This window comes from Simochromis diagramma, unplaced genomic scaffold (genome assembly GCF_900408965.1).
Source record: "Simochromis diagramma unplaced genomic scaffold, fSimDia1.1 OVJJ01000705.1, whole genome shotgun sequence".
Classification (NCBI taxonomy): domain Eukaryota; kingdom Metazoa; phylum Chordata; class Actinopteri; order Cichliformes; family Cichlidae; genus Simochromis; species Simochromis diagramma.
The window spans coordinates 5,096,548-5,168,636 of NW_024387448.1; positions in this window are offsets into that span (position 1 = coordinate 5,096,548).

A 72,089-nucleotide genomic window follows, 5' to 3' on the forward strand; every position below is an offset into this window, starting at 1 on the left:
TGACAGGAAGGTGAATCTCTCTCTCTCACAGGTAAGTGGAAACATTCACTGGCAAGGAGCCAGGTTGCACTAAATGTTGATTTAACAATCCAGCGAAGACTAAAGCTTAAAAAGTGCCTCTGGAAGTCACCAAATGCAGGTGTGTGATTACCACCAGGTCCCACCAATGCACCAAAACTGGCACATCAATACACACACACACACAGGGATATGGGAGAGGACAGGAAGAACTAGATCAAAGCTGGTAATGCTAAAGTTTGCCATGTAGCAATAGTTTAAAAGGAAACCTAATGTTCTAATAAAGCTAAAAGCTAATGTTTTCCAAACAGAAAAATTTTATAGATATTCGTAACAATTCTGTGTTAATCTTGATTCACTTTTTAAATTTTTTTTTAAGTTTGTTGACCTGTTTAAACTATGCGTTGTTAACATTAAGAGTAGGCTTATAGGAAATGCTATGTTAGCTTAAAAGTAGCTGGATTTTGTAGCCTTTGTCCTTGTGCTTAGGCAAAAAACCTCCTAGTTAATTTTTCTTCCATGTTTAAGTGAAAAAGTCCATCTGTGAACAACTTTTTCTGAATGTTTTCAGTAGACTTTTAATGAACTGAAAAAAATAAAATAAATCTAATTTCAATAGATATTGAGAACTTAAATCAGAAGAACACTTCTGTCTTTGACTTTAAGGTGTTTTTGGATTTGGTTTATGCCCACTGAAGCTAAAGGATACTGTTCCTGGGACACAAAGACTAGCCAAAAAATTGTGACCACCCCTGCCAATTATGCCATTGGTCCTTTATGTGCCCAAACAGAAGATGTCGAAGATGTTGGCAACACATCTTTTAAGTCATATACAAAAGAGATGTTTTCTTATATGTTTTTGAATTACCATGTATCACAAGTATCATGTGAGGTTGACATGTTACTGAGTAGAAAGAAAAGTGAAAGAAAGATCTTCAGTTGACTACAGCTGCAGTGGTAACCTTTGAAACTCTTCAAACTCTAAAGGGTGATTAAATGGGCGAGTTATCTGTGTGCCTGTGTGTGTGTGTGTATATACATTCACCTTGCCTCCACTTTTGTTTGACAAAGAATGCGAATTACACCTATAGGTGTGTGTGTGTGAAAATGTGTATGTTTGGGCGGGTGGGTCGTGATCACCGCCCACACATAGGCTACACACACACCAACAGTGCCACTCAGCCATCTGTGTTACACCCCTGTCCATGACCTAGTCCCTGCACATGATTAATTCTGCTTTATTCCACTTTATGCATTAAAGTCCATTTCAAAAAGGTCAGCAACGGGGTGGCACAGGGAGGAATTGAACGGCCCCCACCCCTCCTCTTAAGATCATTTTGTGGACTCAAGGCCAGTTTCCTCTTAGTAAGCTCACATTAAATTCACATATCTTTCCTTTTACCCTCTCCCTTTCTTAGCTTAAGAAAAATTATGCAGAGTAGTAGTACCCATTCAATTACCGTTAAGCCCTACTTACCCAGCAAAGAAAAAAGGGGATTCTAATTCATTAGGTGGGATTAAGTGATGGTTTAAAAGGCATTTTGGTGTCTGGGAGAGCAGTGACTATACTAAGTAGTGATAGGTAGTGAAGCGATGAGGAGTGTAATTTGAGTCCTCTGCATTTTCTGTCCTCGAATGTCTTCCTTTCACATTTCACGCCTGTTGGGCTGCCTCAGATAGACTTTTTATATGTCTGTTAAAAATGAAGGTGTCTACCTAAGAGGCATCATCATGGCCTGACTCCTTAACGGTCCGATGTCAGGAGCAAGATGTAAATAGATATCCCTGACAACCAAGGAAAACCCGTGTCAGCAACAAAGCAACACTGGAGGTCTTGGATAATGGAGCAAACGATGACTGTAATCCAAACATGATGATGTTTAAGTGTTTTAGTTTCTTTTTGAAATTAACCATTTTGATTTCATCTTACTATTCAGCACTTTTAATCTAAAAAGCTCAAAAACACTTGGTACACTGCACACACAACACTAACCGGCACAAATTGAGAAAAACTAGTAAAAGACCTGGACATTTCACTCTACATCTGGTGAACCACCATATCAAGTTTTTAAAAGATTAGGCTGATTTCCAGTGAGTCATGAAACTACTTACATTAAAGGTCTATGCAAAATAAAGGTCTACACATATAATTTAATCCGCATTTTGTTCACACCATAATGAAAAATACTGACTCTATAAAATGACATCTTACTCATCTAACCCACATTTGTCATTTTGTTGCTCGTTTTTACTTGATATTTGTATTTTAGTTTAGGTACAGTTTTCAGATATTTTCATTATTTTCAGATTATTTTAACTGGATCCAGAAGAGTAAGGCTTATCATTTTTGGCTGTTAGCAGCCTGGCTAGCTAACCTATGTCAGCTACTATACTTCCATGGGGTAATGCTAAAAAAAACCCCAAAACAAACATGCTTGTATACATATAATAATTAAACAAATTATTATTAGCAGTAGTAGTATAATAAAGCTATGGCAGCAGAACCTCCACCACCACCAACTACCCTACGCTTATATTTTGACATAATGGAAAGTGATGGCATTTAACAAATACAAGTCCACATACACAATGGACACTCGCATCACAAGATCAAACATAGTCATTTACAATGGGTCTTCTTCTTCCGTTTACAATCCACTGCTAATTTCCCCACCAACTCAGCAGCTTGCTTTGGCTTTCTTTTTAACACCTATAAGGCAATAAAAAACATTGAATGAATGAACAATGAACAAAATTATCCAATACAAGCTCAAGTACATACTTTAATTAAGCAACAAACAAAGCTGCCCAAGCTACATGCAAATAGATATGACATTAGAGTTAGATATTTAGAGTTTGAGGGTGTCGTTTCATATACGTACTTTATTTTGTCCTGAGATTCTTAGACTCTATTTTCAGTCATGGTAAAGTGCATAAATCATAGATAAAGAATATGGTGCAGCACTCCAATTTAACTTTTTATTGCGGTGTAGATGATACGGGCAAGATGCCATCTTTCAGCATGCATTTCAGGCAATAATAGTGTCAAATCTCAATTAATATTCATAAATCGACAATACAACCATGCACACAGCTGTGTCAAAAATATCATCCCTCATGCCCACATTCACTCCCACTCCCTGGGACAGTGGCTTGAAGAAGAGCTAGAGGCTCTGCACAAACTGCTTTCTGGGTAATAATTTCTTTTTAGAACTGAGAGAAAAAAACCCACCTAGATTTATAATAATTTTATGACCCACTCAAAGGGGGAAGAAGTTGGTCCCCCAGCTACAAAATATTTGGGAAACTCACTAAAAAATTCACTTGATTCTGTCTACAGCATTTTCATGGTGGTGGTAGAGTAAAGGGCAAGGGCAGACTGGATTTAGGGACGGTGGTGAGTTATGATAGGGCAAAGAAGAGAGAAGAAGACATCGACCAGGTTAGAGAAGTAGCACTCCAGGCAAAGCCACAGTTGCAGTATTTTTAAAAATTCAGCATGACAAAAAGATCCTCAGGGTCTTTATTTGGTGTGAATGTGTATCTTTCTTATGCTTAGTCACGTGACATTGACAAAAAGGAAAAAGTTCAAAACAATATGCATTTTAGTACCACATGCAGTTTAGTACCACATCTACATTAACCAGAGCTCCAACTTTCAAGGTGAAGAAAACAGCTGCACCAAGTGAATGCACACTGTTTAATCTGGACATAAATGTAAATGGACTGATTTTTATATAGCTCTTTTCTACTCTGAGCACTCAAGGTGCGTTACACACAAAAGCACTTTTGTCTATGCTCTTTCTATCTAACATTCATACTGCGATGGATGTATTGGAGAGCAACCTGGGTTAGTATCTTGTGCAAGGATATTTGGCATGCAGACTGTAGCAGAAGAACCAACCACCACCTTCTGATTAGGAGGTGACCTCCTCTATCACCTGAGCTACAGCCACTTCTAAATTAAAAACACTGTCAGAACCTGGGGTTCAACCATCAAGAATCAAGAACACTCAGCTGTATAGGCTCCACTTATGAAGCTCACATCTCACCTGAGTAGAATATGCTCAACTAATTTCCTCAGTCACTGGATTTTCCCGTTTAATCCAGTAAAAGTCGATGCTATGCTAACAGTAGAAAGACATTCAACAGAAAGGAATGTCTTGTAAACTCACTCTTGATCCTTTTGACGATATCGATTGATTATTCCATTTGCCATCCATCTCAAGTTTTCTCCTTCAATGAAAATTCATCTCCCCTTCCATGTCTCCCAGTTAAAGCCTGTAACTTCCAGATCTTGGTGGACTGGGAGGAGCATTCATGAATCCCCCACTCGTTCATCCTGGACCCTTCCCTCATTGTGAAGCTCAACAGGCAGCATCTGGACAAACCTGGAAAGCTGTCTTGGAGTGTCTGTTCAAGAGGGGATAATGTCAGGGTTACAGGCTGGCTGATTTGTGTTGCAAATAAATATATTTACTGTAAGATGACAGAAGTGGGAAGCAATGAAGTGCAAATACTTCATTATTGTATTGGTTCATTTTCAGGTATCTGTGCTTTACTTGAGTATTTATTGTTCTGCAAACTTTTTACTTTTACTCCCCGCGTCTTTCCACAAATATGTAAACCTTGTGCTCCTTACCTTTTCCAAAGAGGCTCATTACTGTAGCTTCAATGCATTTGAGGTAAGTTTTTATTTCCCAGCCCTGTGTGTATTTTAACATCAAACCAATTTGAGCCTAAATCAAGGGAACAATGCTATATAAAAGACAATCCAGTTGTTGTATCCATCACTTGGGTTTATAGCACACAAAGAGATGAAAGAGCAAAATGATAATTTTTGCAAAATAGCCCTATACTCAAGGGTTAAAGTGGGATGGATCAATCTGGAATGACATTTTTTATGCAGATTGTCATAAGCTGTGGTCTTGTCTTGGTATAAGCATGACAGAAACGTAGCAAGTAGAAAATAAATAATGTTTTCTGACAGGTAATTTCAATGGCAACACTTTTCTAAGCTCAACAAATATTGGAAATGCAACACACCGTGTGTGTACAGTCTGTTGCACAATGTGTCCACTAGATAAAGGTATAGCCGCTGTATCTCTCAAGGAGAGAAAAGTGAATGAGATAACTTCACTCAGAGATTAAGAAAAGTGTAAAGGACATGAGGATCAAGTGAATGCAGTATAACATTTAATAGTATATATTATGATAATATATGATGAAATATTATTGTAGCGGGTCAGGGCTGTTTGGGTTTTGCTTGACAGCTGTGTTCTGTTGTGTCAGGCGGCAGCGTTTTGTTGCCATGGTTACCATGTGATGCGCTCTCTCTGCAACTGTGTGTTTTCTAGGAGAGAGAGTGCCGTTTTCTTGTTGTTGTTATGCTAGAGCTACGCCGAGCAGTGTTTTTCTGTTGGAAATAAACTGCTGTGCTCCTTGGCAATACGGGGAAGCAAGACCAAATGACACCTCTGTCTCCTCCTTGTCTGAGCTCGCCACATTGGTGTCAGAAGTGGGATAGCTCACCCTCGCCAGAATGGAGAGAGATATTCAGAGGCTAGAGCAAGCCGTCGAGGAGAGCATTCACTGCTTGGGGAGCTGGCGATTGAATCGAGAGGAAGCGACAAGCCATGTAAGTCCCCCGACGAGTCCCAATGGTGTGAGCACACCGCGGCGACGTCAGTCCATGTCAGTCGGAGGGGGGGACAGCAGCCTATCGCGACAGACGCTAGGACAATGCTTCGTGGGGTGCCTCTGTCGACCAACACACCAAGCCCCCGACAGCGAGCAGTGATGCCTACAACGCCAGCTAAAGTACTGAAATACAACGGGCTAACCCTGCTAGAGCCCTACCTCTCACAAGTCCGGCTAGCAGCGAGGCATAGTGGCTGGAGAGACGAAGAGGCTGCTTCACACCTAGCGCTAACATTGGAAGGAGATGCACTGCAGGTACTCCTTGACCTAGCCTCGACAGAGCTCCAGGGCCTCACCATGGCACTCGAGAGGCGATTTGGGCAGCGGCACTCCACTGATCAGAGCAGGGAGCAGCTGACCAACCGGGCACTTTTGCAGCGGATATGTTGCTGTATGCTCGTCGTGGCTCCCAGCAGCAGCCCATGAGGAGCTTAGCCTGCATGCTTTTCTGCGAGGACTTTTTCCAGAGCGATTGCGCCAACACGTCCACCAGGCCATGCCTCGAACTGTCCATGAGGCACTCCTTGAGGCTGAAAGGGCCGAGCTGGTGCTCATGGGGGGGGGTAGTGAGGGGACACGGGGTCTACCATTTCCTAATATAAACGGGTGTGCTCCCTGGAATGTCCAGGCTGCTGGTGATGGGTTGGTCACCCACCGGCACCCATCTGATGACGGTGACGGGGGAGAGAAGTGACATGCGGGGGAAGAAACCGTTGCGGATCCAAGTGAAGGATCTGGAGCTGGTGCATGACTTCTGGCTTGCTGACATTCAAGACCAATGCATCATTGGCCTTGATCTGCTGACCCGCTGGGGGGCCTGCGTTGACACCATTAAGCTGGCCATCACTCTTGGTACAGAGACCCTGGCCCTCCAGTGCAGTCAAAAGCAGACAAGCCAGGCTTCGGGCAGCTGTCGCTCAGCAGACTTTGGGCGCCAGTGGCTCTGGATCATCTCCACTCACCTCAGCCCCAGCCTCTAAGCCCGACAAACCTCCCTTGACCGAGACAACCGAGGCTGTTGTTGACCTGTGGCAGCACAGCAGCGTAGGTCTCAACATTGACCAGCACCAGCAGTTGAGGTGCCCCCTGGACGGGAACGTGGACATCTTTGCTGCCAGTGACAAAGACTGCAGGCAGACGGGGCTGGTCCAGCACACCATTGACACCGGCGATGCTCAACCCATCCATCTGCGCCCAAACCGGCTGCCCCTCTGGAAATGGCAGGTGGCGGAGGAAAATATCCGTGAGATGGCTGCAGCTGGGGTGATGGGCAGCACCCGTGGTCTGGGTGGGAAAGAAGGATGGCAGCCCGAGGGACTGCGTGGATTTTCGCCGTCTCGATGCAGTCACCAAGAAGGACTCGTATTCGCTTCCGCGAATCGACGAGGCCCTGGATTACATTACCAGCTCCAGCTGGTTCAGCTCCCTTGACCTACGCAGTGGTTACTGGCAGGTGGAGCTAGCCCCCGAAGCAGACTGCTTTCACCATCGGACAGGGGCTGTGGCAGTTCAGGGTCATGCCATTCGGGCTCTGCAATGTGCCAGCGACGTTCGAAAGGCTTATGGAGAGGGTGCTCGTGAACATCCCTCGTAGCTGCTGCGCTGTGTACCTGGATGACCTGTTGGTGCACGGTGGCAACTTCGACAGTGCACTGTCCCACCTGAGCGAGGTCTTCAGTGCCATCCGACAAGCTGGGCTGTGGCTCTACCCTGCGAAGTGCCGGCTCCTACTACCGCCGGTTCATCAAGGGGTTCGCGACGATAGCCAGCCCTCTCCGCCGCCTGACTGATAAGGGCTAGCCGTTTGGCCGGGGTGATGCCTGCGCTGCGGCTTTTGCACAGCTGAATGAGGCCCTCACCAGAGCTCCAGTCCTGGCCCACCCCAACAATCGGCAACCTGTCATTGTGGACACTGACGCTAGCAATGTAGGAGTCAGGGTGGTCCTTTCACAGCAGGATGAGGCCGGAGAACGAGTGGTGGCATATTTCAGCCATGCTCTAGGGCGAGCCGAGAGGAACTACTGCGTGACTCGGCGGGAGCTGCTCGCCGTAGTGCTGGTGGTGTGGCACTTCTGGCCATGCCTGCACGGCTACCAGTTCCTCCTGCGCACTGACCATGCATCTCTAACTTGGCTCCTGAACTTCAAACACCCAGAAGGTGGCCCGCTGGCTGGAGGTCCAACAGGACTACGACTTCGAGACCCAGCATCGGGCAGGTCGACAGCATGGCAACGCTGATGCACTCTCCAGACGGCCCTGCATGGCTGTCGAGTGCCTCTGCTGTCGGCGGCAGGAGGAGCGGGCCCAGCAGGCACTGGGCGTGGCTACTGCTCAGGCCACGGCCTATGGAGGGGGATTGCTCCCACTGACCACGCAGCAGCTGAAGCAGGAGCAGGAGGCTGACACGGCATTGGTTTGGATGGGGGCCCAGACTGGACGAGGGTGTCAGGGCAGGGGCCCGAAGTGAAGGCCTACCACTCCCAGTACAACAATATGAAGACCCACGACGGCCTCCTACACCGGAGATGGCGGGCCCCCGGTCAGGGCAGAGATCTCCTGCAACTGTTGGTGCCTCGGTCGCTGCGGTCGCAGGTGATCAGGCTTGTCCACGGCTCGGTGGGGGCCGGCCACTATGGGAATGCCAAAACTCTCCGCCGTCTCAGGGGACGGTTCTACTGGCCTGGTTGTTGACGGGATGTGGAACTTCATGTGCACTGCTGGGACACCTGCATGGCACAGAAGGGCCCAACTCAATGCTCCACTGCCCCCCTGCAGCAGTACCTGGTGGGGGCCCCGATGGCGCGTGTGGGAGTGGACGTCCTAGGGCCTTTCCCCGTCACAGAGTTAGGGAACTGGTATGTGTTGGTGGCCATGGACTATTTCACAAAGTGGCTGGAGGCCTACGCAGTGCCGGACCAGAGTGCAACTACGACGGCAGAGAAACTGGTGGAGGAGATGTTCACCTGTTTTGGGGTCCTGGTTGAGCTCCACAGTGACCAGGGGCGTAACTTCGAATCGAAGGTCTTTGGGGAGATCTGTCGGCTGCTGGGGGTGGAGAAGACAAGAACCAAACCGCTCCACCCGCAAAGCGATGGCTTGGTCGAGTGCTTCAACCGCATGCTGGCCACCCAGCTCGTCATCCTCACCAGCCACCACCAGCGGGATTGGGACCGACATCTGCCCCTGGTCCTTTGGTCGTATCGGACTGTGGTTCAGGAGTCTAGCCAGTGCACGCATGCCGCCTTGATGTTTGGACACCCGTGGATTTGGTGTTTGCCCCCCCCCCAAGCCAGAGATTGATGGTGGGTCAGAGATGGACTACTACAGGAGGCTGCAGGTGGTTCATGACTACACCCGCCAGGCCCAGGCCAGCGCTGGAGTATGACAGAAAAGAGCCTACAACACCAGGTGCCGAGGGGGAGCTTTCATGCCTGGCGACAAGGTTTGGGTTTACTGCCCGGTTTGCAAGAGAGGAGTGTCCCCCAAGCTCCGCAGTCACTGGCAAGGGCCGGTGGAGGTCGTGGAGCGGCTAACAGAAGTGGTGTACCGGATCCGCATGCCGGGGCGCATGGTGGTGTTGTACCAGGACAGACTCTCACCGTACCGACCGCATGGTCCAGCAGCCGCCGGGGCAGGGGATGCTGGTGGCACCTCATGTTCTGATCCGAGTGACTCTTCCCCTGCCAGTCGAGATTGGCCGGTGCGCTGAAAGAAGATACCTAGACATTTGCAGGACTTTGTGTTGGGTAATGGGGTTGTCGGGGATGACTGACCCCTTAGGTGGGGGCTATGTAGGGCTGGTCAGGGCTGTTTGGGTTTTGTTTGACAGCTGTTTTCTGTTGTTTCAGGCGGCAGCAATACGTTGCAATGGTTGCCATGTGACACGCTCTCTCTGCGACTGTGTGTTTTCTGGGAGAGAGAGCGCCTTTTTCTTCTTGTTGTTATGCTAGAGCTACGCCGAGCAGCTGGGTTAGCGGCGGTGTTTTTCTGTTGGAAATAAACACCTGTGCTCCCTGACAATATGGGGAAGCAATACCAAACGACACCTCTGTCTCCTCCTTGTCTGAGCTTGCCACATTATCATCAAATAATATATTATTTCACTGCATCAAAAAACATGTTTCGTTATCACTGATGTATTTGTTTCCAGTTTGATTTATTGCTATTAAAAAGACTTTGGAGCAGCTGCCTTTCCTTTATGTGCCTCACACAAAGCCTTCAGTTCACACTCTGAGTGTATCAATCACAAAGACAGTGAGGGATAAAAAGGCCTCTGACATTCACTCAAACTGTGACTGTATGCACCAATACGCTACATCTCCCATCTCCCTTTGAGACAAAGTGAAACAGATCTCCTCTTGTTGCTCCAAAATTATAACTGCATGGACATTTTGTCAACTCCGTTAACCTAGTGACAAAAGTCTGCAGCATTAAGGGTTGATATAATGAGGAGATGACTCTGTCCTTCTTGCCACTGTCATATGCTACACTGCTCTCTGACATTTTAAATTGGTTTGTTAACATTACAGGGAGTGCAGAATTATTAGGCAAATGAGTATTTTGTCCACATCATCCATCATCAAGAAGGACTTGACAGGCTCAGAAAAGTCAAAAATAGTGAGATATCTTGCGGAGGGATGCAGCAGTCTCAAAATTGCAAAGCTTCTGAAGCGTGATCATCGAACAATCAAGCGTTTCATTCAAAATAGTCAACAGGGTCGCAAGAAGCGTGTGGAAAAACCAAGGCGAAAAATAACTGCCCATGAACTGAGAAAAGTCAAGCGTGCAGCTGCCAAGATGCCACTTGCCACCAGTTTGGCCATATTTCAGAGCTGCAACATCACTGGAGTGCCCAAAAGCACAAGGTGTGCAATACTCAGAGACATGGCCAAGGTAAGAAAGGCTGAAAGACGACCACCACTGAACAAGACACACAAGCTGAAACGTTAAGACTGGGCCAAGAAATATCTCAAGACTGATTTTTCTAAGGTTTTATGGACTGATGAAATGAGAGTGAGTCTTGATGGGCCCGTGGCTGGATTGGTAAAGGGCAGAGCGCTCCAGTCCGACTCAGACGCCAGCAAGGTGGAGGTGGAGTACTGGTTTGGGCTGGTATCATCAAAGATGAGCTTGTGGGGCCTTTTCGGGTTGAGGATGGAGTCAAGCTCAACTCCCAGTCCTACTGCCAGTTTCTGGAAGACACCTTCTTCAAGCAGTGGTACAGGAAGAAGTCTGCATCCTTCAAGAAAAACATGATTTGCATGCAGGACAATGCTCCATCACAAGCGTCCAAGTACTCCACAGCGTGGCTGGCAAGAAAGGGTATAAAAGAAGAAAAACGGGTTGCTGCTGCACGCAATGTTGATGGTGAACAGATCAAAACACTGACAGAATCCATGGATGGCAGGCTTTTGAGTGTCCTTGCAAAGAAAGGTGGCTATATTGGTCGCTGATTTGTTTTTGTTTTGTTTTTGAATGTCAGAAATGTATATTTGTGAATGTGGAGATGTTATATTGGTTTCTCTGGTAAAAATAAATAATTGAAATGGGTATATATTTGTTTTTTGTTAAGTTGCCTAATAATTATGCACAGTAATAGTCACCTGCACACAGATATCCCCCTAAAATAGCTAAAACTAAAAACAAACTAAAAACTACTTCCAAAAACATTCAGCTTTGATATTAATGAGTTTTTTGGGTTCATTGGGAACATGGTTGTTGTTCAATAATAACATTATTCCTCAAAAATGCAACTTGCCTAATAATTCTGCACTCCCTGTATTCCCAGAGCTTCTCAGAAATCTAGCTGGAAAACCCTGTGTTTTACAATTGCCTTAAGAGGTCAAATACAGAGCAACTTAAAAACTACCAGCAAAAAGCACAGAGGGAAGTTGAATAACACACAATGGACATGTGAGTGCGAATGGTTGCCTGTCTCTATGTGTTAGCCCTGCGACAGACTAGGGACCAGTCCAGGGTGTATCCTGCCTCTCACTCTATGGTAGCTGGGATAGGCTCCAGCCCCTCAGTGACCCTGAAAAAAATAAGCGCAACAGAATGGATGGATGGATGGAAGTAAAAAAAAAACACATTAATGCGACTGAACACCTGCGATAGTGACAGAATCCACAAAATAAGAAGGATTGCACTGAGAGTTGTTTAAAACAAGTACATTCATCTGAGTTGTGAGTAAGAAAAAGATTCAAAGTAATGTGTATTTTAATCGCATGATTCATATAATACTGTCGATACATATTTGCTGTTAGTCATTTATTGTTAGCTTGTGATTTTTTTTCAACTGTTGGGTAGATTGCTGATGCTGGTAATAAACTCCTGTGACCAGCTTCATCCTCAGCTATTACTTTGTTCTATCAATTAACCTTTAAAGACACACTCTTAGAAAAGTGAGGAACAGGTGTTTACCAAATAGGGGTGACAGGGTAGCCCTCCATTTCCAGAGCTGAAATAATCAATAGTCTATGAATATTCAGATCAGAACCCTCAGGCCTGAGAAAAACATAAATGTTTACTCTGTAAGTGCTAGAAACAAAAGACACAGAAAAAAGGGCTTTTAAGAAAAACAAGGTGCTACATGATGATGAGGAAAGGTGGTGTTGCCGTCTCTGGTTGTTTTTATTATTTAACTGAACCAAACAGATTCACCAGTGCTGTGTTGATTTTGGTCTCTTACAGAAAATAAAGAAGGAATACATGATGAGATCATCAGTTCAATCGGGAAACAACTGTACATACTGTATCCACTATACTGTATAAAAATGTATAAAACAGGTTATTTTACACAAAGTAAAACAAGTAAGCTGTTTATTCTTCACTCAGCATTAATAGAAATTCACATTATAATGCCATTATAGGCAACAGTCAGTACTTTGACCAAGAGGTTTAATATGTGTTTATTCATGGCCACAATTGGTCCTCACATCTAAAAGTGCCACTGAATTCAGTATCAAATAAATGTAAAAAGTAAAGAAATAAAGGTGTTTAAACTTAAGTACTGTTCTGTTTTTTTCTTGGTGGTGGTGGTTATTACAGTGTTATTTAGCTTGCCATGAACCTTCTAATTTGCTGTATGATTTTTTTTCCCCCTTCCTAAGGGTGAGGACTAGGATCAGGCGGCATGCTTTTTTTTTTTTTTTTTACAGGTTTTCAATCTGTGCACCTACTGTTTTCTTTACATTAGCATCAACAGGGCCCCCTTCATGAATCACTCTCTTTCTCCAATTTCTGCAGTTTTTTTGGAGAAATACAGTGCAGTGCTTCAGCAGCTACAGCAGCAATCAGCTTATTTTATACATAGTTTATTCAGTGGTGGAATGAACACAGTAAACATTTTCACAAGTAGAGTCCATGAAATACAAAAAAGATTATCATCTAAAAGTCCAGAGATCTTACAAGTCTAATGCATTACCTTTACTAGTTGATAAGATAGAGATTTTGTACATCCATGTGTCTGAATGTTTTTACATGTCATGTGTTGCTGTCTGTGTTCTCTTTCAGTAATTTCAGTGGTGGTTAACACTGTCACCTCAGAGCAAGAAGTTCAATTCTCTGTGGAGTTTGCATGTCCTCTCCATGTCTGTGTGGGTTCTCTCTGGATACTCTGGATTTATCCCAAGTTCAAAGTTCTATGATGACGCACGACCCTGAATTTGATAAGTGGAAGAAAATGGATGAGTGGTAACTGGTGGGGCATTTTCAATCAAGTTCTGGCCATAGCCAGCTTAAAAAAAAGTCAAATAAAGGGAATAGACCTGGGTGGTGCAGATCAGTATATAGTGAATAGTGAATACATGTTTAGGCTAGGGGTCGGGAATCAATGGCTCGCGAGCCAGATGTGGCTCTTTTGATGGCTGCACCTGGCTCGCAGACAAATCTTTAATTAAAAAAAAGAAAACGTTAAAAATATAAAACATTCTCATGTATTGTAATCCATTAATTTCCTACCGCTCATGTTCATGGTTGGGGGTGGCTGGACCAATCACAGCTGCCCTCCAGGACAACACCAAAATTTTATTGGATAATACCTAACGTACACGGGTTGTGGTGAGGTCAGAAAGTAACCTTCCCGCCTCTTAATCAAGTAGTCAGTTAGCTAATTGCAGCAACCCTTTTATCGAAGAAGATGGCTAAAAGAAAAAAAGATGAGGAGTATCGTACTTTTCAGCAGGAATAGACAGAGGAATTCGTCTTTGTGGAGAGAGCAGGTTCTGCAGTGTGTCCAATATGTAATTATAAAATTGCATCGATGAAACGGTAAAATCTAAAGCGTCACTTCGACACACGCCATACTACTTTTGCATCGAAATATCCTGCGGGGGACAGCAGGAAGAAAGCATGTCAAGAGCTACTGTGCAGAGAGCAAGCTGGTCAGCAGCAACTCCGTGTTTGGACCCAACAAGGTGATTGGAATTCAGCTAGCTTTGCTGGTGCTTTAGCAATCGTAAGAAACGGAAAGCCATTCACAGATGGGGAGTATGCCAAAACATTAATGCTTGATGAACTTTTTGATGACTTTTCGGATAAAGACAAGATAATCAAACAAAGAAAAGACATGCCTCTGTTGGCAAGAACTGTTCACGATCACCATCATGATGTCAAATCAAATTGAGGCAACACAAGTGAAGGACATAAATGCAGCACCATTCTTTTCTCTCGCTTTGGATGAGTCAACAGACGTAAGCCATTTATCCCAGTTCAGCGTGATTGCAAGGTATGTTGTCAGTGACACACTGCGTGAGGAAAGTCTTGCTGTTTTGCCTATGAAAGGGGAAGATTTATTCAAGTCTTTCACTGAGTTCGCCAAAGAAAAAAATCTACCGATGGATAAACTTATTTCACTGTGTACAGAGGATTCGTAGCGCTTCTTCATGAACATGAAATGAGACCCATCCTAAGTTTTCTCTGCATCCTACATTAGGAAGTGCTTTGTGCTCAGGTGTGTGGCGAGCAGCTTGGTGAGGTGATGTCGCTGATCATTTGGGTGGTCAACTTTATTGTTGCCCGAGCTTTAAATGATCACCAGTTTAAAACACTGCTGGATGAAGTTGGGAATAATTATCCTGGTCTTCTTCTGCACAGCAATGTGTGTTGGTTCTCAAGAGGGAAGGTGCTCAGCTGTTTCGCAGCTTGTCTGAGCGAAATCCGGACTTTTCCTGAAATGAAAAACTTCGAGCATCCTGAGTTAGCTAACAGTGAGTGGCTCCTGAAGTTCTACTATCTCGTGGACATGACTGAACATCTGAACCAGCTCAATGTGAAAATGCAAGGCGTTGGAAATACAGTCTTATCCCTTCAACAAGCACTGTTTGCGTTTGAAAACAAGCTAGAACTCTTTGTTGTTCACATCACATACCACACACTGCAGCGTGTGAGTATTGCTGTACTGACAATGTTTGGCTCTACATATGCATGTGAGCAGTCATTCTCACATCTAAAGAACATTAAGACCAACCTACGATCACGTTTAACGAATGGAAGTCTCAATGCCTGCATGAAGCTTAATCTCACCACATATCAACCAGACTACAAAGCCATCAGCAAACCCATGCAGTGCCAGAAGTCGCATTAATGATAAGAAGTACTTTATTCGTCTTTGGTTAGCAACAGCATAACAACATTATTAAAAAAGAATTCAGAGACTTATTGTACTTTAAAAGTGTTGGTCTTGCATAAAATACACTCATTTACTTGTACTTAGTTTTAAGCATATTGTATGGCTCTCACGGAATTACATTTTAAAATATGTGGCGTTCATGGCTCTCTCAGCCAAAAAGGTTTCCCGACCTCTGGTTTAGGCTATGAAAACATCCTTGCAGGGATTCAGTTTTTCTGCTGTAGATTTTTGTACAAAACATTAGTAAGAATAGGATTAATGCATGATGCCATTTGCATTAAAATGCAAAATGGAGACTGGAAGTGGGCTCATGCACAAATTTCTCTTGGCTACAGGGGTTTTGATTCACATCACCATTGGTTTACAGCCAGAGTCAGCTGTACGAGGAGGTAGGTCCCTTGAGGCAGAAACATCATGATTCGAACTGAGCTTTGCTACGCTGAAGGGCTCCAGCACTATCCACTCTCATGTGTCATCACTCACTTCATCATCAGTGAAAAAGCCACTGCAACAGAATTTACAACACCTTCAATAACGTCCAATTCTGTTTGCAACCAAAGACAGTCTTGTCGCTCAGTTTTCATCTTGTGCTTTATCACGCTGTAACAATTAAATTTAGTTTAGTTCAATTTAGTTCAAAGGTAAATACTCTAGAGCATTCTGAAAATCCAATCCAACAACCACCTACGGAAAAAATAAACGGCAATGGCAAGGGAGGTGCAATCATCTGCTGCATCCTGTTATAAGGGGTAATTGGAGCAAGAAGAGAAAAGAAAAAGAGCATATCTCACATCCATCCATCCATCCATTCGCTTCCGCTTATCCTTTTCAGGGTCTCACATATCTAAGTAAATATCAATAGGTATTAAAGTGTCTGTACTTAATGAGATTTGTCTCTAATGTTTACATTTTATTTGTGAAGAAATTCTGGAAGTCATTAATGGAGCTACTGGAATACAATTCTTCATTCTACCTTCTGTATGGGAGACTGTCAGTTTATACGCTTCTGAAGCTGCACAGTGACCAGTACAACTATGGGATGAAATGGAAAGGAGGTATGAAGGAAGCCTATCCCAACCAAAACTCTCAAAAGGCTGCTGAGAGGAGGAAAAGATACTATGATGTGAAAGTGAAAAGTTCAGAAATAGGACAGGAGGACTTAGAAATAGGACACTAAGAGGACGAACTCTGAAGCTACTAAGGAGGAGATGCATAACAGTGAGACAAATCTGACAATTTTTTGTTTTTTTCTGTTCTTCTGTTTTCCCCGTACTATCATAGGCTTTTTACATTACGATATAAAGCACCTACAGGCAACTGTTGCTGTGATTTGGCACTGTTTAAATAAAACTGAACAGATTTGAATGCTCTTTCCTTAGGGAAATGCAGCATTATTCTCATTCAGTTAGACGTTCTCAGTCAGGAAACACCACTTCGTTACTCATGATAATTTCCCCTTTTTTTCGGGCACATTGTCTGTGTTTTAAATTTAAAACATGAGTTGTCAAATGTTTATACTACTTCTTCTTGATCAAATATTCAGTAATAACTAATAACAGTAATTAGTGTAATTTATTATTGCCTAATAACTGAGTATGATGTTTGAGACTGTTGGCTTGGCAGAGGTCAGTACTGGCCAAAAATTAAAAAAAAAAAAACCCAAAAAAACCCACCCCATAATATAGATCATTACATTTTAAAGACATGTATTCAGGGTGAACGGTATGATAGTTGTTTGGAGCAGGCAATAAGTAGTTAGTTTGTATAAAAAGTCACCAGAAAAAATCAAGTCAATACAATGCCCTGTGAAGTGATGAAATCACAACTATGCTTGTGAGTGTGCGGCAGCCTGAAGGGCACACTATTCTTTGGCTGGTTTCATCTCCTAAGTGATGTCACCCTCCTTTCTCCATTTAATCTGTGCCTCTCTATCCGTCTACATCTCTATCTCTCTTTTTTCTCAAGCTCTCTTTCAAGCCAACACCTTTTACACTCGAGGTATCACCTCTTATCATAGAAAAACTGTCTAAAGAGACTGTGGGATAATATCGGAACATTTCCTGCTCATACACATGACTCTCTATCTATCCTATTCTTTGTGTTATCTTGTTCACACACTCATTTATCTTCCTGGGTATTTTTTTCTTTTTTTTCTTTTTGCTCCTTACAGCTTATTTAATTCCTTATTCCTTTGGCCTCTCTTACTCTTATAGAAAGTGTTATAGTTGAGTTAAATCATTACACCTCGCTGTTTGCGTTTCTGTTCTCCTTGACCCCAGCATGGTTTTCTCCTGATTTCTCACATCAGCATTTTTTCCCCTAGACTGTTCAGTTCCCTTTTGTGACAGGGTTGGGGTTGGAGTGCAAATCCCACAATTCTTCACTCCAGGGGACGGGGGCTGTAAAAGGGGGAGTTCATCATCAGAAGACTGTCCTTCAAGAATCACTTCCTTCTCCTCAGAACCTGAGTCAGCATTGGATCACCTTTAGAGGGAACTGTTAATGGACTGTGTTCATTGCAGAATGCTTCATGCTGATGAGCCAGAATCAGATGACACAGTGACAAACGAAGACTTGCACAAACATATATGTAGTGATATACACATTCCAACACACACACACTAAGTACCACTCCACCAATGTGTAAGGTACAGTACATCCCCTGATCAATCACATCCATTCACAGGCGTCTCAGTTTTCCAAAAGACAAAAAGGACTAGCAACACATGAATCAAACATACCAGTAGGCATAATGAACACAAGAGATTCTAAGAAGCTTTACCATAACCACTGAATGAATTATCAAACAGCTAATTTCCTAATCTGGTACATTCATGAGCATTTACCTGATTTGGTCATGCTTTCCCCTGACAGCAGGCTCCATTATCTTAATTACCTTTGTTGTAAATGTTCACAGAAGAAGAACATCTCAACAAAAAAAAAGAAAGAAAAATACAAAACAAGAAAAATGTAGGCCAAGTTTAATTAAAAAGCTAATTAGGGCCTATGATAGTATAATGATTTAAGTCAAGTTTAAAAGAAAATAAGTAATTAGTGCCACAAAATGCCTTTAGCATTTTCATAAAAAGGTTTCAGTCTGAGATTGTAACAATGAGCACCACAGTATTTAACAATGCATCGTAATGACAGGAATGCTTTGCATTGCTATTAATGCCACCTGTGGCCATTCAGTGAACTGCAGTCAGCTCATGCTCTTATGTGCAAGCTGAACACATGAACTGTGATGCCAGCTTTACAGGACTGTGCTGGATTATTATGTTGCACTTTTGTATGTATTGTGCAAAATCGAGACACAAGCCTATACTTTAGTATAATCAACATAAAGTTGACTTGAATTTGAAAAAAAAAACAAAACAAGCAATCGTAGATTTATATTGCATAGCTAAGTTACAACTGGCTGGCTTCACTTCTGTCTTGGCTAATATGCTTAAATTTGTACATGCTTTAGCCTTTATCTGTTTAGAGTTGGTAGTTCAAATACTTGGCTGCTCCCATCTGCATGCCAAAGTATGAATATTAGATAGAAATGTGTGAATGAAAATACTATATAAAGTGCTTGAGTGCTCAAGGAAAGTAGAAAAGCACTATAATAGTTGGTCAAGTGATGAGAAGCTTAGCCATAGCAAAATGTTGTATTTAATAAGACTTTGAACCAACAATTGAGACCTTGAACTTGTCAGAAAAGTATTTAGTTATGTCACAGATCAGGTGAGCAGTAGGGTCATTTCCCATTTCAGTATAATCAGCCTTTTTACATCAGTGAACCTGCCTCCTGTTGGCAATTACAAAGAATGGAGATTAAGAGTACTAGCACATTCCAGTCTATAGTCCTTGTTTGTATGCTCTGTCAGGATATCTCATACAGGCTAGAACTTAACACATCCTAAAGAAATATAGATCATATGCTGCTGTTACACACAGCGCGTTTCCTTAATATCATTCAGCTATAGTATCTTGATGCAGGTGTGTATGCTCTTGTATCTATTTTAAGTCAAAGCATCAGCCTGCTACACATCATCTTAACATTGTTTGTTATTGACAACCTGTCTGACCTGCAGGGTCCCATATGCCTCCAACAGACAGTTATGTAAATACAGGATGGTGTAGCAGCTCTGATATACTTCCTTTCTTGTGTTTCAAAAGGAGGGTCACTCTATCACCTGTCACCTTGCCTGACTGACAGTTTGTTATTTGTTGTAGTTTCAATGGAGAGTTATATATATTTGTAGGCCTTGATGCCTTGGCTGTTATCCGCTGCTGTTTACCCTGTCTCTGGCTTTCCAAGGATACAAATAGAAGAGCAGAAAATTCCAAGAAAACAGCCATGCCACCAGTTACAAGTTACTGAAATTACAAAGAACATTTAGGATTACATTTACATTAATGGATCTAGACCACAATACAGTCACTGTTAAATTAATGCTGCTCTCAAGGTCAAAATCTTTGGAATCCATGTTACAGATTTTGAATGAAAAATAGAAAAATGAATATGTTTATTGCAATTTAGTCACTCCGGGCTGGCTGTATACACTTTTGAACAGACCTCTTTGCATTGTTGAGTCCTACAATAAAGAAATATTGTTCTTCACTGACAGAGCTATGGACTTACCTTCACCTTTTGCTTCAATGGCTGGAACAGAAAAGTCATTTGGACACTGTACATCTCAAGATACTGTCGCTCAGTGAGCTGCTGGGCTCCATTGATTTTTAATCTCCTAAAGCACCGTGTCATTATTGCGGTAAAAACAACCGTCCCCATCTTTTCTTTGATGATCTCTCTAAACTTTATTGACAATAAGCACAGATTGAGTTTGTGTAGATTTCCGTGTCCCCTCTGTCCATCACAGCGTGTCCAAGCGTTACTCTGTTAGATAGATGGGCGGAGTGCATGTGCATGACTACAAGCAAGAACCCCTTGCTGTACACACAGGCACAAACACACTGCTCTGTCTGCCTCCACTGCCGACCTCTTCTTAGCTCTCCAGCCCCACACCACAGAGAGCCCAGCTCCTGCCAGCACAAGCACTTTAGGGTTAATAAATGGATCCCAAATGGATCTAACCTCCAGAAGAGACACAAAGCGATGAAAAATGGCACTTTGACACAGCACGCATAGAGGGCCTATCACCGTATGGTGACCTTGATATTTTAACCAAGTGCTTTGTGAGCCATAATTGACTTTCCCCTCGAAAAATCCATCCTCTCCTAACAATCAGATCCTTCCTCTTTCTCTACGTCCTTTCATCAGTATATTAGTGGATCACTGCTCATATGCAGTGGGGAGCCCAGACTGATGTTACTGTTCATACACTTGTTTGTAACCCACTTCACCACATATATCAAATCCCAGGAGGAGATACAGTGTGAAGTGTATAGATTCCAACTCACCCTTTAGATTGTCATCCTCAACATAAAGATGAGGAGAGAATTGAGAATCCCATGGGTTAACTGACTGGGAGATATTTTAAATAAATAAAGCTTAAAATTTTAAATGAAAATCAATCTATGCTTATTGTGATTGACTCTAAGATGCAAATTTTGAGGCAAAGGCACATTTAACTTGCTGGCTTTTGCACTTCAGTTTATTAGTGCAGAATTGTTTCTCCGTCTGACATTTTGTCTGACACCTGTTTATTGTGAAAATCTAACTTTATAAAACTGGTAAAATACTAAAAATATTTGTTATTAACTGGCAAAGTTAAGTCAGTCTCTTTATTTAATATGTAAGCAGTATATTGTGAGCTTGTGATTTTTCAGCAGAAAATGCCGTAAACAGCAACTCCCAGAAATCCATGTAGTTTGCAGGTCTGAAAGTCTGTTTTTATTGTATTTTGTTTTATTTTCATACATGTCGAGCATAGCTGCGTAGTTAACCCTCTAAAGTCTAAGCTATCAAATCTAACCATATATTTTGGAGATGGACAAAATGGCCTTTTCTGAAAAAAATAAAATGTAATCAGACTTCAAAAAGGGTCAGAATCGTCATGGATTGTCAAAGTCATGGGAGACCAGTTCAATAAAAACTAAAATGACATATTCTGATAACCTAAGATAAGACTTAAGGATTGGAGACATCATAATGGGAATTTAGATCTCAGATGGTTAAAACATCTGATTGCCAAATTGTCATGAAATATTTCAGTGCAACACAGGTTCATCATAAATGAGACCAGAGTTTTTCTCATCAACCAAGTGAGACTGACAACTACACTTCTATTGGATGATACACTGGTGTTCCACTGTTAAAATCTTATCTTATTCATTAGTTTAGTCAGGCAAAAGCTGAAAACAGCCTTATAAAAGTTAGCTTATGTTGAGTTTAGAAGTATCTATTTAGATAAAGCTTATTCCCTCTCATGCAAACACCCATTGAGCCATAACTGTGGCTGTGAGGCTCCTAATGGGCTTTGTTATGGAAGCAGGATGGATAGTGATGGTTACTGTTTCACACTGGAACACAGCTAGGGCATGGAGGAGGCTATAATTCTCATGATAATTGGGTTAATACCTGTCATGATATCCCCTATTACCACAGCAGTAAATAGAGGAGAGATAGGAATTATTGTTGTTAATTAGAAAAGATGTAGATCAGCAGCATGAAGAGGAACTGTATATCTCAGCCTAATGCAGAGCAGAGATCACCTTTATTGTTATAGCCACATGAATGTGCCTGGCCTGTTTGTGTGTGCATGTGTGTTCTGCAAAGATTGTACAGTATACTTTATGTATTGCTATTTTTGTGTACACCTTTTTATAGATGTTAAAATGTTCCTACATATGTGTACATTTAAACTACCGCAAGCACAAGAGCTCTGTGCATCTGCGCATCAATACACTGGACATTGTGTGCTAGAGTGTATATAAGTGTGTGTCTTACTGAGCAGGTGTGTGTGAGAATGTGACACAGTGTCTGTCCCCTGTCCTCTTCCCTTTTCAGGGCTGGTTACTCGGGGGGGCAGCTATAAAAGGAAAGGGCTCTGTCAGCCTGTGATGTAGCTGGCTGTGTGCTACGCACACACACACACACACACACACACACACACACATACGCACGCACACACACACACAGACTAACACACTGACATACGCACACAAGATAAGGATAAGGCAGAGGATATGGGCCAAAAGGCCAGCTGAGTTTACTAAACTTTCACAGGAGACTGAAATAGACCCCACCAATTTGTAGGGTTTATAGCATCTCTAGCTCTATGCATACGTCTGTGTGTGTGTGTGAGGGTGTGTGTGCGATATGAGTGAGTATCAGAGGGCCCTTTCAGACATCTGCCCATTTTCTGAACATGTTAGTCTCATGTCTGAGTAAATATGTGGTTCTGAATGCTCAAACCCACTGTAGCTTGAGATGATAGTTTTGCATAGTACACTGTTGTCAATTTGTCTTGTACTGGGCTATTGTCAGAGACAAACTGTTTTAACTCATTTTCATTTACGTTGACTTTCGCAAGATTGTCAGCCACTTGCAAACCAAAGATTTGAACAGCAGATGGGTGTAGCTTAGTGAGATGTCATGTTCAGCTGAAAATCAGACACAGCGAGCAGGTTTAAAAGATTTATTCAACTGGTAAAAGATGTCAATGCAGAGCAGGTAAGTAGTTTGAGAGGGTGTTATGTCTACTAAAGTGGGGCTGGAGTTTTGTCAAAGAAGACTGAGGATGTCACCAGGAAGAGCTGATAAGTATTTGATTTATAATTGTAGTTTGAACCCTTACTTGCTGATTCCTCGAACCTCGCCTTGGAGCTATTGGTGGGCAGGCTAAATACCTATATGGAGCGATGAAAGTACAATTGTTTGACTCAGTGTCTGTTAAACCACTCAAAGCTACACAAGTCAGGAACCTGGGAAGGTTCACCCAGGATTCAGGCAGACTACTGGAGAATAAATAAGGCAATACTGCTACTGGTTGAGAAACACGGAAGCTAGTTTTCAACAAGGGAGGCCTAATTACCACCATTATGGTGACAATGATCTGGCAGAGAATAGCTGCACCAGCTGATTCTTAAATACCATGAGCTGATTAAATAGCAGCAGGTGTGGGATAGAAGCCCGGCAAAGCGAAACTCCATTTGCAGATGGGCCCGATAGGAAGGACCAGTTCATAACTCCATCTGAGAGCAAGAGAAAAAGAAGAGTAAAAAAGAGAGAAAGAAAGGAGACAAAAGCCCAACCCCGCCCAACCATAACAGTACCCCCACCTCAATACACACCCCCTGGTGACCTACCAGGCTTTTCCAGGTATGGCCTATAAAAGTCTATGATCAAGGACCATCCAGAATGAAATAGAAAGGCATCCATTACCATTCCTAAGGACCGTATCCTTACGAGTTTACTGGATGATGGAGGCACCAGTCCTCATCCCACTAACAAATATCCAAAATCCTGCCCAATGATAATAATGAGAGCTGTGTGCCCAGGATGACCACATAGGGATATGTGCTCTGACTGACATCACACAGAACCAAAATTAGAAAAAGAATGACAAAAAAATCTACTTTAAAACGACATAAGAACCAATGAAGGCACTGAATAATCAAAACAGCAATTTGATGTCAGTGGGTTCAACTTTGGCACCAGCAATTTTAAGGTGCCATGATGCCAGTTTTGTGGCACAGTCTTTTATTTCAGTTGAAGTACATAAACAGGTTGTAGATTGGACACTGGTCGAATGCTGATAAAACTGTCATGGTGGGGACTGCCGGTGTGTTTATGGAGCAGACCCAAAAGCAGACAAGGGCGAGACGGAACTGAATCTTTAACAAAAAACGAGCTGTTTATTTCGGGCTGATGTCCAAAAACAGAAAAACAAGGCAGGGTGAAACTAAACTAAAACCTAGACTGGGAAAAACCTAAACTAGCTATGACAACAATTACGAGAGACAAGAACATGAAAATGAACAGGAACATGCAAACGTAAATATGAAAAAAAGTCTAAACATGAGCATGAACTTGAGGAGTAGCAGAAATTCGGTGACCTGACATGACAATGAACAGACAACCCGGCAAAGAATAGAAGGAGGCAAAGGACTTAAATACACAGGAGGGTAATGGGGGAAGTGGAAACACAAATGACACAAATGATCATGACACCACAGGGAAAAGTAAAACTAAACGCAATGAACATGGAAACACCAGACTCTTCAAAATAAAACAGGAAACATGGAGACATGTAGACATGACAGCACAAGCTTGACAATTAGAACATGGAACATGGGGAGAGACTAACACACAGGCATGACTGAAAGTAAAACACTGAGGACAAAATGGACTACACAGAGGACAGGAAAAGACTCATAAATCAGGAGACATAGATGAATCAAAAACTAGAATAAAACTCAATCACATCCAGGGTTGACCAGAAAGAGAATGGGTGGTGAGGGTGGAAGGAGAGGTTGAAGGAGTAACTGGTGAGAGGGAATTGTTATCAGCCAGTTAACTGCTTATGAATCAACATCGGTCCCTTTGGCTGCGATAAAGCAGAACTGTTAGCTCCATGTCTATTTTTTTCCTGTCTATCGCCTCAAGACTGTTATTCTGCTCTACCTCTTCATCCACCTCTTCCTTCCCTATACTGCCAGCATTCCACAATAGAAAGTACAGAGGCCAATTACTCATGCATGAAGAAGAGAATTTGACGAAACCAGACCATCCATCACTGCACTTCCCTGTGTGCACATTTACCTCAGAATATTAATGTCTATAAATATTTGTATGTAGCAAAGAGCCATAGAAAATATGAAGTCCCAGCAAACCCGTGCCTAATGCATATGTAACCTTGTACCCAGGTGATTTTTGTTCTACTCAGTGAAACAGATTTTATTATCACTTTTCACACAGTTCAATTTGTGGCCCCCATCCTATCCATTCTAGTCTGTTATTGCATTGAAGATCACATCACTCCATTGTCAATGCATGCTGAGGCACAAAAGATCCACAAATCCATCTACAAAGACTTTTCCTGTTTCTTTCAGACAGAGCTCTACAACAGCTTCATAATGAGAAATCTATATTGTGGTAGTTATGATATTAGGCATGTGGATATCATCCAGCCTTAATGTGGACCCACTTCCAGCTCCATATTTTTCTTTGTGGACTCAATAAAAAGATTTGATGCCAAGATTCGGCAAGTGTCTGTGCTCACAGATCTCTGATCCTAATATAACCATATTAGGAATATCCTCTCTTATCGACATCATACCAAGAGTAGAAAATAAAGTGTTCCATCCATAATGTTTGGGGCAGAGACACAATTTTTTTTAAATTTTGTCACCTTTACACAATCACATTGTAAGTTGAAGTGCAGACTTTCAGGTTTAATTCAAAAGGTTTTACAAAAATGTACCATAGGGAAGGTACATTAACAGAACACAAAGAGTAGAAATCAGAAGATACTAAAGAACTTAGAGAGCTAGAAATACAAAAACAAAAACCAAGAAACTAGCAATGATTAATCATAATGAAATCAAAGATCAATAATAACTAGAAAAATTTGCATTTCCTGCGAAAATGCAGTGTGGATGCTTTAAAGCTGAAGCTGTATGCAAAAACTAGCTGAAAAAGCTGAAAAGTTGCAGAAATTGTAAAAACTTTGCAGAAGCAAAGGAACTTTGCTAAAATGTAATAACGTAGCAGAACTGCAATATCTTAGAGGAAACATAATACTTGGCAGAAATACAATAGCATAGCAGAACTTAGCAGAAATATTGTAACTTACCAGAAACATGATAACTTCTCAAAAATACAAGAATTTAGGAGAAATAGTATAAGATAACAGAAAGATTATATTTATCCAAAAATACTTAAACATTACGGAAACACTATGATTTAGAAAAATAGTACAACATAGCAGAATACTGTGATTTACCAGAGACACTGTGATGAACTATGAATATTGTAATTTTAAATTAATACTGTGGCGGACCACCAGGTGGCTCCACTCACACCCAAGTTGAAGGGAAGTGCTGGGGTGGAGATATTGGCGCTTACTATATGTGAAGTTCTGAGAGTCAGTTAATAAAGTTGGAGTGAGACACTGAGACCTCTCCTGTCGTTATTGCATACCTCCACAATACTATGTTTTAGCACAAATACTATAATTTGGCAGAAATTCACCCACACAGACCTGGACCAGTACGCCTCATCTGTACTGGATTACATCTCCAAAACCACAGACAGTGTCACCACCCAGAAACGGATCACCATGTACCCCAACCAGAAGCCTTGGATGAACCGGGATGTTCGTCTCCTCCTGAAGGCCCGCAACACTGCCTTTAGGTCAGGAGATGCACACGCCTACAGTACAGCCAGGGCTAATCTAAAGAAGGGCATCAAAAAAGCCAAACACCATTACAAAAAGAAGGTAGAAGAACACTTCTCCAACTCCAACCCCCGACGCATGTGGCAAGGACTCCAGACCATCACAGACTACAGGACCACCAAACCCTCCCCCGCATCCTCTGATGTCTCCTTCCTCAACGAGCTCAACAACTTTTATGCTCGTTTTGAGCGAGGGAACCCCACAACCACAACCAAAGCAGACATGACGCCAGACCACCAACCTCTGACTCTCTCCCCCACCGATGTAGGAGCGGTGCTGAGCAGGATCAATGTCCACAAGGCTGCAGGCCCTGATGGCATCCCCGGGCGTGTTCTCAGAGCGTGTTCTGGGGAGCTTGCAGGAGTGCTCACAGACATATTCAATCTGTCCTTGGCCCACGCTGTGGTACCGGCCTGCTTCAAATCCACCTCCATCGTCCCGATACCCAAAAACTCCAACCCATCTTGCCTCAATGATTACCGCCCAGTAGCACTCACCCCCATCATCACTAAGTGCTTAGAGCGACTGGTCCTAGCACACTTCAAATCCTGTCTCCCCCCCACCCTGGACCCCCACCAATTCGCATACCGCCAGAACAGGAGCACAGAGGATGCAGTCTCCATCGCAATGCACTCTGTCCTCTCACACCTGGACAACAACAACACCTACGCCAGAATGCTGTTTATAGACTTCAGTTCAGCATTCAATACAATCCACCCCTCACAACTCATCAGGAAACTGACAGACCTGGGCATCAGTTCCCTCATCTGCAAATGGTTACTGGACTTCCTGACCAACCGCCCCCAACATGTCCGGCTGGATAACCACTGCTCATCTACCATCACAATGAACACCGGTGTACCACAAGGCTGTGTGATGAGCCCTTTCCTCTACTCCCTCTTCACCCACGACTGCAGACCTGCTGATGGTTCCAACACCATCATTAAGTTTGCAGATGACACCACGGTGATTGGCCTCATCAGTGACAACGATGAGGCCGCCTACAGGGAAGAGGTGGATCGTCTGGCTGAGTGGTGCGACACAAACAACCTGCTGCTTAACACCGAGAAGACCAAGGAGCTCATCGTGGACTACAGGAGGAATGCTGACCCACATCCACCCATCCATATTAAGGGGACGGCTGTGGAGCGTGTGAGCAGCTTCAAGTTCCTGGGAGTCCACATCTCCGAGGATCTCACCTGGACGACCAACTGCTCCAAGCTGGTCAAGAAGGCTCACCAGCGCCTCTTCTTCTTGAGGACTCTGAGGAAGAACCACCTGTCCTCAGACATCCTGGTGAACTTCTATCGCTGCACCATCGAGAGCATCCTGACCAACTGTATAACAGTCTGGTACGGGAACTGCTCTGCCTCGGACCGGAAGGCGTTGCAGAGGGTCGTGAAAACTGCCCAGCGCATCGCCGGAGCACCACTTCCTGCCATAAAAGACATCTACAGGAAGCGGTGTCTGAAAAGGGCTGGGAAAATCATCAAAGACCCCAGTCACCCATCGCATGGACTCTTCACCCTCCTGCCCTCTGGGAGGCGCCACAGGAGCCTCCGGACTAAGACCACCAGGTACCGGAACAGCTTCTTCCCCACAGCTGTCAGACTCCTGAACTCTGCCTCCTGACATCTGACCCACGTTAAACTCATGGACTGAACATACACACACCCACAACCACCTACACACACACACACAATGGACAACTGTACCCTCAAACACACAATAATAACATGGACTGAACCACCACTCACAACCACTAGCACTAGCACCTCTGTAGAAACTATCTACACCCTCACTTATCTTAACTGCACTACTGTATAGCTCTGTGTAAATAATCATTCTGTACATTCGATAATCTTTAATCTTACAACTGTTTACAACTTGCATAGTTCCCATTTCTGTATAGCTGTATATCTCAGATTCTGTAAAGTTATTTATTTCATATTCTGTATAGTTTTTCATATTTATATCCTGTTCATATCCTGTACATAGCTTGTACTCACTACAGCCTGTACATACTTATAGTTATAGAATATTCACAACATACGTCATACCGTGTACATTATAACATACCATAATAGACCCATTTCTGTAATATACTCACATATCTATATTATTGCTAATATATATTGTAATATATCTATATCACTAAAGCACTTCTGGATGGATGCAAACTGCATTTCGTTGCCCTGTACCTGTGCATGTGCAATGACAATAAAGTTGAATTCTATTCTATTCTATTCTATTCTAAATACTATGTTTCAGCACAAATACTCTGGTTTAGCACAAATATTATAACATAGCAGAAATACAATTATATAGCAGAAATGCTATATTTAGAAAGAAAAATATAATATAGTAGAAATACTATGATTTAGCAGAAATACTACAATATAGCATAATAACAATGATTTAGAACAAATACTATGAGAATAGTATTAACTTAAGTGAAAATACTGGAAAAATAAAATGACAAGCTGAAAAAAAAAACGGAACATGGTTAAGCTCCCTCAAAACTAATTATTGTTCACCTGTGGAAAAAAAGAAATGCAAATACATTTGAAAAAAAAAAAAAACCAAGAAAAACCAATAGATAAACACAAAATCAAATATGGATACAGAAATGTACAGAGAGACACACACACACAGGGTCTATGCCAGTCAACCATTCTGAATATATTATATTTTTATCCAACAATGAGATGCTGCCCTAAAGAGGGTCTTTCTCTCTCTCTCTCTCTCTCTCTCTCTCTCTCACACACACACACACACACACACACACACACACACACACAGACAGCAGCAGCAAGTGAACTGGGGCTGTTAACAGCATGTTTCTTAGTCAGTCAAACAGCTGTGAGCTGCTGAAATTGAATCCACCAATCAGAGAGGTTATATACTTTTTCCCCGCCAAAACTGGTGCACCAAGTGCAGCGTTTTACACACACATGCAGCACAGAGAAACAGGATTTTTGCAGTCTTTTTCTCATATTGAGGATTCACCTCCAACAAATGACCATTATTACCTAACCTTAAGGGCTAGAACGGTCATTCTTACACCGTTTTGTTCAGAAGAGATGGGGGAATCGTCAAGTGTTGTCTATTTAAAATAAAAATGTGAATTTTTAGAGGTATATGACATGGATGACTGGTTGGCTTACAAGCCGTGAAGGTCTCAATATGCAAATTTGAATGCCTCAGCCCTCAGATATGATTGGCTGGCTGGGAAGCCGTGCAGACCCTGATATGCAAATTTGAATGTCTCAGTCCTCACAGAGGATTGGCTGCCTGGGGACCTGGCAGAAATATATAGAAATAGTATGATTAAGCATAAATACTACATTTAGCAGAAATACTATGTTTTAGCACAAATACTATAAAAAGCAGAAATACTATAATTTAGCAGAAATACTATATTAAGCACAAATCCTATAAAAAGCAGAAATACTATATTAGGTACAAATCCTATAAAAAGCAGAAATACTGTACTGTGATTTATTAGAAAAACTATAATTATTAGAAATATATTTGGCTACATTTAGTAGAAATACTATGTTTTGGCAGAAATACTATATTTACCTCAAATCCTATAAAATAGCAGAAATAGTATGATTTAGCAGAAATACTGTATTTTGCACAAGTACCAAAAAGTAGCAGAAATACTATGATTTAGCAGAATAGTAATAACTTACACAATTACAAATATGGACACATATTGAAACACAAATGCACAGAGGGACACACAAACACAGGCTCTAATCCAGTCAACCAGTCTAACTATATTCAATTTAAATCCTACAATGAGATGCTGCCAAATAAGGGTAGGGTTCTCTCTCTCTCACTAAACACACACACACACACACACACACACAGAAAGAGAGAGAAGCAAGTTTGTAGGTCAGTCAAGCAGCCTGGGAGCTGCTAAATTTGAATCCACCAATCAGAGAGGCTGTGTACTTTTTCCCGCCAAAACATGTGCAGCCGTTTTTACACACACGCAGCAGAGAGACAGGATTTTTGCAGTCTATTTCTCATAGTGAGGACCAGTGTTTCCAACTTAGCGACTTTGTCGCTATATTTAGCAAGTTTTCAGACCCCTTAGCGACTTTTTTTCTAAAAAAAGTCGCTAAAAATAGACGTGAAAGCGCGTATCGCTTTTACTCTCAACAAGCAGCGGGTGCTGTAACGCAGTCAGTTCTTCTTTTACTCTTTTACTCTTATGCTGTTTTGTGGATCACAAGGTTTAAAACTACTTATAAACACACAGACACAAAGTAACTCCACCAGAGTGCCTATTTCGGGTCACTTTTGCCGGTCCAAGCCCGGATAAAGGAGCAGGGTTGGAATTGTGACATTAAAAAAACAATAATTGCTAAAAGAAATTTAATTTGTAGTTCTAAATAAACTCTAAATGCATTTAGGACGTTTTTTACTCACTTTATGTCTCTTCCACGATGTTATTTCTCTCTCCAACAACATAGGTTACAATTAGATTAGCATGACCAAGTATGCAAATTAGGCGATGACGTCATTTAGCAACTTCTAGCGACTTTTAGGACAACCAATAGCGATTTTCCTTACTGAGGAGTTGGCAACACTGGTGAGGACTACCCTCAAACAAATGACCATAATTTCCTAACCGTAGGGGCATTCTTACACCGTTTTGTTCAGAAGAGATGGGGGAATCTTCAAGTGTTGACAATTTATCATTAAAATATGAATTATTAAAGATATTTGACTTGTAATGCACCATAACTGAGTAGAGGCGAAGCGAAAACTGCCTTGACTTCCCCTCAAACAACGCTTTGTAACTCTAAATCTATTTGGAGTATCGATATCATTCTTTCACCGTAAGAGACAGCGGACTTTGGTGAACAGTCATGGAAATTTTCAGGTCTCTCTGGAAATCCATCAAAAAGATATGACGAGAGAAAAAAGTGGTTCATTTCCAGAGTTTGAAATCTGAAGAAATCTGAGCGAAGGATGAATTTCCTACCCTCAAACAAGTGTAACTCATCTCAGAACGGTAATAGATGAGAAAAACATTCTTGAATTTGAGCGTCAGGAGTGTCTGAAGATATATCGGGACAAGCCTCATGTCTTAACGTCGCTTCGTTAAGGAGATATGATGATTCGAATATGCCTCTCATTACAGAAATCAAGCGGTGATTTTGAACAAACTCTCCATTGACTTTCTATGGAGAGTTTTCCGACTTTGTGTTGGTCTGAGGAGATTTGCCAAAATTCTATAAATCCCACAACAATGATAATGACATTTTCTGAAAGCCAGCAAAAATACCTACGTTTTGATGTATAATTTGTGGAAATTGAGTGAAAATTGAGCAAGTAGCAAGAAGTTGTTCGGACATGAAGAGAAGACTGCGAAACTTAATTGTGTGGATTCCTTAAAGCATCCACACAATTAAAAACACAAAACACTGGTTCACAGACCCAGGACTGTGACACGTACGACTCACATGGAGCATCACTTTGAAACACAGCCTGGCAAGATGGTGCGTTCACAGCCCTATAGGCTACATAAGCACAAAAACACAAATTCTGCAAAAGTAATTGGCGGAAATGTTAAAGCTGGGAGTAATAGAAGAGTCGCACAGCACTTGGTGTAGCCCCATAGTTCTTGTAGTAGAAGAAAGACAGGTCTCAGTGGTTATCTGTGGACTATCGCAGGGTGAATGAAGTGTCACAGTTTGATGCCTACCCCATACCCTGGGTCGACAAAGCTCCTGAACCGGGTAGGCACCCGGTCCAGGAGCTTTTCACAACACTGGATTTAACCAAGGGCTACTGACAGATTACCTTGTCTGCAGAGTCTAAGGAAAGAATGGCCTTCTGTTCAACTTGTTCGGAGCCCCAGCCACTTTCCAGTGGCTCGTGCATCAGGTGCTGTGGCCGCAAGCTACATATGCTGCCACCTACCTGGATGATGTCATCATCAATAGAGACACCTGGGCGGAGCATGTGCAGTGGGTGGTCATGGTCCTGGAGTACCTGAGGCGAGCGGGGCTCACAGCCAACCCGAAGAAGTGTGCGGTTGGATGGACGGGGTACAGTATCTGGGGTACCACTTGGGGGGCAGGCAGATGTGTCCACAGATGGACAAAACAGCAGCCATTGCATCCTGCCCTCGTCCCAAGTCCAAAAGAGAGTATGCGCTGGAAAGTGCAAATTGCGAAGTGCAAAGAGCAGACTGTGTGATTGTGCCAAAATAAAAGAAGGCGAAATGCAGCCCACTTATTTATAATGGTCCTTTTGGGTTACAACAGTTTAGACACAGAGAGAAAAAGGAAATTAGCAGAGCTGGCATTTTGGCATTGGGGTGATCATTTATCGAGTGCAAGCTAAAACAAGAGAGAGTGAGAGAGAGACAAAAGGCAGGCTAGCATGAGAGACTCAGGAACCTCGACAATTTTAAAGCATTAACTAAATTAACTCAATTTTAATAGTCACCTGGACACAAAAATCGGATGAAATCTGATTACAATCAGCTTAAAAATGAAATTGTTATGGAATACTGTATTTTGTGAGTCCCACGTCACCTCCTGAAAATGTTTCTGTTCTTAGCAAGGTAAGCATCTCACAGAGGTCTTGATGCATGCTTAATCATCCAGGTAAGGAAATCCCAAAAAGTTGATTCTGTTCATCTGGACTTTCAGTGAGAGAAACATTTTGTCACTGAAGACTCTCTTACTTGGATGAGAACGCTACGTCCAGATGAACAGAATCAACTTTTTCGGACACCTCACACAAGCGGCATGTGCACTCACAGACTCTTCTCGTGACTGAATGAAACTGCATTTTATGGCTGCTTGCACGGTCACCCTGTGTCTGTGTGAGCCTCCTTCTGAAACTCCTGCTTCCTCACTAAGACTTTTGTGATTTTAAATTTGCCATAGGTATACATACAAGTGCTTTATGAATGTGTAAAAAGATAATATGCAGCTGGTACCATAGAGCTCTTTGAGTGGTCAGTAAAACAAGAAAAGTTCTATATAAACGTATACTTGTGCATGTCTGAATAGGCTGTAATTACATCAGAGACAATACATTTGAAAAAAAAAACAAAGATAGCAAAGAGTTCAAGTTCACACAAATACATCACGTGTATTTCAGGTAAAATATTTATCAGTACAGACAAAAGAAATGCTGAGTGAGAAGTTAAAGTTTGCAGATTGCTGCTGTCACTTCCATCATGCCTCTGTGAATTTGTGGCTCATTTGTAATCTCACCTCCTTTGTTAATAATTAAAGAAAGGGAAAGAGAGCCGGAATTTTTTGTAAGTAATGAATCTGATTCTGATATCTGCATACTCCACGAGATGAGGCAGTCACACCTGGAGTCTGTACCCCTGCTAGTTGGGACAGATCGCCTGCAATGCAGTAAACAGCTAATGCAGATATACTATAGTGTCCCAGTAGCACATGCGCACACGCGCACACAAAAAACAGAGCAAGCACATGGAAACAGAAGCACAGATTTAATCAAGCATATATCTGCATGCATCTTTTAAGATACATTTTGCCTGTACCCATGAAACATAATCATACGCTCAACTCATTTGTCCAAGAAATAAAAGATGCAAAATGTCTGAAATTACGAGTGGGTTCAGCTGCAATCAGATTTTGGAGGCCACAGTGGATTTTGCCCAGCCCCATAACACTCAGTGTTACTTCAGCTCACTGAACTGAGTTTGTCTAATCATGCTGTGATGTAGAAATCAGATGCATCCATCCTAAAATAAAATACTTCCTAAATAATGTCTGAAATGTCTTACTTTTCTGCATTTATAACATGATAAAAAAAATATTATTTTTTACTTTGCAAGTGTGCTATGTGGTCAAATCCTTCCTCAGTTTTAGTATGCATACTTTGATTGCAATTTTTTTTCCATATTTTGATCACAATTTTTTTTTCTCATTTCTGTTCAGATCCGGAGTGACTGTGAAGATAAAGTGGCTCAGTGAGAGGAAGTGTGAGAGAGCAAAAGGGTGAGAGAGGGAGGTGCAGGAGGAAAGACCTTGATGGGAAGCAGAGGGCATCCAGGAAAACATCAATGAAACTCAACTGATGAGGACTAAAGCTGAGCAAGAGCGAAAAAACCTTGACTTTGACGAAGAGTTGGGCAAAGATATAGACGACTTCAAAAGGAGACGGCGAGAGACGAAGCGGGATGAGAGAGTGATGGAGTGAGTCTGAGAGGTGGGGTGGACAGAAAGAGTGATAAAGACTTATGACAGGGTGAGAGCATAAATAGGCGGAAGTAAAGAGAGATTGACAGAGATGGATAGGTGACACAAAGAGACAGAGATGTTCATTTGGATGGCACATCTGTCAGTGCCGCGGTCACTCGTTGTCATTACTGACCATAGCCCAGTGTAGGCTCACAGTACCTGAGGCACTGAGTGTGCCCCCCTTCATTCTTGTGTTATAATCTGTGTGTGTGTGTGTGTGTGTGTGTGTGTGTGTGTGTGTGTGTGTGTGTGTGTGTGTGTGTGTTGTAGCCATTTCATTGCACTGGCAGCTCTTAATCTGTATCTGTCCATGTCTGACAAATGAACCAGTATTTTATTCTTAAAACGAAGGCCAATGATCTATCTTTTCACTCCTATAACATTCTCACTCACTATTAACTTTATTTTCTTTTGAAAACAAGATCAAACTTGATGCAACATAATTTCCCCATCTATCCATCTTCCTTGTCAAACACCTGCCTCCTACATTACCCAGAATGCAGCCTTATTACAAACAGTTTACTTAGATATAAGTGTGTTATGCAAATAGTGGCTAATGTAGCCTTGAGCCTCTAACCTAGCTACACAGGTCTCCACAGACACATACACAGATACACACCAGTGGATTTCTTATTGTTTACATACTTGTATTCTTTGGACCAAACAGTGATTCAAGTACCTATTTTTGAGGTAATTTACCTTTTTTGATTTTTATTTGAGTTTTGTTACTTATTTTGGAAAGATGTTATCTTTAGTGTTGGGTTCACTTTTCCCTCAAATTAATACTTGCTTTGCTATCTGCTTTGAGTTTCTACTTTAGTGTAGTTCCATACATCGAAAAGATTAGATATAGATGTTTTTCCTCTGGTTCTTGTGTTAAATTTAATTTCCCCATATCCTATTATGTTAATGTCACGTCTGCTAAGGCAGACGGCGTGGAGAGAAGAGAATTTGGACCCAAATGCAGACAAATGGAAATGGATATAGATGTTAACAAAAAGCAAGCCTTTATTTTTGCCAGTACAAAACACTACAAAACAAAAAGCAGAAAAGGAATGAAAAAAAAAAACTAAAACTGGAAAAGCTAACCATGAAATCTGAAACCTAGAAACACAGGGGGAAGAGCAGCAGAAGAAACACAGACAACCTGACGAGGAACAAAGGAAACACACATAATATATACACGGAGGGTAACGAGGGAATATGCAACAGAAGGGAGACACAGCTGAACCTAAACTGACATGACGAGACAGGGAGGAAGCAAATCAGAATACACTCGCACAGGACACGGACCTATCACAATAAAACAGGAAACCAGAGACTCACACAGAGACGTGGATGGACTGAACATAAGAAACTACGGTGGCCCCTAGAGACAAAGCACGTACAAACTCCAAAACACTTGCAAACTCCAAAACACTTGCAAACTCCAAAACACATGCAAACTCCAAAACACTTGCAAACTCCAAAACACTTGCAAACTCCAAAACACTTGCAAAATCCAAAAAACTTGCAAACTCCAAAACACATGCAAACCCCAAAACACATGCAAATTCCAAAACACAACGGAAGTGCTCCGGGACGCTAGGGGCAGTGTTGAGCTCGATTTGCAAAATAAACGGCAAGTTTGTCTGTATGGGATGGTCTAGTCTCCGTTGCGCTTCCCAGGTTGCCTAGCAACCATGATACTAGCCGCTGGAAACGTGTCATACAACTTGGTTTGACAGAAATGAAGGAGAACATTGAGCTTTGTGTGATTTGATAAGTATCTGAGGCTGAGACCACAGGACAGTAAAACATGATTTTTGGGCTTCATTTCTGTACTGAACAGTCATTTAAGATTAGTTAGTAAATAACAATTAGCTGATGTTGTTCATGAGACTAAAGTCATATCACTTTGGTAATGTAAATATAATATGGCCAATATTATAGTTATTATTTTAATCATTATTAGCTATTACAGCAGTGAACATGAACTCCGTGTCAAATACTGAGCCTCAGTACAGATTCAAGTTGCAGTTATTTATATGTCTTATCATCTTAAATCTTCAGTCAAAGACAAGTATCTTTGACAGTGCATATATAGGTTTATCATATATAAGAGACAAATGTTGTTCCTTCAGTATGTTGGCATTACTAAATTTGGCTCATTGCTTACATATATTTATAAAAAGAAAATGTGCGAGCTGTGATAACTGTTTCTGATAAAATGAAGAGTAGACTGATATATTGAATATTCCTTTATTGGGTGAGAAAATCAGACCATGTCATAACTGCTTTAAGTCATACAGAATAGATATCAGAGCCTTAAACAGGCTGAATTCTGCTAAATGGGTCAAACTGGGCAGAAAGTATACAAACACATAACATCCTTATAGAATATGATGTAACACTATAGATCAACTTACCTCAGAATATATAAAGCATATAAACAATTACAGCAATATGATGCAACAAACACAGCAGTACTACTAATCCAAAATACTCAAAGCTTCATAGAACTGAAACAAACATTTATTTTTAGGTCCATTCTGCTGCTGATACATACTTTAGGTTTCTGAATATTAAACTTGTTGCTGCCTTTCATAGTGTGTAACTTGAAGGCCCTGAGTACTTTCTCCCACACTGAAAACACTGGAATGATACAATTATTTGAACATTGCCTAATAAGACTGATTCAGGACCAGTGTTGGTCAAGTTACTTGAAAACAGTAATCAGTAACTAATTACTGATTACTTCCCCAAAAAAGTAATCCCGTTACTTTACTGATTACTTATTTTCAAAAGTAATTAATTACTTAGTTACTTAGTTACTTAGTTACTTTTTAAAAACACGATTTACAACCTGAATAGGTGATAAAGCGATAGATCTTTCAGCCCAATTCTACTTTTTCTGCATAATCCATCATACAAAATGTAATCAAATGGAAAGGTCTCTTTTTAAAACTTGTTTTATTAGTTTTAATCTTTTAACTTTATGCATCAAGCAAAAATTTAATTATATGCAACATTCTCTGATTGGAAGAAATTTGTTTAACATTTAAACCTATTTTCTGCACATTCCAGCACATAAAATAAAATATTTTTTGTGTTTACACTCAGTCTTTCAAATAGATGCAAGTAAAACACAGCAGAAAATAAAGTCAAAGACTAGCGGTCCTTTTGCTCTATTTTCACCTGTAAAACAGGAGTAGGGCAGGCGGAGGTTTACCCTGGTGCAGGTGTGCCGCGGCGGTCAGTTGAAGAATCCGCGAGTTTCTCTGTGAGTTTCCCATTACGTCGTTGCGCACTCGGTGCTTGCTTGGAAGTTTAGGGGTTTTTTTCGCTGTAAAAAGAAGTTTTCGTCCCACGCACAACGGACGCTAATGTTTTTGTCACTTTTTATGGAATCAAACTCAAAGTAAGGTCAGTACTTCCACGCTTTAAACGCTGCACGCTCATACTCTCTCCCACAATCCATATATGATCCACTGTTGATCTGCACACAGCTGTTGTCACTAACGGTGCACTTGCTTACGTCACTGTCGTGAGACATTCTCGCAAAAAAATCACGGTTTTAGTAACGCAGTAACGCAGCGTTCCTATGGGAAAGTAACGGTAATGTAATTACCGTTTTTGCAATAGTAATCCCTTACTTCACTCGTTACTTGAAAAAAGTAATCAGATTACAGTAACGCGTTACAAGTAACGCGTTACTGCCCCTCTCTGTTCAGGACAGACAATTAGTTATGTTAAACTTTCCTAGCAGTCCTTCACAAACAGGGAACAGTCTGTCTATTCTCTCCATCTGTCAGCTGCTGCTGGCTCTTCCTCCTCCTCTTCCTCACACACTGCTGAGTTTGCCCTGGTGGATGCAAAGCCTCACAGATGATGTGCAGCAGTGGGTCCCTCAGTCTGTCCTCACTCTGGACACTTGCAGTTGTCACACATGGAAATCAAATGTGTGATAAGCTGCAGGATTCAAACACAAGTGTGACTTATAAATGCATGTTCATACTTTTATTCCACAATCAGAGAGAAAGAAAAAGAGAGAGAGTGCAGGACAGACAGACAGGTGACAGTCTCAGGTGTATACAATGCTACAAAACAGCACAAGAGAAGGAGGATTTAGTGTTTGTGTTATTACGAAACAAGAAGAGTTCCCAGATGGTACAGTGGACACGTGTGTGACTCCTGTGATTAAAGCATCTTTCTTTCAGCTTAACGAGTGAATCGTCAGCTCGTTCAAACACACGTTAAAGTCCGTTTGGCTCGACACCACCGAACAGAGGCAGCAATATAACATAGCTAACATTAACAGTGCAGTGAATCCTGCTTGTGCCGTCATATTCAGGACTGCAAACCGAGCAGCATCACTGACTTTCAGCTTGTTGTGTTTGTGGATATATGACTGACTTTAATTATCCATAAAATCATCACATTCTCTGTAAGATTAAAGTCAACTATTGAACGGCGTATAAAGTAAAGGCTTTAAAACCAAGTTAGTACAAACATCGCTAATGTCACATAACTTTGCCGACATGTGGCCAACAGTAATGTTTTAATGTTCTTCATTATAAAAACATTTGCGCATAAATAAGTGACATAATATTCAGTACTTACTTCTGAAAGTTTACTCTTCGTCCGCTCCGCTTCCGCGTTTTTTTTTTCGGAAAATCATCCACACCACCGCCGCGCTATGAAGTCTGGGATATGTTGGGCCGTGAAGGCTACACCGACCCATCCTTAAAATTCAGGGAAATTAAGGACGCATTTGAGGGCCGCATTTCGAGCAGCCTTTGAATTGGGATGGCCTTCGTCGTGTCGCTGTGACGTAATCGGCCTTAAAATGCTGCCTTTAAGGCTGCAGACCCCAAATCCGGTCATTGGTACTTCCTGGCTTGTGTAGTTACTAGGTAACAAAAGCTCAACACTGCCCCTAGCGTCCTGGAGCACTTCCGTTGTGTTTTGGAATTTGCATGTGTTTTGGGGTTTGCATGTGTTTTGGAGTTTGCAAGTGTTTTGGAGTTTGCAAGTGTTTTGGAGTTTGTACGTGCTTTGTCTCTAGGGGCCACCGTAAGAAACAGAGGGAGCAAGAGACGCGACTGGGAAACAGATGAATAAACATGGAGACAGAACTAAAACTATACTACACATGGAAGGCAAAGGAACAAAACCTGAATATCACAAAGAACTTGGAAGCTAGAAACACAAAAGACTAAAACCTGGAAAATACTATATCAAAGAATATTAAATAATCAAACATAAACACAGGACCATGACAGTTGACTCTTCAGCTGTATTGCCCTCTTGTTTGCACTTTCCTCATCATCTCTTGTACATACAGTGGGGCAAAAAAGTATTTAGTCAGCCACCGATTGTGCAAGTTCCCCCACTTAAAATGATGACAGAGGTCAGTAATTTGCACCAGAGGTACACTTCAACTGTGAGAGACAGAATGTGAAAAAAAAAAATCCATGAATCCACATGGTAGGATTTGTAAAGAATTTATTCGTAAATCAGGGTGGAAAATAAGTATTTGGTCAATAACAAAAATACAACTCAATACTTTGTAACATAACCTTTGTTGGCAATAACAGAGGTCAAACGTTTACTATAGGTCTTTACCAGGTTTGCACACACAGTAGCTGGTATTTTGGCCCATTCCTCCATGCAGATCTTCTCGAGAGCAGTGATGTTTTGGGGCTGTCGCCGAGCAACACGGACTTTCGACTCCTGCCACAGATTTTCTATGGGGTTGAGGTCTGGAGACTGGCTAGGCCACTCCAGGACTTTCAAATGCTTCTTACGGAGCCACTCCTTTGTTGCCCGGTCGGTGTGTTTTGGATCATTGTCATGTTGGAAGACCCAGCCTCGTTTCATCTTCAAAGTTCTCACTGATGGAAGGAGGTTTTGGCTCAAAATCTCACGATACATGGCCCCATTCATTCTGTCCTTAACACGGATCAGTCGTCCTGTCCCCTTGGCAGAAAAACAGCCCCATAGCATGATGTTTCCACCCCCATGCTTCACAGTAGGTATGGTGTTCTTGGGATGCAACTCAGTATTCTTCTTCCTCCAAACACGACGAGTTGAGTTTATACCAAAAAGTTCTACTTTGGTTTCATCTGACCACATGACATTCTCCCAATCCTCTGCTGTATCATCCATGTGCTCTCTGGCAAACTTCAGACGGGCCTGGACATGCACTGGCTTCAGCAGCGGAACACGTCTGGCACTGCGGGATTTGATTCCCTGCCGTTGTAGTGTGTTACTGATGGTGACCTTTGTTACTTTGGTCCCAGCTCTCTGCAGGTCATTCACCAGGTCCCCCCGTGTGGTTCTGGGATCTTTGCTCACCGTTCTCATGATCATTTTGACCCCACGGGATGAGATCTTGCGTGGAGCCCCAGATCGAGGGAGATTATCAGTGGTCTTGTATGTCTTCCATTTTCTGATGATTGCTCCCACAGTTGATTTTTTCACACCAAGCTGCTTGCCTATTGTAGATTCACTCTTCCCAGTCTGGTGCAGGTCTACAATACTTTTCCTGGTGTCCTTCGAAAGCTCTTTGGTCTTGGCCATGGCGGAGTTTGGAGTCTGACTGTTTGTGGCTGTGGACAGGTGTCTTTTATACAGATGATGAGTTCAAACAGGTGCCATTCATACAGGTAACGAGTGGGGGACAGAAAAGCTTCTTACAGAAGACATTACAGGTCTGTGAGAGCCAGAGATTTTCCTTGTTTGAGGTGACCAAATACTTATTTTCCACCCTAATTTACGAATAAATTCTTTACAAATCCTACCATGTGAATTCATGGATTTTTTTTTCACATTCTGTCTCTCACAGTTGAAGTGTACCTCTGGTGCAAATTACTGACCTCTGTCATCATTTTAAGTGGGGGAACTTGCACAATCGGTGGCTGACTAAATACTTTTTTGCCCCACTGTATGTGTGTCACCACCCTTATCTCCCTTGTTTCTTGGGTCTGTTAAAATGAATCTATAATCCACATAGCCAAATACAAGTATATCAATTCTTGTCAGCATTCAGAAATATATTTGAAAGAAGGAAAAGAAAATGGGAATGGGTCATGTTTACTTACATCGCTTCTCCTTTAATAAAATTCTGTATGCGTATCTGTGTATCTGTATTCTGTAGTGTATGCAAACTTAAGTTACAAATTGCCAAACTGTATTTCGTATCCATGACAAGTGCATTTAAACTTCTGTCCACAACTGTATGTCAGATTTGTGGTCTTTTATGCCGATTAGTAGTTTTAAAAATAAAAAAACATCCTCTCAGAATGGATGTGTGACTCACAGGCAGTCTGGGGAAAGTAGTGACCCATTAAACATCATAGCTGTGTTAAAACACATCTGACTGACATACATTAAAGTAGCATTTTTCAGACTCTGGGCTACGGTCCAGATCTGAGTCACCAAAAAGATTTAAAACCGTTTTCAAATTATGGTAAAATTAGCATCCAAAGCTATTATAAGAATAGTGTTGCCAAATCCTTTCAAAAGCTCTCCAACAAATGACAGGATAAAAAAGTGACTATGACACAGTGGGTCACTTCTCTGGGAGAAAAAAAGAGAGCGAGAAACAGCAGGGTAATATTTTGTAACATTAGCTTATAATGTAGAATGTGCACTGCAGTCAGCAAAAGCAGCAGAGGGGAAACTAGGAGAGAAAATACAGTCCCCCTGAGAGGGAAAAAAAGAAAAATTTGAAACCCCACTGTAATAAAACGCAGGAGATGAGTTGATGGTGAGATGCAGAGGTGAGAGGGAGTGGCAGGCAGGGTGAATGAAAAGCAGAAAGTGATTATGGTGGATGTCTTATCATTCATATTCTTCAGTAGCTTTATTCCCACCCCCAACCCTGTCCTAACACAAAGGTCTATCCTTCACTGGAAAGGAGGTTGAGTGTGCTTGCATGTGCCTGGGTGTGAGTGCTTAAACAATTCCAGAGCAAGAATGCACTTATGCTATTGTGTGTGTTGTTACGTGTATGTGATTTGAGGATTCTGTCAGTAATACAGACTGTCCTGAAAATCACTTCATTAATCTGGAGTGATGTACATTCATCTTCTGGATCCTGGCTCCTTTTTAATACTCAGGGTGTGTGCAGGCTGACAGAATGCAGACACAACTGCCTCAATAGGGACGGCATAATCAGTGAAGGAGAGAGAGCATGGGAGAATGAGAAGAAAAAGAAAGGAACACAGGTCAAAGATAGTTGACCTACGCTCAAAGTCAGAGTGTTACAAAGGAAGAGAGAGGCAAGAGTATCGGAAGGGAAAGAAGAAAACAGAACGGGAGAGACGAGACAGATGGATAAACAGAAAGATTAATGTTGACAACCTAACAAGACTCAACTTAGCAAGAGATGACAAAGACAGAAAGAAAATACAGACAGAGTTAGCAGGCGAGGAAAAGAATGATGGTAGAGCGGAGAAAGACAGATGAGACAAGCTGAGAAAAGAGATGACATATTGCTGTATATAAAGGTGGCAACAGCTGGCATAGTCTGCAGTTGTCAGGGCCTTCACCATGCTGGAACAGTAAAGTTCCCTGCCAATGCATCCTTGAATAGCAATGGCTAAAGACAGACTGCCAGTATAGGTCACTGAATGGCTAGGGCTAAAGAAAGACCCAAACTGTAGAGCCATGCAGGGACACAGACAGGGATTTTAAAGGCAAAAGCAGCTGGGGTGTGTTAGGTTGGTGGGTAAAATCCTCCGGGACACCCTGCCATGGACAATGTCACCTTAATGTTAGGTAACAACAGGACAGCAGCTTGTCAGGGTATATATACTCCCTTTACACCTGTCTTGCCTACTCATTTATTCTATGGGTTTAATTTACTATATGCCATGTCTCTCTTTAGCTTTATGTTGTTAGTGAAACTGATGAAATTGATTATTTTTTTTGTTTGTTTTTGGAGAGTTTTTAGTGTAATTAGAACATAGACATAGATATAAAAAAAATTAAACCAGAAATAAAACCCCTTTTAACGCAACATCAATCATTTATCATTGATTATCATTGATTATTATTTATGTACATTACATAGTCATGTAACCTCAGGATTCTGTACATATCAAAAACAATATGAATTATAGAAGAGCAGGAAACATATGAAGTAAAGTCTGTACCAAATGTATCAAATAACTCAGAACTACTAATTTTAAGAAGTTCTGATAATACAGAGACAAACCAGCCACCCAAACAAACAGACACCTCCACCGCTCTGGTGGATAACAAGAAAATGGGCTGTGTTTTGAGCCCCTCAGTGGACAACAAGGATTGAGGGATTGAATTGTGTTTTTCGAAGCTGGACATTAAGAAAACTAAGTTAAAGATTGCTGAGCAGGCAACCTCTGAGCCTTCATTTTTTTTAAGCCTATGCTGACAGTTCCTCAGTCTGTACAGATTTTGTTAGCTTCTGTCTTTCCCGTGTTGTGGAAGGCACCACTGGGACACTGCTCCACAAGGGGCCTACCTTGACACTGCGCAGCAACCAGCTTGCCCAGAGATTCAGTTTTTTTTTTTTTTCTGGCTAACACTAATGATCCAGAGCATTCTAGGTCTTAAAATTTGCCATAGAGGAAAGACCTATAGATATCAGAGCAAGAAATGGTGGTCTTCCTTCTGGTTGTGTAATGGAGGTGCCATAAGGAGGGTTAATTTAACTTGTGGTGATTTATATAGGCAGTTTCAATTCAATTCAGTTTTATTGATACAGCTCCAAATCACAATAACAGTCGCCTCCAACTACTGGTCACCACTCATCTTGAGGAGTTTGCCCCCTCACATATACTAATGTGCCACAAACAGGACTTTAATATCACCAACCATTCCCATTTTATTACGGTGTATCCATATAAATGGCCCACCCTGTAGAATAAATGGCCTGCATTTGTATAGCGCTTTTCTAGTCCCTAAGGACCCCAAAGCGCTTCACACTACATTCAGTCATTCACCCATTCACACACACATTCACACACTGGCGATGGCAAGCTACATTGTAGCCACAGCTGCCCTGGGGCGCACTGACAGAGGCGAGGCTGCCGGACACTGGCGCCACCGGGCCCTCTGACCACCACCAGTAGGCCAACACGGGGTTAGTATCTTGCCCAAGGATATTTGGCATGCAGCCAGGAGGCAGCCTGGGATCGAACCACCAACCTTCTGATTAGTGGCTGACCTGCTCTGCCACCTGAGAGCTTACTGGCATACAGTGGGTTTACAGAAAAGAGAGTGGCCTGAGCAGCTTCTATAAGAAAAACTATTTGGAGGACTGCAAGGAAAAGTCGGGTGAAACTGGTTTCAATGAGATATAAAGAGCAAAAGGTATGACACAAAAGGGTTTGGTCATAGTGTAGCTGGGTCAAGGATATATTGCATTCTTGTTTTCCCACTGACCACAACGCCTTCAACCTGGCTATAACTTCACTTATCTGGATGCTGGTCGAATCTCTGAATCTCACGCAACTGGTTCAAGCTCTGTTTCTGTTGCTTTTCATCTGCCTGCCCTCCTGCCACAACCTCCTCGGATCACCTGATCACTCAGGCTGGATTCACAATCCACACTCACCCCTTCTGAATACGACCCAGACCGTTCCACCTCTCCCTCGTGTCACACTCAACCTGCAAGCAAGTAAGCTGCTGAAAATCCATTGAGTTGCCTTGCCTCCCTATCATTACTCACCGTTCCACTGACATTTCTCTCCCTCTGCTTCAGTGACCTCAATCCACTGCTTGCGAATCCCACTAGATTGTCATCTCGTTTCCTGTGCTTAAGCATTTGTCTTTTGTCTTTGTAAATACAATCTCATTGAAAAACCTACCAGTTGGCCACCATCTGCATCTGCATTTGGGTCCAATTTCATGCACTGCCCTTTGCTGCCATAACACTTGGCCTTGTCAAATTAAGGTGCTGACCTGCAGCACCTCGAGGTCAGCACCTTAGCAAGCCACTGGTGGGAATTTGGACCAAGCAATCAAATCTGGGGAAGTATATTCATGGATGCATAGATCTCTACAGGCTTGGCAACAGCACCCTGACTGCCATTATGTATCATGATGAAATCTTTTAACTTTTTGTCAGACCCTACGCTGGTGTAATGGGTCTTGGGTTCATCCTGGAGCACAATAATGGCCGACCACATGTGATGAGAGTATGCAGACAGTTCCAGGAGAATGAATTAATTGATACCTCTGACTGAGCCCATCCTTACTTAACCTAAATCCAACAGAACACCTCTGGGACATTATTTTTTGGTCCATCCAACATCGCCAGATTGCACTCAGAATGTCCAGGAACTTGGCGATACCCTGGTCCAGATATGGCAGGAGATCCCCCATGACACCACCCACATAGCAGACAGGTCTGGCCTGGATCTGGTGTCAAGCCGGCACTGCTGGCTGACTTCTGGCATGTTAAGTTGTATGTCATCCAGATATGGGCCAGGCCTGGCGTAGATGGCACTGTCTATGTGATGGCATGCCACATCTGGCCTGATTGTGGTTTGGTTTATGTGGCCCAGGCTCATAGAAAACAGGTCTGGCCTGGATCTGGCATCAAGCTGGCACTTCTGACTGACTGGTGTCATGGCAGGGTGTATGTCAACCAGATGTGGGCTAGGTCTGGCAATGATGGCACTATTTATGTTCCTATTTTCCTATTTTAGTTAGAAGACCCAAAAGACATGTTGCAATACTATACTGCTATGGTAGCCAACGTTTCAAATGCAGGTTTGACAGGTTTGGGATTGTACACCTTATCCAAAACCTAGTGAGGGTTTACTCGTTTTTACCCCTGAGTGGCTGTAGCTCAGGTGGTAGAGCAGGTCAGCTACTAACTGGAAGGTTGGTGGTTCCAGTCCATTTACCATAGAAAAGCACTATTAAGAATTAGTCCATTCACTGTCTGAACAGAGTTTCGTCATGTTACTTTTGCACTATTATGTTCCAGCACATGTTGTTATTACATGGCTTGATTAAAATACACATTAGGCTGACATCTGGGGCCAGAGCTGAAACTGTTCTGGGCCAGCACAGGACCACCAGTGTGTCTGCAACTGGCCTTGTGCTGGCCCATGTGTGGATTACCTCTGGCAAACCTGGTCTGGGCCACCAAAGGGCCGTCATTCTTTGCAGTATATGGGCCATGTGTAAGCACATTGTGTGGGACAGATCCAGGACATGCATGTTTTGCTATCTGGGCATCCGTTGTCTCTTTAGGAGCATGCCCCAATTTTGTTAGACATACATACAAACACATGTGGTCCATAAAAACTAAGAACCATTTTGAGTTGCTGCAATGAAATTTCAACAAAAATGAATTAGCCTGCTGCATTGTTTTTTGACTTTGGGGGGGTCTTTGATTTCAGCCCTCTATATGTTCATAATTTTAATTCCCATCGAACAATTTGATATGCTTTTGTTTTTAACACATTAACTGATCTCATGTGTTCCTTTTTTTTTAGCAGTCTATATCAATGGATGTAATTCTTAAATACTTAATACCATACTTTTGACTATTTACATATATTTGTCCTCCATCGTGTTGTAGTGCAAAGCCAAAATTACAAGAAATGTTTCCAAAAGTGTAAATAAAGTCCTTTTTGAGGTACTCCTGTGTCAGAATCTATCAAAGTGCACAGCAACTTCCGTCCGATCTTTTCTCTCAGGAGCCCGTGACTAAGACTAGCTGTGCTGACAGAATTGAGAAGTCAGTAATTAATGTAAATAATTTGAAGAGATAATCAGGCCAGGTACTAGATGAGGCTGACCTTTATAGTCTCTTTTTAAGAAAGGGGAAAAGAAAACATCACCCCTCATCTTCGGAATGCCCAAAATGATGCTGCTGAACAGGATAAAAGAAAAGTCTATGCTCAGCATCGCCAGTTTTCAGGTCTGCTAACTTCTAAGTTTGCTGTCAGATACTTTTTGTTAGGATGCCTGGGTCGTTGATCCAGAGTTTTGAGTTTATTATGTTATTTATCATTTCTAGTCTTTGGTTTCTTTGTTAGAGTTCTGTCTTGTGGTTTACGTCTCTGTTCCCTCTGTTGCAGTGCCTGCCTGTGAGTCTGTCTTTAGGTTCAGTCTGTGTTATGTTTCCTGTTTTACTTTAAAGGTGCATGTCTTATGTTAATGGTAAATGGTAAATGGCCTGTATTTGTATAGCGCTTTTACTAGTCCCCCCTAGGGACCCCAAAGCGCTTTACACACCCAGTCATCCACCCATTCACACACGGGGGCCCGTCCAGCAACCTGCCTCCGCTGGAGGGTCCAAGGGGCCCGTCCAGTCTTCGCCGCCTGCAGTACCCCCACCAATTCTGTCACCTGCGGTTGGCGTGCCGCCATCTGGTCCTGCCTCACCCCGTCCTGCTTCGTCTCTGCCTGAGGCCTCCGCACGGGCTGGTTCCGCTTCATCTGCACCAGAGGTCTCAGCGCCACCTCGTCCTGTCCGGCCTGCATGTCCTCGTCCTGTCCGGCACTTTTAAGTCTCTATAAGAAACTAATAAAGCCTATACACCCTTTTGCAAGCATTTTATAATGTCTGCTCACACATGAGCTAATCTTACCTGGAACACAAGAATGCTGATGCAGGCTCTTTGTCCATATATTTGGTCAAGACAGTGAAAAGCACACTACTTTAGATAGCTGTAGTGTTTAAAGATGTCTCATTCTCCTTGAAAATAAGTCAAACGAGAAAATGATGGACAGCTACATGCTCCGTATAAAGAAAATGTACGTCACAGGTACCAGTGTACAAGGAAAAACAGAGCCACTGGGCAAGAGAACAATTTGTCCAATTCCTAGAAGCTTCAGACATCAAAGGACAGGCTGACATTACAATATTTTCTGTGTTGTGGAGACTCTTTTAAGTAAATAACACAATGTGGGGGGAAAAAATCCTTTGCAATTAACAGTTCCATGCATTTGAAACGAAAAAGTAAAAGTGAGGCTCAGTAAAAATTACATTAATACCTTAAGTACAAGTGCAGAGAAAAATGTCCCTCAGACTGTTGTACTCTTATATATCATTTGATTATTATAATTAGTGCAGGTGCTGTTAAAGAATTATGGCTAATTTGATGCTTTAGTTTAATTTGTAAAAAAATAAATTACAAAAAGTACATGCCTAGCCATAAATTTATTGTGCCATTTAACCCATATTATAAATATATTACTGATGTTCACCACTAGGGATTTTCCATAAGATAGCAGGTTTCACTGAAGTTGCAATAAACATCACAATCTGCTAAATCTGCAAGATCAAGATGATGTTATATTACATTTGTGACAAAAATGCATAGTTTCCCAGTTTAAATTAATAATGAACTCTCTTCAGTTAAGACTAGGCAAAAGGGACTTTCACAGATTGTTTGAAGCAACCCTAAGTGTATAAAGCAAAATAGTCTCAGGTCAAGCAGGTCCCACCCCTCCAGACTCACAAACAGCTTCTTCCTCTGGGCCATTCGGACTGTTAACTAACATTACCCACCTACCTATCCACCCACCTCACCATGGTCTGAGTAACCCTCATCACTCAGGCTAAGTCCTTTTGCACTACTTTCAAGCAGTTTGTTCTCCGTTGTGCACCTTTCTTGTTCTTTTACTCCTCTAATTTGTCTAGATTCTTTTTCATTGTATATATTTCTCCTGTTTGTTATTTATTCTGGGCCAAACAATGGCATGCTGGTTAGCACGGTTGATTCACAGCAAAAAGGTCCAGAGCTCAATTACCCTCTCAGGCCATGGTCTTTCTGTGTGGAGTTTGCATGGTCTTCCCGTGTTTGTGTGGGTTCACTCCAGATTCCTCAATTTGACTCTTTATTTAAAAATTGAAGTAAATGTATATTCACATCAGAAAGTTGCTTGCTTACAACAAGCTAAGTGGCTGCTAAAATACATTTGACATGCCAAACTGGATGGAAACCTTTTTACAAGAAAGGACTTTCTTCTCAAGGTGTCTATTCAAATTTACCATACATACCATAATTTATTTATATAGCACTTTAAAAACAACACATGGCTGACCAAAGTGCTACACAGCAGAAATATAAAAATTAGAATAAGAATAATAAATCTAAAGCATTTTGAGGTTAGTAATTTTCCCAAGGATACTTGGCATACATACTTAGGGACACAGGGATCAAACCACCAATGCTTCTGATCAGTACAGGACCTGCTCTACCTCCAGAGCTACAGTCAACCCAAAAGGTTTCCCGCAGTCTGCAACTTCATAAAAGCTTCCACTGATCAGTGTCTGAGTCTTATGTAGTTTATCATGCTTGTGCTAAGTCTGTAATTTTGTCATGTTTTCTGTAATAACTTTAACCTTGCTATTACAAACTCTTCTACCAGTGGAATGGGTCAGTTTCTTGTTGCCGTTATTATTCCTCCTAACATATTTTCTTCTTGTCCTCTGTCCCTTTTTGTCTCCTTCACACACTTTTTAATTATTTCCCTGCTGCCACATTTCCCTATAGCCAGCTATCAGGTTAAATGGGACGTGTTGAGTAGAATGGGTGTGATGTGCTGTGTGGGACAACATTGTGTGTGTGTGTGTGTTTGTGTGTGTGCACATTTGTGGGTGCATCCCCCTATGTGTATGTGTTTGTACGTATTCTATGTGTAGGTCTATATGTGTGTGCTGGCTGTTCTTCCTCAGTGTATTTGTGTGTGAGGGATGTCCTGGTGCTCCTACTGAGAGTGATGAAAATGTCATTTTATCAGCATTTCCTGGCAAAAGAGCTGAGTGAATACTGATGCATGCTGCTACTCTGTACTCATGGCCTCTTGTGGTGTGTATAAATGGTTGTGAAGGCTGATCTCTGCAGGTGTTGGAAGTCTCTGTGTCCCTGGAACAGACACAGCACTGATGAACTGTCATGTATTTGGTCTAGCCTGTCCAATAAGCAAGACTTTCTTGAAATTCTTGCAGTGATCTTCAACAGTGTATTGTTGTGGCAATAGCATTGACTTTCCAAAGACTTGTCAAATATTTTTCTTTTTACATTGTCTGCTTTTTCACTCATTTTCAGTCCAGTCTTTGTACCATTGTCAGAGAGCAGGTATTAGCTGAAAACATGACACATTATTTGCGGTTTTTAAAATGGAAGCAAAGAAATTGGGAAACTGGAGGACAAAAAAAACAATTAGCAGCCCAAAACTAATGTAGAAATGTATCTGAAATTCAAATCCTTAAGAACTAGGAATAAAAGCAGCAAGAACCCAACACAGTACTTGAGAGCTGCATCTGGACTTTCAGTTTATCCATCAACTGTTATTTAATTAGAAATGGTCTCTTTGGCAAGATGGCTGTAACAAAGCCATTTTTTAGGAAGGGAAAGAGAAATGTGAAAGTTTCAGTTTAAATTGTAGTTGATATGAAGTGAGATACAACAGTGAGTATCTACAGCCATCTGGAAAAGATGGTGGAGACTGTTTCAGCCACTGGTCTTTGGGTTCTCACAAAATTGATTAAATATGTATCCATCATGCATTAATCCATCATGCAATACAATCTGAAAGGATTGAATTCATAGTGGTTTCAGTTTTCAGCATGTAAATGATCCAAAACTAACTGTCAGTGCAGTTCAAGAATACCTAGGCAAAACAGGAAAATAAACACAGTCACAGTCATAGATTTGCCTCCCCAAAGCCGAGACTTCAACATTATCGCAGCAGTGCAATCATCTTGACAGAGAAGCAAAGAAAAGGCACCAACAACCAAAAAATACATACATTACATAAAGCTACACAAAGAGAGTTGAGGCTATATTAATAATTTACTTTCAAGCTCAGTTTGTCCAATTTTGCCTCATGCACTGTACTGCCATATATGTTTGCACATTCATTTAATAAATTGCTGCAGCGATTTCCCATTTTCCTATCAAAATATAAAGCAATGATGGGTGGCTCAGGACCTTTGAGTAGTGTTGTATCCACACTCAGTGAAAGATCAGTAAGAAATTATACCTATGTCAAATAATGTCATTTGCGTTCTTAGCGGTGGCAGGTTAAGCATTAGGCAGAATGTATGTGACCAATATAGCACTGGTTGCAGTGTGATGACATTAGTATACCGTATTTTCACGACCATAAGGCGCACTTAAAAGTCTTAGATTTTCTTCAAAAAGTGCGGCGCGCCCTATAGCGCGGTGCGCCCTATGTGTTGTAAGGAGGACGTAGTAGAGAACACCATGAGAACGTTAAAGGGTGAAGTGTGGGCGTTGATCGTATATACCGGGACAATCGCACATACCTGTATAAAAGAACAGGTATGTGCATTATGCAGGACATCGTTGTTTTAACAACCCTGAAAATGGCAAAGAGACACGCTTACGAAGCACAGTTTAAACTGAAGGCCATCAGCTACGCGGAGGAACATGGAAATCGAGCAGCGGCGAGAGAATTTAAGATTAACGAATCGATGGTTCGCAAATGGAGGAAGCTGGAAAACAAGCTCCGGCAGGTCAAGAAAACGCAGCTGAGTTTCCGCGGACATAAGGCGAGGTGGCTCGAGTTGGAGGAAAGACTCGAGCGGTGGATCATCGAGCAAAGAGCGAGCGGGAGAAGCGTTTCGACGGTCACCATTCGGCTAAAAGCAGTTTCACTAGCTGAAGAGATGAACATTGAACATTTCCAAGGAGGTCCGTCTTGGTGCTTTCGTTTTATGAAACGGTGCCATTTTTCCATCCGGACCAGGACTACGGTAGCGCAGCAACTTCCAGCGGATTATAAGCTGGCCATCTTCCGCTCCTACTGCAGCAAACACATCGGCAACAAAAACATCCAGCCCAGCCACATCACAAACATGGACGAGGTCCCGCTCACTTTTGACATCCCGGTGAGTCACACTGTGGAGAAGAAGGGGACCAGCATGGTAGCGATACGCACAACGGGGTATGAAAAGTCTTCTTTTACTGTTGTGCTTGGCTGCCATGCTAATGGACAGAAACTGCCGCCTATGGTGATTTTTAAGCGAAAGACTTTGCCTAAAGAGAAGTTTCCAGCAGAAATCATCATTAAGGCAAATGAAAAGGGCTGGATGGATGAGGAAATGATGAAAGAGTGGCTGAGGGAGGTGTATGTAAGGAGACCAGGTGGTTTTTTCCACGCATCACCATCGCTGTTGATCTGTGACTCTATGCGTGCCCATCTCACAGCCGATGTGAAAAAACTTGTGAAGCAAATGAACTGTGAGCTTGCTGTCATTCCGGGAGGCCTGACAAAGGAACTCCAACCGCTGGACATCGGTGTGAACCGCCCGTTCAAAGTAAGGCTGCGAGCGGCCTGGGAGCGATGGATGACCGGTGGAGACCACAGTTTCACTAAGAGTGGAAGGCAGCGCCGGGCGAGTTACGCCACAATTTGCCAATGGATTGTAGATGCTTGGGCTAACATGTCTGCGGCACTGTTGTTCGAGGCTTTTCGCACAAGCCTGCATCATTTACGAGGAGCCGCACGGCACGGAAAGTGACTCTGACGGTGAGACAGTGACCTGGCATGTTTGATGGAGATTAGCGCAGCTTGTCAATCAGACACAGAGGATGAGGACTTCGATTGGGTTTGATTTGAGTGATAAATTTTTGGGTAAAAAATTTATGTTATTGAGTACCACTCATTTGCTCTGCTTTATTTTTAAATATGCACAACTTGTATGCTTGTGTGTTGTTGATGATGACGATTACCGGCAATAGAAATGTGAGTAAGGTACCGAATTCAGGTTTGCTCCCGCTTTATTTTTAAATACGCATACGGTACTTGTATGCGCCCTATGGTCCAGTGCGCCTTATGTGTTGTTAAATACAGTAAGGGCACACATAACTGAGACTGCGCCTTTTAGCACAGTGCGCCTTATGGTCGTGAAAATACGGTATGTAGTTTCCAGTGACACTGGAACCCTAATGGTTTTTGATCATTTGAGAGAAGCATTGATGTATTCGGAAGGCTAGGGAGAGATGCTTTACGTGCTGATTCAGTGAAATGCAGCAACGTTGACTGGCAGAGGCATACAGATAATGACTCAGAATACACACCTGTATGTTACTGAAGATTAAGAACTGACATATTCGTCATTGTCAGTCATCTTAATCTTAACATGATCCAGCATGTTTTTCACTTGCTAAATGAAAACTAAAGGGGGGGGGGGAACTATGCAACAACTGAAGACTGATTTATATCATTTGAATAATTACTAAAATAAATTGCAAGTGATAGTGCAAAAAGACATTTAATGTTTGCAGGTTGAAGGGAAAATAGGCAGGGGATCAAATCAGAAACATGACTGTCTTTTGTATTTCCCTTAGTATTAAGACCATTACTATAAAAAGTCCAATTTTCATAATAATTTAAGAGTCTCAAAGCAGACACTTTTCCTTCCTGAAACTTTGCAAATACACTGCAGTTGCTGTCCATTTTCCCTTGGCATCCTATCCAGATTGCCAATATTGCTGAATCAAGCATTAAAAGCCGCTTTAGATTCCCTAATGAGCATCAGCAGCACTCCTCTCATCTATACAGTCACAGACACACACACACACAAGAAATGCAAACACAAACACATGACCGTTAAGGAGGTGAGCATATTGATTGATTAATTCCTGTCTGTGTGACCCTGAGGTCTGAGTCAATATGCAGCTGATCATCTGGACTGGACCAGTTCTGGACTCGGTCTCTGCTGCTCATAAACCCCCAGTGAAAACACCAGATCGCACAGACATAAGTGAGCCATTACAACGCCAGCCTAGTCCCCTGATTTGATTTTAATAGGGTCATTATCTTACAGAGTATTTCACTTTAAAAGTAGGAGCAACATCATTTCTTTCAAATGCTCCACTGTTGAGAAAAAGCCTCCAGCAGTTGTTGAGAAATATCGGGTTTCGTTTCTGGAGTCACCCTGTAAATTAATAAACTAGAACTTTACTAATGTCAGATCTCCATCACGATATGTTTGGGCCTGAAGACATGTAATAAGCAGCCTGTTTCTGTGTCAACATAACATGTACAACACAGTAGCGATGAACAGAGGTTTGTGAAACACCACAGAGAAATAAATGTATCTTAAATGAAAGCCAACGGTGTGTGTGCATATGTGTGTCTGTGTGTGTAAGCCCCCAGCAACAGCAACATTGTAGTATAATGATACATTACTCTGTCGCAGCGGGTGCATGGGCCAGGAAGAGAGCCTGATGGAAGAGTAGGGTGAGGAAGGAGGCAGAATAGTACGTATGTTTTTGTGTGTATAAGTCCAGGGAAGGGTGCATGTAGGGTGAGAGGGCTGGTTATGGGAGCAGAGGAGAGTGGTGGTGGGGAGGCTCTGATATCTGAACAGCTGTCAGCAATTTGGCTTCGCTGCTTGTCCAGCTTTGAACAAATCTGCTTCAGCTGCTGAAATGCAAAGTGTGTGTGTGTGTGTGTGTATGTGTGTGTGTGTGTCTGTCTGTGTGTGTTCATGGCAGGGGCTTACAAACAGGAAATATAAAACGTGCTCCAAAAGTAAATTCAAGGTTACCATATACAGAAATAGGTTTTATCTCCTCATGCACCTGCTACAGCAACTTCTAATGACAGTCAACATGCTTCTAATGCTGCTTTCATTTGGCTTACAATCACATTTTATTTGTTTCAGTGATAAAATCAGGTATCCTGTTAAAATGCAAACTTTAAAGAAGAGGGCAGAGTAAATTTTGAAGGAAAATTAATCAAGTGATTTTAGTATATCGATCAGTGGGTAACCAAGCTTGAACGCTCAAGCTCAACTAATAAAGCTTTGATCTCAAAACTCCCACATGCATTTCAAAGTCCTGTTGATGAAATAGCTTGTCCATGTCCCACCCTAGTTGAACTTCAAATGTGCTGTATTGGATGCTCAAATATCTTCTACGGGCCATTGTTACTAATGGTCCATAAAAATAACACATCTGTAAATGAAGTCTGATCAAATAGAATTCCATGAAAAATTTGCTGATTTCTCACTTGGTTCATAAACTTTTTAAATAAATTTGTTTTCATCGATTTGCCCTTGATTCAGGATTTGAACAATTTCAGAGTGAGGAAATGAGCAGGAAACATCACTACAGACCAATCACATCATGGACACAATCTGCTCAGCTTCTTTCCTCTGGTAGGCGCCACAGAGCATTGTATGCCAAAACAAGCAGACAACTGTACTTTTTTTCCCCACAGGCTACACTTATGACACTCACAAAGTGTCTGTACTCAAAATCCACCATATCTGCTGATGAATCAAATAATGCTTTCTAGTTATTCAACCCTTATTTATTCAATAATTTTATTCCAAAATGTTTGCGCACTATAAATATGCAACCCGATCTCATGGCAAAGCGTGTAACTGACACCCAGGTCCACCGAGTCCATTTCACTGAGTGAAATAGGTATGAGGTACATTCCAGGGTCTTTAATCACCAGAAACGATTAATCTAATATGTATTTACATGTAAATGTGTTAGAAATGTCTCTTTAAATTCTTCCTCAAGATTATTTTCATTTGGCTTTAAATAAAATATTTCCTTCTGCTGGTACTGCAGATTTCTGTGAAATGTACACTGTGTACTGGTGTGCTTGTTACACGCTTCGCCATGATACTTGGTGTAAATATGCTATACATGTTATTATTATCTGTGTCATATTGGTGTCATGTTGTCCACTATGTTATGCACACTGAGACAAAGATATAGCCCGAGCCCAATTCCTGGTAAGTGTACACATACTTGGTCATTAAAGCTGGTCCTGATTCTGATTGTCTCCCCAATTAGATCATATTTTCTTCAAAACAGTGTCATGTTTTGTTTTTTTTTTTAATTTGATTTGTTTTTAAGAATATAAACTATAACTAATTAAGCTGGTTAGGCTTTAGTGGTTTGGCTCAATATGCTTTATAGGGCACTGTAATCAATAAGCTACAACTTCTTGATTACATAGTGTTCTTGGATTCTAAAAGCTCATGGAGTCCAGCTTCAGAGCACTAAATGGCAAAAACCAAAATAATAAACGCTTTAGAAGTCCACAAACCAATGGACAACTATTTCAGTCAATACTGTCTCCCACCTTTTTTGAAAAGTGTCACAACACAAGGAAATATTTCTCATGAAACAGCCTCATTTTGAAAATTCATATGATTTCTATCTTCTATTGTGAATGAAATATGGGTTTATGATAATTGGAAGTCATTGCATTCAGTTTTTATTAACATTTTACACAGTCTCCTAACCTCTTTGGAACTGAGGTTGTAAAACTGATCTTCTGCATATGTGTTTATAGTGATAGAGATTACGAATAAGGGTCTCACCATAACTATGTACTGACTAACAGTGATGCCACCATTTTTTTTTGATAACTGTGTTACCGTGACAGCCCTAACCATGGTGGAACATTAGTGTTTCTCTCTAAATCATGGTGGCATGTAGTGAATCTGGTCAACATCTACCGTGTCTGTTAAAACACACAACTTCATCGGAATGTATTGCTCCTGCATTAAGTGCAGATTTCTATCTGTCCCCAAACAAAGGACATCGAGCAAAGGTCCAGACTCACAACTTGGAGCATCTCTAAGTTCTAAATTGGTCTGGCAATTTCCCCTGTCGCATGTTGAGTGATAATAGTGAGGTCAGCCTCTGGTCAGCCAAATAGTAATGGGAGAATAGAGACGTTCCAATCTGTTTTACTGTTCCACCCCTATCAGCAAGTTTCCACCATTTCAGCGAGACAGAGAATAAGTAAGACAGAGCTGGGGAGAGAGAGAGTGAGAGATGGAGAGGAATGGGTGGTCTTCTCTGCACAATGGACAGTCGGCTCATTAAAATTAATTGTTTGGTAAAACGTTGAAAGTTTTGGCTGAGAGGATTCTCCATTCAATTTGTAATTTGGACAGTTTCCAGTTTGTCTTTCCACTCTGCCAATCGATTATGATGACACTTTCAACTGCAAAGAGCCTGAGGTGTATCACTCAAACCAGGCCCATCCTGAGCCTACTGTGTGCAACTGCATGCAAGCGTGTGTGTGTGTAAATGTGTGTGTTTGAGGCACACCAGTAGAGCTGAGGGCTGCTGCCTCAGTGGTAATGAATGTCAAGAGGCGTGCATTAATAAATTAGCCATGCATGTATTTTACCTTATTAATGGTCTCAGAGGCAAATCACAACCTCTTTAATGCATTTCACTTAGTGTAGCTTATGGGTGCATTTCATAAAACATGGCAGCTTTTTAGACACTTACTCTGGGTACAAATTTATCACCCTCTCTGCTTCCCTTCATTCCGCTCTCTTCTCCCTTTTTCATTTCCCCATGTAGCCTTCCCATGTATCTGCTGCTCAGTGCTTTTTACCAGATTAGATAACTTTCTGAATGAAATGTGTTCCATTTAAGATTTAATCTGTCAATATTTTCATTAGGGAAAAGAGAAGCTGAGACCACAAATTATGCTGCGATCTGCTAGGAAAACGGAGAAGATGAAAAGACACCAAAGTCACACATACCACTAATGATGTACGATGCATCAATTCGTCATCTCATCCTTCAATGAATAAACAAATCATCACTTACTGAACTGTGTTTTCTGTCTGTGTATATTGATAGATTCACTATATATATATATATATATATATATGTGCATTTGCTACACAATGTTATGGCACAACTGAGTTAATTGGATTCATTCGACTTTGTATTTTTGGTTAGAAACAATGCTTTTTAAAAGGACCGTTTTTAAAATATTGGTCCTGTTGGAGGTTACATCACAGATTCAAAATCAACACATTTTCTGTTTGGAAGAAAATATTTCTGTTCAACAGCAGTGACCATCTTTTGTTTTGTAGAAATAAAAGGCATCTTCAGTCTTGGTTTCAAAGTAAAGTATTTACTGAATATCAAACTTCACGTAGACTGACCAGCCCTATATCCTGGCGAGGACTCAAGAAAAATGGGAAAAGATAGAAGAAGAAGAAGAAGGAGGAGAAGAAGAAGAAGAAGAAGAAGAGAACACAACTCTTTTTTTCTTCTACCTCTTTCAGTTGGTCCGTTTAGTGGTCACCAGACTGGATCATCTGCCTCCATCTCACTCTGTCTCTAGCATCCTCATCTGTCACACCAGCCCTCTTCATATCCTCCTTCACTAAACCCACGAACTTTCTCTGCTATGCCTCCTCTCCACATGCCCAAGCCATTTCAGCCTTTCCTCTCTAACTTTGTCTCTAAATCACTCAACCTGAGCTGTCTCGCTGATGTACTCATTTCTAATCCAGTCTGCTTTGATCCCTCCCAACGAAATTCTTAACATCAACTCTGCTTCATGTCTCTTTATTAGTTTCATTGTCTCCAAACCATACAACATGGAAGGTCTCACTGTCATTTTATAAACCTTTCCTTTCAGTCTTGTTGACATTCGTCACCCCTGACACTCATCTCCACCCACCCCACCTTCCTTGAATTCTCCTCTTCATTGCTTGGGATGGTTAAACCACACAGACATAAACTCATCCATCTTCACTGCGTCTGCATCTTGCATCTTCACCATTTCACCCTCTTATCTCTTATTTTTTCTTTCTCATTCTGTCTTGTTCAGCTGACTTTTGTTTCTCTCCTATCAGATTGAAAACAAGAAGGGACTCAGAGTCACCTGATGTAATCCCACCCCTACCTTGACACCATCTGTCACCCCTACCACACAACAACACTGTCATGATATCCTCATACATGTCTGTCACTTTGTGTTCAAAATGTTCATACAGTGCCACATTTCCTCTCTTGGCACTAGAGATGGGAACTATTAAGAATTTAGCAACTCCAATTCCATTATTCATATCACTGATCGATTCAATTCTTTATCAATTCTCATTAGCTCCGCCGCATTGAGAGTCTCTGCCATCGCTAAGCAGTACATCAAAGACATTACATTCATGTAAATTAATTGCATGCTGTGTGGTCAAATGTTTGTGCAAATGATGAGATCAATGTTGGGGCCATTACACATGTTACACAGAACACTTTCTTAAAAGCAATACAATATGTTAATTACTTACTCCAAATAATGCATTACACTTTTCTCCATAAAATGACTTGAAACAAAAGCTTAACAATCCAATCAGAGAACAGATGGGTTTGGCTGTTGGAGGGGTGCCTTACGGAGCTTCAGTTATGGAGCTTAAATTTGTGATTGACATGACATTGACCAATCAGCTGAAAGGGAGAAAAATCAAACACAAATCTTTTTTACACACACACAAGTTCTCATCTGTAGATGCACAAACATAAAATTTTGGTTTACAAGGTTATAAAACTCAGTTCACAAATACGCATTTGATTTCCAAGTACAGTGGTCCCTCGCTATAATGTGGTTCACTTTTCGCAGCCTTGCTGATTCGCTGATTTTTGTGTGTGCAATTTACCATGTTTTTTTTGGTTTTTTTTTACAATGCATTGTGTTCTGCGTCCTGATTGGCTGTAGCCAAATTTACATAAATCTTTGATGGCTAGCAGTGTGACTCTGAAGTGCTGTACTGTATGTCTGTAAGTTTTCTCCCCAACAAACACAACAATGTCGCGTTTTGTGACGTCAAAGGCAGCCGCGGGTGCCTTTGGTTTCATTCTATAATACTGGACTATTTTTCTATGAAGGTTTGAACTTTCAGAGTGTTTAAACAAGAGAGAAAAGTTTGAAATATTCATGCCTGTTTGAGAAAAGTGTATAAAGTGTATAGTGAGGGGTTTTACAGCCTTAAAACATCTATAATAATTGTAAAAAATAAAGTTGGCTACTTTGCGGATTTCACCTATCGCGGGTTATTTTTAGAACGTAACTCCCGCGATAAACGAGGGACCACTGTAGAAAATATTTAAGACCACAATTTGAGCCCATAGTCATGTTCCCTCAGAAGTTTGGCTTCTGTTTTTGTTTTCTGTCTCTCTCTCCTTTCTGTCTGTGTTGGTTTTTGTTTTGACTGTGTTCAGGAGCGGGACTCATTCTGGGTTCCTGCCCTTTGCTCCATACAACTGGACGTATCACCAATCCATGATTTTATTATGGTTAGTAAATTATTTTAAATAACATGCCTTATATTGAACAATTACAGGGTTGCTTCTTAAAAACTTTGTGGTCAGTATATTAATTATTAGTTCTCATTTGAAGACTTGCAAAACCCGCAGATCTACAAGTTCTGTTTAGTCCATTGGATTTCACACACCAGATCCATTTGGTACCAGACAGAGAATTTTAAAGTATGATTTGACTCGTGCTTCTGTAGATGCAGATTTAATTTCAGAGTTACAGCTGAAAATTAAAATCACAGCTTTAACCCTAAACTTTAAAATAACTGCCAGGTAGTATTTCAAAGATGGCTGACTTTACCAGCATGTACCTGCAAAAACCCCGATAATCATTTAAATACTGTGCAATGAGAGCAAGCTTTAGATATTAAATGTGAAAACAAAGGGAAAACCATCTATTCCTCCTCACTCCTTTACATCCCTCCCACCTCAGGAGTGCCTCCCTTGTCTCCCCCTCCCCTCCCTCAGATCCTGAAGGTCAGATCCTGGTGAGTGATCTCCAGTTCTGCTGAGTCCACCAAACAGTGGAGGAGAGTGGTGCTATGCTGCGACCCGGCCGGCCACTGATGTCCATAAACCAAACCAGGAATGACAGGTGTCGCTGGGTCCGCTCTGCCTCCTCTCTTCAGCCACTTTTACTCCTTCTCTTTCTTCCCTTCTTTTTCCCCACTGTGTGCCCCTGCAGCACACATACACACACGCACACACACACACACACACACACACACACACACACACACACACTCTCTCATTCTCTGTTGATTTATGGTTTATTGTTCCTTGTTGTGTTTCAAGGTCACTGCTAACGTGGGACAAACTAGGCCCAAGGGGGGTGTCTTTCAGCGTACCTGCCAGGGATCCGCCAACACTGCTGCAAGCTGTCGACAGGGCTCCTTCTGCCGGAGATATGGCCAAAATGTTGGTCTCCCCATCACACTCCAGCTGTGGTTCATGAACTACATCAGCAGCCTAAGAGGTGACTTTAATCAGTAGTATTAAAGTCAGAGGTTACATCAACACAGCACCTTTGAAAAACACAAAGAGGCAGATCCTTACAGGAGCTTACTGCTCCCTGGTGTTGATATAAGAGTAATTTTTTTTTTTTTAGATCTATCTGTCTTTTTTGCAAAATTCCCTCTGTAGCTATTTGTGTTTTTCCATTTGATTTCCTGATTCTTATATTAGGGTTAATTGACCTGGGAGTGAGAGAAAATAGAGGGCGAAAAGGAGCATTAAGAGGAAAAACACATGCTCACTGCGGCAGACGAGGTTCCTCCCTGAACTGTAGTCAATGAAACAAAGATCCATCATAGGACTCCCAGGGGAAATGCTGATGTCTAAATAGAAATTAGCAGGACACAACTCGGCAGCACGGCGCTATCTGCTTAGATGGTGGAGTCGCTCGTGGATGGTAGGTGGAAAAAAAGATAAATATTGGGCTTAGTTAGCTTACAATTTGCCCATCTCAGTGTGTCTGTGTGTATGTGAGGACTGTGGTTTTCCAGAGGATGTTAGTTGTTTCCTGATTGACTCCAGATTTCTCTTCAGCTAAATGGAACCCGTCATGGTATTAGCATCTGTAATGGGTATCAACAGAGGAGTCTGTGAGGAAAGGGAGTGTGTGTGTGTGTGAGACTCTTCACGCCAACACTCATACAATTGTGCATTACAGGTTTGTACTGGTGCACAGAGCTGTCACTGGGACATTGATAAAGTGTGTTTGCGGTTGCATCCATGCCTGCTCACGAGTAAAGCAGTGGCGTGTCCAGCGGGGGGGCACAGGCCACCCCCCAACCAGACTGGCCACCCCAGGTGCCACCCCGAAGCTAAAACAATAAAATTCAATGAAATATCAAATGTATGATTATGTTTTCACAGTGGAGCTCAGATATCTGAGTGTAAGTGAATGCAGCATCGGCTTCTGCACTATGAGCATCATGTTAGCAAAGGTAGGAGAGCCAAGCACGAAAGACCGCACCGCAGAAAACAATTTTTCGGCGAAAGACTAACAGGTTAACATAGCTGGACTGGCCATCGGGCACACCATTTGCCCGGTGGGCTGATGACTTTTTCTTTTTGTAACGGCATGAACAATGAGAGGTGGTGGATTGGCCAGATGCTGGCCGATGTGTAAAAATAACTCAGCTGTTTGGTGGTGGCTATGGCGGAGCTTCCACAGAGGCCAGCAGGTGGATGAGGGAAGGGGAGGCAGGAGGAGGAGAGACCCGAGGTAGCCGCCAGTCCGAGTGTCAGGTGAACTGAACTTCAGGTCAGAAGTTATGACCTGCAGTCTAGCTGGGTCAGATATAAACCAAGTTTAGGGGTAGTTTATTTTCGTTGTGGTGACTTTTTACAGTCAGTTACAATAACTCGTACTGCAAGTTTCTATACAGCTGGGTGGGTGCTATGATGTTACTGATAGTGAACTTTATTTTATTCATTAGGTTAGTTAGTTAGTAGAGTTGTCAACGGCTCCTTAAAAAGTGGAATGGTCCCTCATTCAGAGAAAATATTACGCATTTCATATTGAACTGAGAAGAGAGGCAGTTTGTCCCGTACTTTAGCTATAATGAAAAAAAGACACAAAGGTGGAGTTATTCTGTCGTTACACTGCACAGCTGCCTCTTCTTCTCTCATTCTCTCCCCTCCCTCTCCTGTTTCTACTTCAATCATGAAACTGATCAATGATCAGCTGATCGGCTTTTCTCTCTTGTTTGTTTATCGCCCACTTTGCGCCAGAAAGAGGAAACCAGCCGATGCCGCGCTAAACAACAGCAGCACATTTAAGCTTGATCAACTGTTGTTAGAATTTATTTAATATTAATTTCTAGTATCAGCTGATGTTTGCTGGAGCCACAGCTGTAAAAGCTGCTGGTCATGATATCGGTTTGGTTATCTGGTGAGAGGGAAACATGAAGATGAAACCAGGAGATGTCCTTACTGAATCATCAGAGCTGAACAGGTGATGGAGAAACAGGTTTACCTTTTAGGTGACATGAATGAGTTGAAGGGAAGTTATGAACTGTTTCTGAGATTCAAATAACACCAGGATCCTTTTCTAAGTAGCTGACAGCTGGTAACTGTGCAGGGGCAGGTCTAGGAAAGTTTTGCCAGGGGGGCCAGGTAGGGCATTAACAACATTAACCTTTCTTTCTTATTCTCATTTAAAATATCTAGCTTTTATTAAATAATTATCTGAATCTTGCAAACAAAGTTTTTATCTGACATAAAATGTATAGAAATCATACATTTCTATACATTAAGAGAGAAAAAAGACAGTGTACATCACTGTCACAGCAGCGTTTGTTTTCATTCAAAGGCTTTATGGCTTTAATACCTGGTGGGCCGGTCTCTAGTCAAAATGCCCAATTTTTTTTCCTCAGTCCAGCTCTGCAGGTTAATACTGGCAGTCTCACCATGCCAGCTGACTGCATTTCATCAACAGCCAGTGTTGTTCTTTATACATCAATATTACCAAAGTTTACCATAAGGCAGTATAGAAAGTATTTACTTGCTTTCAGGTTTTATTCAAATGTTAGTCTTTTCAGTTGTTTCCCCACTTTTTTCGTGTTTCAAAATCAAACAACAGTTTGTAAGAAGATTATCTTCTTTTTTTAATAGGCAGATAAAGTTTTGCATTGGCATTGGCTAATTTGCCAATTGTATGTTAAAAATGTTCGTATTTTAATATTCAAAAATGTTTTTGCCCAAATCATATGTGCACTACATGTCAGTAAAAATACTATGCAAATATTGCTGTCCCTGAATGCTGAATAAACACCGACAAAGCACTGATTGTATCTCTTGTACTTTATCAACACAATATCTAAAAACTTTGCACCGTTGTGGTTAAAATCTCATTCTAATAAGAGTTAAAAGCGCATTCGGTTATTAGGTTTATAGGGTTATTGAATTATGGTCAACGGTTGGTAGAATTTTTTTTAACATTATCTGCCAATTACATCTGCCACCCTTCTCCAAATCTGTGCCCCTACCTGGCCCCCCCAGCAAAAATTTTCTAGACACGCCACTTGAGTAAAGATACCCAGGGGCCTGTAGCATCAAGCATGATTTAGGGCTTATCAAGGTAACTTCAGGTTTAACCATGAGTGTCAACGGGAGCTCGGCATGTACAGAGTCACAGTGTACTGACTAATTTGTTGTCTCAGAGCACCTCAGAAACACTGAGGTTTAAATGTCCAAAGTTTAATGAAAACTTTGGAAGATGCCTTTGTGTAATTTTGAGATACACATGCATTTTTCACCCAAACTCACTTTACAACACTTGTTGGGTCATCAATCCAAACAAGTGATGGGTTATTTTTTTAAGATTTGCATTAAGTATTTATAGGCTTTTATATTGGAAGTGCTTGTGTTCTTATTCACTTTCTGACTGCTTACAGTCTTCCCCCTATTTTTTCGGTAATTTTACCTTACTTCCTTTTCAGTCCATCTCTTCCTGTCATATCCTCGTACTTTTTCATCTGATCTTGTTACTTCCTTTCTCTGCCAACCCTTTTTTTTCTTCAAGTCCTCTTTAACCCTCCCACATTACGCTCTTCCACTTTTTGTTTTCCTCTTAAATTTCCTTTGGACCAAAAGATGTCTCTCCCCTCTCGCTCTTTTCCTCCTCCCCTGTTTGAAATGTGCGTGAGAGAAGCTCTTTCCTGAGCTTTCCAGGTCACACGCTCCCTACAGAGAAGTCAACCTCTGGCTTTCCTCTCCTTTTCTCCTCCACCTCGCCTGTGTTACCCTTCGCCCAGACTGCAAGTTTTTTTTTTTTTTATACTTTTAACTAGATTGCTTACCCTGAAAATCTAAAAGATTTTACAAATCCAGTTGGCAAATCTGATATCGGTGCACTATTTAAACTGCGTTACCCCACAGACTCACTGCACATCAGCAGCCACTTTGCAGCTCAGCTCAACCCACCCTTCTCCTTTCATAGTGTATTTGACTTAATACACATCACATTCGTTGTCATTGATGCCTGATTTGCTTTCTGCTTTGGTCTTCTGATTCCTGTGTCTTGAAATTGTCGTCCTGACACTAAATTACAGTTATGTCTTTAATTGAATCAACAATATCTTGTATTGAGTATGATTCTGAAACGAATCGGACTAAAGGTTTTCTTCACACTATATAAACTAACTTAATTAAAGAGATATACAGAAAGCAGAAAATAAAAGTACTGTATGTTACCTTGGGGTGTCAGGGCCAAAACTGAACTCACAGTAATCTTCAAGCTTAAAAAAGATTGTCTATCCCTGCAATGCAGTGGTCGAAGCTGTATACTAATAGGGGCTGATCTAGAAACTGAAATAAATCCCTTTTGACCTCCATTTGCAGGATTTATTGGAGGCTTGTTTCCATCCACTCTCTGTACAAATTATTCCCCTTTGTGATACTTCATACCGGTGTACATTGTAACATACCATAATAGACCCATTTCTGTAATATACTTACATATCTTACTATTGCTAATTATATTGTAATATATCTATCATGGCTAAAGCACTTCTGGATGGATGCAAACTGCATTTCGTTGCCCTGTTCCCATGTGCATGACAACAAAGTTGAATTCTTTATATATGTAAAAGTCCAGACCCTCTGAGATTTCTGAGTACTTCTAACATTCACAAGCAAAGGTCTCCATCAGTGTTCATGAAATGCTGGGTTTATCCTTCTTGTGAGGGAGCTGCTGGTGAAGATCACGGCCCTGCTTGATCCCGGCAATGATTTCAGTCTTCCCGGTGTTTCTGAATGATGCCTCTCACTGTGGGTCAAACAGAACTTCTGGCACAGGCAGCTGTAATGAAAGAAATTGAAGTTTTGGAAATGCCCTATATGTGAGAAGCAGATTTTGTATTTACTTTTCTTTTGCCAATCAAGATAACAAAGTATAATTTTCACCATACAATTACTAACCTTGTCATCTCCTGCACTGTCTGTTTTGGGCTCTGGGCTTGTCCTTTCCAGCGCTCCTGAGACTGCTTTGCTGCACTGTGGTATGAGGTGCTAACCTGTTGACAGTGTTTGGGAAGGTTAATTTTAAAATGTATTCCACCAAAGATTATAGAAGTAATGTATTCTGAATACTTTACCACTACATGAATACTATTGCTGTGTGATTTATTACTATTACTAAGGCTACTCGCCATACCAACACCAACTAGATGTTAAAATCTTATATAAAATGAGTAAGTAGTGGACCATTAGGTAAGGCTGCAGCGATCTCTGTAGAAAACTATTCAGCGCGTATATAAACAGGTCAGCGGCTCCACCGTAGTAAAGGGACCTCTGGCTAATACGTCCGGTTCTGTCGGGCTCATAGCTGAAAACTACCACTGCAAATACTTAGCTTGTTAGATACAGATATAGATAAGAAAACTGTAGCTTTTCTGTCAGTCGCCTACAGAGGAATTACCAAATACAGAACCACAAACTGCAACCTTTGGCTTGAACTCCATGCCAGCTAAATAAAACAGTTTACTTTAGATTTTGTGCATCTATTCATCCATGTTGTACTCACTAGCAGCAGTTTTAAAAAAATGTTTATAAAAAGCTACTGATCAAAGTTTTAATACATTATTAAAATGAGAATTAGGAAATTGTACCAAATGTCCTTTGCACTCCTCTATCATCGTGAATGGATGGATGACTCCTGCAACACAGGTAACAGCCAACCCAAGGCACAGGGTTGATCACGGGTCACCTCAAATTTATGCTGCCCCTCTCTTTCCCTCACCCGCGCAACTTCAGAGGCACATTAGTTAAAGCCTTAAAGCAGCTAAGAGGAAAGCAAAATGTCAAGAGAGTAAAAGTTTAAAGCTAAAAGTCCACCTTGACATGAACGCATCCCTGCAGAAGTAAATGTTTTTATTATGGTGAGCTGCTGCATGCATTGAACTAGAGTCTGATGCTGAGTATTTATTGTCATCTACATATCAGGCCATGCACCAGTGATGACTCAACCTAGTACACAAAGTTACTGTAACACAACCCTGGGAGAGTTTGCCAAGAATTCTTTTCTCAAGTTTGTTCAGCTTGTGTCACTGAATGCAGCACAGCACCTTCACTCCATCGCTTAGTTGTGGTTAGAATGATAAAAACCTAAAGTAGTTAAAACAATATATATAAATAGAATCCCATTATGAAATGTGAAAACATGTTACTCTGTTGCAATAATGTATTTTGAGTTTGAAGACAACAGATAATGAATGGACTTTGACTGATGCTACATCATTGTGCTGCAAAACTAAAACTTCATTTTTTATTAATAGAAATGGGGTATCTACACATCACATATTGTACTCAGAGACATACAAAGTAAATTTGAGTCTCATTGGTGAGGCATCAATCTGGATAAGTAGCTTTTGCAGAAGTGGGGAGTGGGTTGGAGAAATTCCAATGCAGTCACCTATCCATCACTCAGAGGCAGGCAATCATTTTCAACCATCACACTTCAAATCCTCAGTTAAGTTTTAGGTGGTGCAGTGGTCAGTGCTGTTGCTTCACAGCAAAAAGCCCAGCCAGTCTCCCATTCACGTACTAACCCGGCCCGATCCTGCAGATAGATCACATGACTTGGTGAGCTCGGTGCAGCATGGCTGTAAGCCACTTTTGCAACAAAACACTTTAAATACCAGAATATGTGATAAAACAGTGATGGAGTAGTGCACAGTAATGCAGAGAAATACCAGAAAAAAGTAACCATAGTATGATTTTGGGGAAAGTACAGAAACCCTCATTTGAGGTAAAAAAAAAAACAAAAAAACAACTGCTTTATGCCACAGTGATGAGTTAGCGATACAAAGGCATGAAAAGGTTATTTTTGTGACTGGTCTATGAATGCATTTGCCTTTCAGTGTGCACGATTTAGGGAGAGGAGAATTTAAATGAACATGATTTACTAAGATTGTACTATGAACTGCAATGCTGCTCATACCATTTTTTTATGCTTTAAGAAAAAGAACAACTTAATATCTTAATGTGACTTTGATTTTATAAGAACAAGTGCATAATCACAGCAGAGGTACAGCTCACTGTTGTAAGTGTTACGCGATCCTTTAGTTCTTTACTGTGTGGACACTATAACTGTTAAGGCAGAGCTCTGCACATTTCTTGTCCTTGGTACAGCTAGTTTAATGTGAGAGTTAGGGCTGGGCGATATGGCCTAAAATTCATATCGCGATATAATTTGAAGCATGTGCGGTAACGATATATATTGCGATATATTCTTTTCTTCTGTATAATGTATTATCCACACTATAAGGCACACTTAAAATCCTTTAATTTTCTCAAAAATCGAGAGTGTGCCTTATGTATGAATTCTGGTTGTGCTTACTGACCTCGAACCGATTTTGGCGTGCAGAAATCTTCAGGTCCCATAGTCAAACGAACACTAAGTGTAGGAGCCATATGAGTTGTTTCCGTCTGACTAAGTGGGTTGGTTTAAATGGACTCACTGTATTGGTGCATGGGTGTGGGGCGTGTCTCATGGGTGTGGTATAAGGTAAATGTGGTTGCACTCACTTGTACACAGCACCTGATGCGATGAGCAGAAGGTAGGGTGAGCACGAGGCAAAACTTTCTGTTGACCGCAACATGTCGTAACATACCGCAACTTGAGCACAATTTGAATGATTTGATATATTTGACTGTAACTTGATGGTGTTTGTATATTTATGCACTAATTGCTGCCATAGACCAGTTTGGAGTTTTTGACATAGTAGCTGGTGCATTTATTTGTAAGTTGCAGTTATTTGCTTGTGCAGTCTGTGCGTTTGTTTGACGGTTGATCCCATGTGCTGATTTATAGTTTGGACAGTTGCATGTGGAAATAAAGAAGCAAATGATATAGAAGTGTTTGTGCGTTAATTGTTGCGCGTCATCAGGTGTCCTCATGTTTAGCCTGCCGCGGCCATTGGTTGGAGTAGCCGCAACAAATTGTCAACAGAAAGTGGTTTGTAGGTTTTATTGGATTATTTATAAATAGATGAGTTTTATTGATGATAGTTTTGTAGTTTGCTGTTGCCTTTTACCACCCGCTTTTAGATTAAGCCTTTGGCTACACGAGCACATTTCGTTCAGGAGTTTTGTTCCCCTGTTAGGTTTTAGCAGTACAGCTGCACAAGGCGTTGTACTGATTTTCTTTCTAGTTTTTGTGCATCAGGCGGCTGAAGCCATTGGCTTGGGAGTACCGCCGCAGTTTGTGTTTAAGACAGTTTGTCTTTCTCACAGCTGACGGTATGGAGGTACATAAATACCCACCGCTAGTATGTACGGAAGACTAGGTTAAGTTAGTTAGGTTTAATAGGCAGTTAGTGGGGGATATTGCTCCTGTCAATTGTGTATGGCCAGGGTTTATGAAGTGAATGTCATCAAGTTGAGGTGTTGGAATGAAGCTGTGTGGCATAGGTGCAGTTCAGCGTTTGGATTTCGTAATGTTTTAAAGAAAAATGGAGACACACCAATTAACACAATGTGGTGATGTGGATGGAAAGAAAAGACAGCCGAAACCGACTGCTAAGGCTTTGGAGAATCAGATTGAAAGGCTGCAAACAGAACGTCACTCTAAGATTAATAAAATTAAAAAGGTCATAAAGATTATTAAAGAATTAAAGCAATCTGAAGATAATGTTTCCACTGTTCAGACTCAGTTAGAGAATTTGTCTGTGTTGCTTAAAGAGGCGACTCATCTGCATGAAACCTTGCTTCCTTTGCTTCCTCAAGAAGAGCAAGAAAAACAAACTGCTTGGTTCATAAGTGTGCGAGCACATAATACTGAGTTTATGGAAGAGATAAAGAAATGGCTTCATGATGCAAAGGGAAACCCTCAGAGCAAAAATCAGGTGTTTGAGCTTGATTTGCCACATTTAAATCCACCTGGTGTTGATTCCTCTGGTCCATTACCTGCTGGAAATGGTTCTGGTGCTTCTAGGCACGCCGGGAATGTTGGTAAAGGTGCTGCGATAGATGATGTTAAACCAAGTGATAGCATCTCTAATGTTGGAAACAAAAGTTGTAGGAAAAGCAAATCATCACTCAGTGGCTCAATGGTTTCATCTGCCTTGTCAGCACGCATAATGGCAGAGGCTGACATGGCTGCCCTTCTTGTTCGACAGAGGTTGTTGAAAGAAAAGCATGCTTTGGAAGAACAAGAAATACAGCTTAAGAAAAGAAAGGAACTGCTTGACTTAGAAACTGAAATAGCAGCCTCAGCAGCAAAGGTGAATGTTTTAAAAACTTCTGAAATGTCCCGAGTCTCAAGTGCTGCTAATGTTAAATCTGATGGAATGAATTCGTATTTAGAACGAGAGCAGGGGCGTTTAGCCGTTTTAAATCCTAATGCTCCGACGTTCAAACCTGTGTTACCAGAACAACCATATCAGGGTGTGGATGCTAGTGATCATCAAGCACAGGTATTGGATGTAAGGCCCAAGGTTAAAAATACTTTTCAACCCAAGGTCGTTTCATTGGAAAGGGCAGAGACTAAGTTACATCAAGTATTTCCAGGTGCAGTTTCAACTACTCAGATGATTTCGCAGTCTCACGCACAATCAAAACCTCTCACACATACAGTGCAAGGTGGTGAGGGTCATGATCATCTAGTCACAGTTTTGAAGAAACAAAATGAAATTACAACTTTATTAGCTGAGCAGCAGTCTCTGTTTTTGTTACCAAGACGTGACATTCAGTTATTTGATGGCGATCCTTTACAATATCAAACATTTATGAGAGCTTTTGAGCACATGGTAGAGAGTCAAACTCACAGTGCTAAGGATTGTTTATATTTTCTCGAGCAATACACTAAAGGCCATCCAAGAGAAATGGTCCGAAGCTGTCAGTATATGCCTGTTGAGTATGGATATGCTAAAGCTAAATCTTTGCTCCAAGAGAACTTTGGCAATTCGCTGAAAATTGCTGCTGCCTACATTGAAAGGGTCAGTAAATGGCCACCTATAAAATCTGATGATGTGAAGGCTTTGCAGGAATATGGGTTTTTACTAAGGCAATGTTGTAATGCAATGGGAGACGTTGAGTCCTTGCATGAGTTGGATGT